This window comes from Rhinoderma darwinii, chromosome 3 (assembly GCF_050947455.1).
Source record: "Rhinoderma darwinii isolate aRhiDar2 chromosome 3, aRhiDar2.hap1, whole genome shotgun sequence".
Lineage (NCBI taxonomy): Eukaryota > Metazoa > Chordata > Amphibia > Anura > Rhinodermatidae > Rhinoderma > Rhinoderma darwinii.
The window spans coordinates 379291508-379363596 of NC_134689.1; the positions used below are offsets into that span (position 1 = coordinate 379291508).

Here is a 72089-nt window from a genome sequence, read left to right on the forward strand (position 1 = left end):
ATGTATCTATAATATACAGGATACATGGAAATCCACTATTCTAACACTAAGGGTATGTTCACACAGAGTTTATTGCAGGCAGAAAATTCTGCCTGGAAAAATGAGCTCCGTTTTTTTTTTTACGTGCTTTTGCACCACTGGCGTTTTTTGCCGCGTTTTTTGCTGCTTTTTTTCCGTAATTTTTTAATTTTTTTTTACCTACTTCTTCAATAGGTAAAGGGAAAAAGCGCGAGCGTTTTTTTACATAAAACATGTAAAAACAAGCGTCAAACGCGCCAGCGTTTTTTTAGTCTCCCATTGATTTCAATGGGGTTTTTGAGGCGGAAAAAAACTCAAGATAGGGCATGTCGCTTCTTTTTCCCACAAGCGTTTTTTCCTGCTCGTAGGAAAAAAAACGCCTCCACCTCCCATTAAAAACAATAGGAGGCGATTTTGGCCCTTTTTTTGCTACGGTTTCCGTGGCCAAAAAAGCGGTAAAAAAACAAAACTCAGTGTGAACAGGGCCTAATACTTCTAATCTGGATGTGATTCGTATGGTGAACACCACTATGATAGATTAAGGGTATGTGCACACACACTAATTACGTCCGTAATTGACGGACGTATTTAGGCCGCAAGTACCGGACCGAACACAGTGCAGGGAGCCGGGCTCCTAGCATCATAGTTATGTACGACGCTAGGAGTCCCTGCCTCGCTGCAGGACAACTGTCCCGTACTGAAAACATGATTACAGTACGGGACAGTTGTCCTGCAGCGAGGCAGGGACTCCTAGCATCGTACATAAGTACGACGCTAGGAGCCCGGCTCCCTGCACTGTGTTCGGTCCGGTACTTGCGGCCGAAATACATCCGTCAATTACGGACGTAATTAGTGTGTGTGCACATACCCTAAGAACGCCCTATTAGGGAATTCTGAGATAATAGAGGGGGGTCCTCTGTTCAGGATCCTCATCTCTTGGCCAGAATGGAGAGTGGTTACAATGAGCGTCTCTCGCTCTGGAGGACCAAATCCTGCGAACACCTTCACCAACAGGCAGAGGACATGCGTGCGCCGTGCATCTTCATTTCATGCTCTGCATCAGCGCTGCACACAAATACCTTCTTGTGATGCAGCCAATTCAAGAAAGGCATAGGATTCGGACACGTTAGAAAAACTTATTTTTAAAGTGGATATTTTTGCTGCGCTGTCTGATTTCAGTGCGCTGTCACTTATTAATGAATGTTGAGTAGTTTAGGAGTATTTCCAAACATATTCTTGTGGTGCTGTTTTTAGGGCGGAATGTCCGCTGCGGGAATACTGCAGGAATAAAAAAAATTAAAGTTTATACTTACCACCCATGCATTGTCATAGCGACGCGTCACTAGGTCCTGAGTGCAGCCGGGCTTCCTGGGATGACACTGTAGTCCATGTGACTGCTGCAACCTTTGACTGGCTGCAGCAGTCACATGGGATAATACGTCACCGCAGGAGGCCAGGCTGCACTCAGGACAAAGGGACGCGCCGCCGTGACTACGGCTGGGGGTAAGGGCTGATTCAGACGAACGTGGCATTTTTGCGCACGCAAAAAATGCGGCGTTTTGCCTGCGCAAAAGCCACTTACCTGCTCCGTGTGGCCTCAGCATATGATGCGCGGCTGCGTGCTTTTCGCGCAGCCGCCATCATTATGACACTCCATTTGGATGTTTGTAAACAGAAAAGCACGTGGTGCTTTTCTGTTTACATTCATCCTTTTGACAGCTGTTGCGCGAAACAGGCAGTTCGCACGGAAGTGCTTTCGTGCGGCATGCGTGGTTTTCACGCACCCATTGACTTCAATGGGTGCGTGATGCGCGAAAAACTCTGAGATATTGAACATGTCGCACTTTTTACGCAGCGGACAAACGCTGCGCAAAACTCACGGACTATCTGTACTGCCCCATATACTTCTATTGGTCCGCGTGAAAACCACGCGGCCTGCATGAACTCAATTCACGTTCGTGTGAATCCGCCCTAAGTATATGTTTTTTATTAATCTTACATCAAAAAAACGTTTTTTTCCATTGGTGATTTTTTTTTTTTTTTTTTTTTTGGGGCGGAATCGCATTATTTCTGCATTCAAAAGTGGCAGCACGTGGCTCTTCTTTGTTGAGGGGTTTTACCTCCCCATTAAATTTAATGGGGAAAACCCGCAACAAAAGAGCAGCGATTCCGCAGCATAAATTGACATGCTGCGGATTAAAAAAACGCACCTCAGGTTCATTTCTGAAAGTTTTTTTGGGCATATTTTCTCCACAGATTTTGTTAAAATCGTATCCACTCTGCTGCTACTGTAATACGCTGCGGGTTTTCCGCAATGAAATCCGTTGCAGAACATCCGTAGTGTTTACGCCAAGTGTGCTCCTACCCTGAAGGGGTTATCCGGAGAGATCAAGTTGGTGGCCTCTCCTCAGATAGGTGCGGGTCCCATATCTGTAATCTGCGTCTATCAGACAATGATAGAATATCCCGTGGATATGCCATAAATGGCTAATGTGGGACTACCGCTTTAAGGAATGAATGATGGTATTACTTGGGCACTGTATGGTGACGGACGTTGTGCACATTATGCTGATATTACTAGAGGACTACATGATGGTGTTATTTGGGGACTATATTGTAATGGTATATTTTTCATCATTTACCTGGATTATTTTAACCATTCACCTTCCAAAAAAACAAAGGAAGGGCACTCACACAATTTATTTTAACAGGAGGCTATTCGACCATGATCCAGCCAGACATGCCAGCTTTGTGTAGGTTTTATCGCCGCAAAAAAACGCTACAAAACCTACACGTGTGAATATATCGTGCCATTGTTTTTACTGTACTCTTTTATATGGAGTATTTGTCCCTTACATTTGTATGCTGTGACAGTATGATGTGTAAGTAGAACATGAGTGACAGCTGCAATCCTCTTAGTACACATGTCCTCAGTCCATAGTTACTGCTGATAATAAATTACAAGCCGGCACTTTCTATATCAGTCCAATTAGCGAGCAATTTCTTATAAACAGCACTGTCCTCTCTGAGCATGCGCACTTCAGTCACTGAAGCCGTTTCTATTAAGGGCAAGAGAACTGACGTCACGAGTTCAGTCTATCTACTATCTACTCACCGAGAGCTATACGCCCCGCCCTTGCTCGCCAGCGATTGGTCTACAGAAGAGGTTGTGGAAGCGCTGTTCGCGTTCTGATTGGGTGAGACGCGTCTGCCGGTGGCCTAGTTGTTGATGTGGTGAAGGGGGAGACCGGGAAAGTGAGGAGGACACCAAGGAAGAAGTAGCCGGGAAGGGTTCGTGAGAAGAACTACCATTATTATCCTGCAAGGAATGGGCTACAGAGCTGGTGAGATATATACGGCATAACCGTGCTCTTGGAGCTGCTACCAGACAATGGGGTTTTAGAATTCTCTGTTATATAGACATTATGGGGGCGCGGGGGCAACAGCAATGTCCTGGCATTTGGTTAGTGGTTGGTCCCATTTCTGCTGTACCAGGGCTTACATTGGCTTGTGGCACACATGGTACCATACATTGGCTAACTAAGGGCCGGTTCACATCAGCATTAGCCGGAAAGGTCAGGGGTTCCATCAGAGGTTTCTGTCGTGGAACCCCTCAACGGAACGTCAAACGGAAACCTTAGCTTACGTTTGCATCACCATCGATATCAATGGCGACGGAAACATTACTAATGGCTTCCGTTTGTCACCGTTCTGGCAGGTTTCAGTTTTTTTGATGGAATCAATAGCGCAAACGGAAATCTGTCGGAACGGTGACAAAGGGTAACCGTTAGCAATGTTTCAGTCACCATTGATGTCAATGGTGATGCAAACGGAAGCTAATGTTTCCGTTTGACTTTCCGTTGAGGGGTTCACCCGACGGAAACCTCAGACGGAACCCCCCCGAACGGAAAGCCAATGCGGATGTGAACCGGCCCTAACACTTCCATATAGTCATATAAATAATATTATACAATGCAGCCACCATACACTGCCAAAATAATACACTATACAGCGCCACCACCATACACTGCCAAAATAATACACTAGTGCCACCACCATACACTGCCAAAATAATACACTAGTGCCACCACCATACACTGCCAAAATAATACACTATACAGCGCCACCACCATACACTGCCAAAATAATACACCATACAGCGCCACCACCATACACTGCCAAAATAATACACTAGTGCCACCACCATACACTGCCAAAATAATACACTATACAGCGCCACCACCATACACTGCCAAAATAATACACTATACAGTGCCACCACCATACACTGCCAAAATAATACACCATACAGCGCCACCACCATACACTGCCAAAATAATACACCATACAGCGCCACCACCATACACTGCCAAAATAATACACTATACAGCGCCACCACCATACACTGCCAAAATAATACACCATACAGCGCCACCACCATACACTGCCAAAATAATACACTATACAGCGCCACCACCATAGACTGCCAAAATAATACACCATACAGCGCCACCACCATACACTGCCAAAATAATACACTATACAGTGCCACCACCATACACTGCCAAAATAATACACCATACAGCGCCACCACCATACACTGCCAAAATAATACACCATACAGCGCCACCACCATACACTGCCAAAATAATACACTATACAGTGCCACCACCATACACTGCCAAAATAATACACCATACAGCGCCACCACCATAGACTGCCAAAATAATACACTATACAGCGCCACCACCATACACTGCCAAAATAATACACTAGTGCCACCACCATACACTGCCAAAATAATACACTATACAGCGCCACCACCATACACTGCCAAAATAATACACTATACAGCGCCACCACCATACACTGCCAAAATAATACACCATACATCGCCACCACCGTACACTGCCAAAATAATACACCATACAGCGCCACCACCATACACTGCCAAAATAATACACCATACAGCGCCACCACCATACACTGCCAAAATAATACACTATACAGCGCCACCACCATACACTGCCAAAATAATACACCATACAGCGCCACCACCGTACACTGCCAAAATAATACACCATACAGCGCCACCACCATACACTGCCAAAATAATACACCATACAGCGCCACCACCATACACTGCCAAAATAATACACTATACAGCGCCACCACCATACACTGCCAAAATAATACACCATACAGCGCCACCACCATACACTGCCAAAATAATACACTATACAGCGCCACCACCATACACTGCCAAAATAATACACCATACAGCGCCACCACCATACACTGCCAAAATAATACACCATACAGCGCCACCACCATACACTGCCAAAATAATACACTATACAGCGCCACCACCATACACTGCCAAAATAATACACTATACAGCGCCACCACCATACACTGCCAAAATAATACACTAGTGCCACCACCATACACTGCCAAAATAATACACTATACAGCGCCACCACCATACACTGCCAAAATAATACACTATACAGCGCCACCACCATACACTGCCAAAATAATACACTATACAGCACCACCACCATACACTGCCAAAATAATACACCATACAGCGCCACCACCATACACTGCCAAAATAATACACTATACAGCGCCACCACCATACACTGCCAAAATAATACACTAGTGCCACCACCATACACTGCCAAAATAATACACTATACAGCGCCACCACCATACACTGCCAAAATAATACACTATACAGCGCCACCACCATACACTGCCAAAATAATACACCATACAGCGCCACCACCATACACTGCCAAAATAATACACCATACAGCGCCACCACCATACACTGCCAAAATAATACACCATACAGCGCCACCACCATACACTGCCAAAATAATACACCATACAGCGCCACCACCATACACTGCCAAAATAATACACTATACAGCACCACCACCATACACTGCCAAAATAATACACCATACAGCGCCACCACCATACACTGCCAAAATAATACACTAGTGCCACCACCATACACTGCCAAAATAATACACCATACAGCGCCACCACCATACACTGCCAAAATAATACACCATACAGCGCCACCACCATACATTGCCAAAATAATACACTATACAGCGCCACCACCATACACTGCCAAAATAATACACTATACAGCGCCACCACCATACACTGCCAAAATAATACACTATACAGCGCCACCACCATACACTGCCAAAATAATACACCATACAGCGCCACCACCATACACTGCCAAAATAATACACCATACAGCGCCACCACCATACACTGCCAAAATAATACACTAGTGCCACCACCGCTATACACTGCCAAAATAATACACCATACAGCGCCACCACCATACACTGCCAAAATAATACACCATACAGCGCCACCACCATACACTGCCAAAATAATACACTATACAGCGCCACCACCATACACTGCCAAAATAATACACTAGTGCCACCACCATACACTGCCAAAATAATACACTATACAGCGCCACCACCATACACTGCCAAAATAATACACTATACAGCGCCACCACCATACACTGCCAAAATAATACACTATACAGCGCCACCACCATACACTGCCAAAATAATACACCATACAGCGCCACCACCATACACTGCCAAAATAATACACCATACAGCGCCACCACCATACACTGCCAAAATAATACACTAGTGCCACCACCATACACTGCCAAAATAATACACTATACAGCGCCACCACCATACACTGCCAAAATAATACACCATACAGCGCCACCACCATACACTGCCAAAATAATACACTATACAGTGCCACCACCATACACTGCCAAAATAATACACCATACAGCGCCACCACCATACACTGCCAAATAATACACTATACAGCGCCACCACCATACACTGCCAAAATAATACACTATACAGCGCCACCACCATACACTGCCAAAATAATACACTATACAGCGCCACCACCATACACTGCCAAAATAATACACCATACAGCGCCACCACCATACACTGCCAAAATAATACACTAGTGCCACCACCATACACTGCCAAAATAATACACCATACAGCGCCACCACCATACACTGCCAAAAATAATACACCATACAGCGCCACCACCATACACTGCCAAAATAATACACTATACAGTGCCACCACCATACACTGCCAAAATAATACACCATACAGCGCCACCACCATACACTGCCAAATAATACACTATACAGCGCCACCACCATACACTGCCAAAATAATACACTATACAGCGCCACCACCATACACTGCCAAAATAATACACTATACAGCGCCACCACCATACACTGCCAAAATAATACACCATACAGCGCCACCACCATACACTGCCAAAATAATACACCATACAGCGCCACCACCATACACTGCCAAAATAATACACTATACAGCGCCACCACCATACACTGCCAAAATAATACACCATACAGCGCCACCACCATACACTGCCAAAATAATACACCATACAGCGCCACCACCGTACACTGCCAAAATAATACACTATACAGCGCCACCACCATACACTGCCAAAATAATACACCATACAGCGCCACCACCATACACTGCCAAAATAATACACCATACAGCGCCACCACCATACACTGCCAAAATAATACACCATACAGCGCCACCACCATACACTGCCAAAATAATACACCATACAGCGCCACCACCATACACTGCCAAAATAATACACTAGTGCCACCACCATACACTGCCAAAATAATACACCATACAGCGCCACCACCATACACTGCCAAAATAATACACTAGTGCCACCACCATACACTGCCAAAATAATACACCATACAGCGCCACCACCATACACTGCCAAAATAATACACCATACAGCGCCACCACCATACATTGCCAAAATAATACACTATACAGCGCCACCACCATACACTGCCAAAATAATACACTATACAGCGCCACCACCATACACTGCCAAAATAATACACTATACAGCGCCACCACCATACACTGCCAAAATAATACACCATACAGCGCCACCACCATACACTGCCAAAATAATACACCATACAGCGCCACCACCATACACTGCCAAAATAATACACTAGTGCCACCACCGCTATACACTGCCAAAATAATACACCATACAGCGCCACCACCATACACTGCCAAAATAATACACCATACAGCGCCACCACCATACACTGCCAAAATAATACACTATACAGCGCCACCACCATACACTGCCAAAATAATACACTAGTGCCACCACCATACACTGCCAAAATAATACACTATACAGCGCCACCACCATACACTGCCAAAATAATACACTATACAGCGCCACCACCATACACTGCCAAAATAATACACTATACAGCGCCACCACCATACACTGCCAAAATAATACACCATACAGCGCCACCACCATACACTGCCAAAATAATACACCATACAGCGCCACCACCATACACTGCCAAAATAATACACTAGTGCCACCACCATACACTGCCAAAATAATACACCATACAGCGCCACCACCATACACTGCCAAAAATAATACACCATACAGCGCCACCACCATACACTGCCAAAATAATACACTATACAGTGCCACCACCATACACTGCCAAAATAATACACCATACAGCGCCACCACCATACACTGCCAAATAATACACTATACAGCGCCACCACCATACACTGTCAAAATAATACACTATACAGCGCCACCACCATACACTGCCAAAATAATACACTATACAGCGCCACCACCATACACTGCCAAAATAATACACCATACAGCGCCACCACCATACACTGCCAAAATAATACACTAGTGCCACCACCATACACTGCCAAAATAATACACCATACAGCGCCACCACCATACACTGCCAAAAATAATACACCATACAGCGCCACCACCATACACTGCCAAAATAATACACTATACAGTGCCACCACCATACACTGCCAAAATAATACACCATACAGCGCCACCACCATACACTGCCAAATAATACACTATACAGCGCCACCACCATACACTGCCAAAATAATACACTATACAGCGCCACCACCATACACTGCCAAAATAATACACTATACAGCGCCACCACCATACACTGCCAAAATAATACACCATACAGCGCCACCACCATACACTGCCAAAATAATACACCATACAGCGCCACCACCATACACTGCCAAAATAATACACTATACAGCGCCACCACCATACACTGCCAAAATAATACACCATACAGCGCCACCACCATACACTGCCAAAATAATACACCATACAGCGCCACCACCGTACACTGCCAAAATAATACACTATACAGCGCCACCACCATACACTGCCAAAATAATACACTAGTGCCACCACCGCTATACACTGCCAAAATAATACACCATACAGCGCCACCACCATACACTGCTAAAATAATACACCATACAGCGCCACCACCATACACTGCCAAAATAATACACTATACAGCACCACCACCATACACTGCCAAAATAATACACTAGTGCCACCACCGCTATACACTGCCAAAATAATACACCATACAGCGCCACCACCATACACTGCCAAAATAATACACCATACAGCGCCACCACCATACACTGCCAAAATAATACACTATACAGCGCCACCACCATACACTGCCAAAATAATACACTATACAGCGCCACCACCATACACTGCCAAAATAATACACCATACAGCGCCACCACCATACACTGCCAAAATAATACACTATACAGCGCCACCACCATACACTGCCAAAATAATACACTAGTGCCACCACCATACACTGCCAAAATAATACACTATACAGCGCCACCACCATACACTGCCAAAATAATACACTATACAGCGCCACCACCATACACTGCCAAAATAATACACTATACAGCGCCACCACCATACACTGCCAAAATAATACACTAGTGCCACCACCATACACTGCCAAAATAATACACTATACAGCGCCACCGCCATACACTGCCAAAATAATACACTATACAGCGCCACCACCATACACTGCCAAAATAATACACCATACAGCGCCACCACCATACACTGCCAAAATAATACACCATACAGCGCCACCACCATACACTGCCAAAATAATACACTAGTGCCACCACCATACACTGCCAAAATAATACACTATACAGCGCCACCACCATACACTGCCAAAATAATACACTAGTGCCACCACCGCTATACACTGCCAAAATAATACACCATACAGCGCCACCACCATACACTGCCAAAATAATACACCATACAGCGCCACCACCATACACTGCCAAAATAATACACTATACAGCGCCACCACCATACACTGCCAAAATAATACACTATACAGCGCCACCACCATACACTGCCAAAATAATACACTATACAGCGCCACCACCATACACTGCCAAAATAATACACTAGTGCCACCACCATACACTGCCAAAATAATACACCATACAGCGCCACCACCATACACTGCCAAAATAATACACTAGTGCCACCACCGCTATACACTGCCAAAATAATACACCATACAGCGCCACCACCATACACTGCCAAAATAATACACCATACAGCGCCACCACCATACACTGCCAAAATAATACACTATACAGCGCCACCACCATACACTGCCAAAATAATACACTATACAGCGCCACCACCATACACTGCCAAAATAATACACTATACAGCGCCACCACCATACACTGCCAAAATAATACACCATACAGCGCCACCACCATACACTGCCAAAATAATACACCATACAGCGCCACCACCGTACACTGCCAAAATAATACACTATACAGCGCCACCACCGTACACTGCCAAAATAATACACTATACAGCGCCACCACCATACACTGCCAAAATAATACACTAGTGCCACCACCGCTATACACTGCCAAAATAATACACCATACAGCGCCACCACCATACACTGCTAAAATAATACACCATACAGCGCCACCACCATACACTGCCAAAATAATACACTATACAGCACCACCACCATACACTGCCAAAATAATACACTAGTGCCACCACCGCTATACACTGCCAAAATAATACACCATACAGCGCCACCACCACACACTGCCAAAATAATACACCATACAGCGCCACCACCATACACTGCCAAAATAATACACTATACAGCGCCACCACCATACACTGCCAAAATAATACACTATACAGCGCCACCACCATACACTGCCAAAATAATACACCATACAGCGCCACCACCATACACTGCCAAAATAATACACTATACAGCGCCACCACCATACACTGCCAAAATAATACACTAGTGCCACCACCATACACTGCCAAAATAATACACTATACAGCGCCACCACCATACACTGCCAAAATAATACACTATACAGCGCCACCACCATACACTGCCAAAATAATACACTATACAGCGCCACCACCATACACTGCCAAAATAATACACTAGTGCCACCACCATACACTGCCAAAATAATACACTATACAGCGCCACCACCATACACTGCCAAAATAATACACCATACAGCGCCACCACCATACACTGCCAAAATAATACACCATACAGCGCCACCACCATACACTGCCAAAATAATACACCATACAGCGCCACCACCATACACTGCCAAAATAATACACTAGTGCCACCACCATACACTGCCAAAATAATACACCATACAGCGCCACCACCATACACTGCCAAAATAATACACCATACAGCGCCACCACCATACACTGCCAAAATAATACACCATACAGCGCCACCACCATACACTGCCAAAATAATACACTATACAGTGCCACCACCATACACTGCCAAAATAATACACTATACAGCGCCACCACCATACACTGCCAAAATAATACACCATACAGCGCCACCACCATACACTGCCAAAATAATACACTATACAGCGCCACCACCATACACTGCCAAAATAATACACTATACAGCGCCACCACCATACACTGCCAAAATAATACACTATACAGCGCCACCACCATACACTGCCAAAATAATACACCATACAGCGCCACCACCATACACTGCCAAAATAATACACCATACAGCGCCACCACCATACACTGCCAAAATAATACACTATACAGCGCCACCACCATACACTGCCAAAATAATACACTATACAGCGCCACCACCATACACTGCCAAAATAATACACTATACAGCGCCACCGCCATACACTGCCAAAATAATACACTAGTGCCACCACCATACACTGCCAAAATAATACACCATACAGCGCCACCACCATACACTGCCAAAATAATACACTAGTGCCACCACCGCTATACACTGCCAAAATAATACACCATACAGCGCCACCACCATACACTGCCAAAATAATACACCATACAGCGCCACCACCATACACTGCCAAAATAATACACTATACAGCGCCACCACCATACACTGCCAAAATAATACACTATACAGCGCCACCACCATACACTGCCAAAATAATACACTATACAGCGCCACCACCATACACTGCCAAAATAATACACTATACAGCGCCACCACCATACACTGCCAAAATAATACACCATACAGCGCCACCACCATACACTGCCAAAATAATACACCATACAGCGCCACCACCGTACACTGCCAAAATAATACACTATACAGCGCCACCACCGTACACTGCCAAAATAATACACTATACAGCGCCACCACCGTACACTGCCAAAATAATACACTAGTGCCACCACCGCTATACACTGCCAAAATAATACACCATACAGCGCCACCACCATACACTGCTAAAATAATACACCATACAGCGCCACCACCATACACTGCCAAAATAATACACTATACAGCACCACCACCATACACTGCCAAAATAATACACTAGTGCCACCACCGCTATACACTGCCAAAATAATACACCATACAGCGCCACCACCATACACTGCCAAAATAATACACCATACAGCGCCACCACCATACACTGCCAAAATAATACACTATACAGCGCCACCACCATACACTGCCAAAATAATACACTAGTGCCACCACCATACACTGCCAAAATAATACACTATACAGCGCCACCACCATACACTGCCAAAATAATACACTATACAGCGCCACCACCATACACTGCCAAAATAATACACTATACAGCGCCACCACCATACACTGCCAAAATAATACACTAGTGCCACCACCATACACTGCCAAAATAATACACTATACAGCGCCACCACCATACACTGCCAAAATAATACACCATACAGCGCCACCACCATACACTGCCAAAATAATACACCATACAGCGCCACCACCATACACTGCCAAAATAATACACCATACAGCGCCACCACCATACACTGCCAAAATAATACACTATACAGTGCCACCACCATACACTGCCAAAATAATACACTATACAGCGCCACCACCATACACTGCCAAAATAATACACCATACAGCGCCACCACCATACACTGCCAAAATAATACACTATACAGTGCCACCACCATACACTGCCAAAATAATACACTATACAGCGCCACCACCATACACTGCCAAAATAATACACCATACAGCGCCACCACCATACACTGCCAAAATAATACACTATACAGCGCCACCACCGCTATACACTGCCAAAATAATACACTAGTGCCACCACCATACACTGCCAAAATAATACACTATACAGCGCCACCGCCATACACTGCCAAAATAATACACTATACAGCGCCACCACCATACACTGCCAAAATAATACACCATACAGCGCCACCACCATACACTGCCAAAATAATACACCATACAGCGCCACCACCATACACTGCCAAAATAATACACTAGTGCCACCACCATACACTGCCAAAATAATACACCATACAGCGCCACCACCATACACTGCCAAAATAATACACTAGTGCCACCACCGCTATACACTGCCAAAATAATACACCATACAGCGCCACCACCATACACTGCCAAAATAATACACCATACAGCGCCACCACCATACACTGCCAAAATAATACACTATACAGCGCCACCACCATACACTGCCAAAATAATACACTATACAGCGCCACCACCATACACTGCCAAAATAATACACTATACAGCGCCACCACCATACACTGCCAAAATAATACACTAGTGCCACCACCATACACTGCCAAAATAATACACCATACAGCGCCACCACCATACACTGCCAAAATAATACACTAGTGCCACCACCGCTATACACTGCCAAAATAATACACCATACAGCGCCACCACCATACACTGCCAAAATAATACACCATACAGCGCCACCACCATACACTGCCAAAATAATACACTATACAGCGCCACCACCATACACTGCCAAAATAATACACTATACAGCGCCACCACCATACACTGCCAAAATAATACACTATACAGCGCCACCACCATACACTGCCAAAATAATACACCATACAGCGCCACCACCATACACTGCCAAAATAATACACCATACAGCGCCACCACCGTACACTGCCAAAATAATACACTATACAGCGCCACCACCGTACACTGCCAAAATAATACACTATACAGCGCCACCACCATACACTGCCAAAATAATACACTAGTGCCACCACCGCTATACACTGCCAAAATAATACACCATACAGCGCCACCACCATACACTGCTAAAATAATACACCATACAGCGCCACCACCATACACTGCCAAAATAATACACTAGTGCCACCACCATACACTGCCAAAATAATACACCATACAGCGCCACCACCATACACTGCCAAAATAATACACCATACAGCGCCACCACCATACACTGCCAAAATAATACACTATACAGTGCCACCACCATACACTGCCAAAATAATACACTATACAGCGCCACCACCATACACTGCCAAAATAATACACCATACAGCGCCACCACCATACACTGCCAAAATAATACACTATACAGCGCCACCACCATACACTGCCAAAATAATACACTATACAGCGCCACCACCATACACTGCCAAAATAATACACTATACAGCGCCACCACCATACACTGCCAAAATAATACACCATACAGCGCCACCACCATACACTGCCAAAATAATACACCATACAGCGCCACCACCATACACTGCCAAAATAATACACTATACAGCGCCACCACCATACACTGCCAAAATAATACACTATACAGCGCCACCACCATACACTGCCAAAATAATACACTATACAGCGCCACCGCCATACACTGCCAAAATAATACACTATACAGCGCCACCACCATACACTGCCAAAATAATACACTAGTGCCACCACCATACACTGCCAAAATAATACACCATACAGCGCCACCACCATACACTGCCAAAATAATACACTAGTGCCACCACCGCTATACACTGCCAAAATAATACACCATACAGCGCCACCACCATACACTGCCAAAATAATACACCATACAGCGCCACCACCATACACTGCCAAAATAATACACTATACAGCGCCACCACCATACACTGCCAAAATAATACACTATACAGCGCCACCACCATACACTGCCAAAATAATACACTATACAGCGCCACCACCATACACTGCCAAAATAATACACTATACAGCGCCACCACCATACACTGCCAAAATAATACACCATACAGCGCCACCACCATACACTGCCAAAATAATACACCATACAGCGCCACCACCGTACACTGCCAAAATAATACACTATACAGCGCCACCACCGTACACTGCCAAAATAATACACTATACAGCGCCACCACCGTACACTGCCAAAATAATACACTAGTGCCACCACCGCTATACACTGCCAAAATAATACACCATACAGCGCCACCACCATACACTGCTAAAATAATACACCATACAGCGCCACCACCATACACTGCCAAAATAATACACTATACAGCACCACCACCATACACTGCCAAAATAATACACTAGTGCCACCACCGCTATACACTGCCAAAATAATACACCATACAGCGCCACCACCATACACTGCCAAAATAATACACCATACAGCGCCACCACCATACACTGCCAAAATAATACACTATACAGCGCCACCACCATACACTGCCAAAATAATACACTAGTGCCACCACCATACACTGCCAAAATAATACACTATACAGCGCCACCACCATACACTGCCAAAATAATACACTATACAGCGCCACCACCATACACTGCCAAAATAATACACTATACAGCGCCACCACCATACACTGCCAAAATAATACACTATACAGCGCCACCACCATACACTGCCAAAATAATACACTAGTGCCACCACCATACACTGCCAAAATAATACACCATACAGCGCCACCACCATACACTGCCAAAATAATACACCATACAGCGCCACCACCATACACTGCCAAAATAATACACTAGTGCCACCACCATACACTGCCAAAATAATACACCATACAGCGCCACCACCATACACTGCCAAAATAATACACTATACAGTGCCACCACCATACACTGCCAAAATAATACACTATACAGCGCCACCACCATACACTGCCAAAATAATACACCATACAGCGCCACCACCATACACTGCCAAAATAATACACTATACAGCGCCACCACCATACACTGCCAAAATAATACACTATACAGCGCCACCACCATACACTGCCAAAATAATACACTATACAGCGCCACCACCATACACTGCCAAAATAATACACCATACAGCGCCACCACCATACACTGCCAAAATAATACACCATCCAGCGCCACCACCATACACTGCCAAAATAATACACCATACAGCGCCACCACCATACACTGCCAAAATAATACACTATACAGCGCCACCACCATACACTGCCAAAATAATACACTATACAGCACCACCACCATACACTGCCAAAATAATACACTAGTGCCACCACCGCTATACACTGCCAAAATAATACACTAGTGCCACCACCGCTATACACTGCCAAAATAATACACCATACAGCGCCACCACCATACACTGCCAAAATAATACACTAGTGCCACCACCATACACTGCCAAAATAATACACTAGTGCCACCACCGCTATACACTGCCAAAATAATACACTATACAGCGCCACCACCATACACTGCCAAAATAATACACTATACAGCGCCACCACCATACACTGCCAAAATAATACACTATACAGCGCCACCACCGCTATACACTGCCAAAATAATACACTAGTGCCACCACCATACACTGCCAAAATAATACACTAGTGCCACCACCATACACTGCCAAAATAATACACTATACAGTGCCACCACCATACACTGCCAAAATAATACACTATACAGCGCCACCACCATACACTGCCAAAATAATACACCATACAGCGCCACCACCATACACTGCCAAAATAATACACTATACAGCGCCACCACCATACACTGCCAAAATAATACACTATACAGCGCCACCACCATACACTGCCAAAATAATACACCATACAGCGCCACCACCATACACTGCCAAAATAATACACCATACAGCGCCACCACCATACACTGCCAAAATAATACACCATACAGCGCCACCACCATACACTGCCAAAATAATACACTAGTGCCACCACCGCTATACACTGCCAAAATAATACACCATACAGCGCCACCACCATACACTGCCAAAATAATACACTAGTGCCACCACCATACACTGCCAAAATAATACACTATACAGCGCCACCACCATACACTGCCAAAATAATACACTAGTGCCACCACCGCTATACACTGCCAAAATAATACACCATACAGCGCCACCACCATACACTGCCAAAATAATACACTAGTGCCACCACCATACACTGCCAAAATAATACACCATACAGCGCCACCACCATACACTGCCAAAATAATACACTATACAGCGCCACCACCATACACTGCCAAAATAATACACTATACAGCACCACCACCATACACTGCCAAAATAATACACTAGTGCCACCACCGCTATACACTGCCAAAATAATACACCATACAGCGCCACCACCATACACTGCCAAAATAATACACCATACAGCGCCACCACCATACACTGCCAAAATAATACACTATACAGCGCCACCACCATACACTGCCAAAATAATACACTATACAGCGCCACCACCGCTATACACTGCCAAAATAATACACCATACAGCGCCACCACCATACACTGCCAAAATAATACACTATACAGCGCCACCACCATACACTGCCAAAATAATACACTATACAGCGCCACCACCATACACTGCCAAAATAATACACTATACAGCGCCACCACCATAGACTGCCAAAATAATACACTAGTGCCACCACCATACACTGCCAAAATAATACACTAGTGCCACCACCATACACTGCCAAAATAATACACTATACAGCGCCACCACCATACACTGCCAAAATAATACACTATACAGCGCCACCACCATACACTGCCAAAATAATACACTAGTGCCACCACCATACACTGCCAAAATAATACACCATACAGCGCCACCACCATACACTGCCAAAATAATACACCATACAGCGCCACCACCATACACTGCCAAAATAATACACTATACAGCGCCACCACCATACACTGCCAAAATAATACACTATACAGCGCCACCACCATACACTGCCAAAATAATACACTATACAGCGCCACCACCATACACTGCCAAAATAATACACTTTACAGCGCCACCACCATACACTGCCAAAATAATACACTATACAGCGCCACCACCATACACTGCCAAAATAATACACTTTACAGCGCCACCACATACACTGCCAAAATAATACACCATACAGCGCCACCACCATACACTGCCAAAATAATACACCATACAGCGCCACCACCATACACTGCCAAAATAATACACTAGTGCCACCACCATACACTGCCAAAATAATACACCATACAGCGCCACCACCATACACTGCCAAAATAATACACTAGTGCCACCACCGCTATACACTGCCAAAATAATACACCATACAGCGCCACCACCATACACTGCCAAAATAATACACCATACAGCGCCACCACCATACACTGCCAAAATAATACACTATACAGCGCCACCACCATACACTGCCAAAATAATACACTATACAGCGCCACCACCATACACTGCCAAAATAATACACCATACAGCGCCACCACCATACACTGCCAAAATAATACACCATACAGCGCCACCACCATACACTGCCAAAATAATACACTATACAGTGCCACCACCATACACTGCCAAAATAATACACTATACAGCGCCACCACCATACACTGCCAAAATAATACACTAGTGCCACCACCATACACTGCCAAAATAATACGCTATACAGCGCCACCACCATACACTGCCAAAATAATACACTATACAGCGCCACCACCATACACTGCCAAAATAATACACTATACAGCGCCACCGCCATACACTGCCAAAATAATACACTATACAGCGCCACCACCATACACTGCCAAAATAATACGCTATACAGCGCCACCACCATACACTGCCAAAATAATACGCTATACAGCGCCACCACCATACACTGCCAAAATAATACACTATACAGCGCCACCACCATACACTGCCAAAATAATACACTATACAGCGCCACCACCATACACTGCCAAAATAATACACTATACAGCGCCACCATACACTGCCAAAATAATACACTATACAGCGCCACCACCATACACTGCCAAAATAATACACTAGTGCCACCACCATACACTGCCAAAATAATACACTATACAGCGCCACCACCATACACTGCCAAAATAATACACTAGTGCCACCACCATACACTGCCAAAATAATATGCTAGTGCCACCACCGCTATACACTGCCAAAATGATACATTGTACAGTGCCACCACCGCCAAGCGCTGCCAAAATGATACACCTTACAGTACCGCCATGCACTGCCAAAGTAAATGCTGCCATACAGTGCTTAAATAATACTAACTTACAATGCTGAAAAAACAGCTCCATACAGGTTTTTTTAACCGGGCTATATAATGTCTTCATGGAGGTGCCAGGCTATCTGACGTGCCCCCTTAGGCATGGGTGGCTGATGCACAATGTGCCCTCTGACGTATCCTTCTACCTGACCCGCTGGCCTCAGTTAGTGGGTCCTGGTACTCTCAAAATGGACAAACCAATTTGTTTTAAGACGAGCAGGTTTCCATGACCCTGCTTTTATTGGGTTTTCCAAAGTTCTGCTGCCGTCTGATATACTTTGTGTTTCAAGGTCTCTTAAGATCTCTGCTTGCTGTTTGTGAACTGAAACATTGTTTACATCCAGAGGCTGAAAAACGGGACAGTTTTAAGGGGTGGCAAACTGAACAGTTGCCAATGGCCCCCATCTCTTAGGGAGCGCCACAAACCCTGAAACCCCAGGAGCAACCCAAATATATTATTTACCCCCTTCACTGCCCTAGATCACCGGGAAATGGAAAATAACCCCATCACAGCCTTATACCTCACTGCATTGCCACAAGGGAATTTACAATGAACCCGTACACTACCCTAGGTCACCATGGAGATCACATTTATCAGAAAAATCGTCCTAAAATGCCAGTGCGTGCATGCGTGCGTGCGGAGGGAGGTACTTTGCATTGTGCCCAGAGCCCAAGTTACTATGAATTTGTCCCTTGCTGATAACCTGTCTTGATCATGTCCAGCTGAAGCTCTGTTCACATTACATCTATAGAGTGGCATACGTCATCCATAGGCCCTCATGTTAAAATAAAGAACACCGCGTGACATTTGTTTTTTGTGGTGGTCGCCCGCATAGGAAAACAAAGCAGGCTGCGCTTTTTTACTATAAAAAAAAAAAGTATACCTGCCGGCGGTTTTCACATCGCGGTCAAAATGCATTTTTTTTTTTTTAGCCATGATTTGCGGCAAAACCGCAGCTTTTTCATTTCAAAATGTCATTTTTTTTATTTTTTTCGTGATCCACGTCTAAAAAAATGCATTTTGACCACAATGTTTGAACCCGGCCTTTTGACCGGGCCATTTTGCGCGTTAATGACCAAGGATTATTTTTTGCTTTCTCACGGTCACATTCCAAGAGTCATAACTTTTTTTTTATTCCGTCGACATAGCCGTATAAGAGCTTGTTTTTTGCGGGACGAGTTGTATTTTGTAATTGCACCATTTTTAGATGCTTATAATATAGTGAGTAACTTTTATTAACTTTATTTTAGGAGAGAATTGAAATTAAGCAGCTATTCCAGCATCGATTTTCACGTTATAAATTTACGCCATTTACTATGCAGCGTAAATAACATGTTCACTTTATTCTATGGGTCGGCACGATTACGGGGATACCAAATATGTAAAGGTTTTATATGTTTTCCTACGTTTGCACAATAAAAAGCTTTTTAGAAAAGAATTACTTGTTTTTGCATCGCCGCGTTCCAAGTGCTCAAAAGCGTCGACAAACATCTGCCCATTCATTTGAATGGGTTTTACGATGTGCTCTGCCGACGGTCATTTTTTTTTACGCGCCGCTGTCAAAAGACGGCGCGTAAAAAAGACGCCCGCGTCAAAGAAGTGCATGTCACTTCTTGAGACATAATTGGAGCCATTTTCCATGGAAAAACAGCTCCAATTACGTCCGTAATGGACGCAGCGAAAAGCGCCTGCACATGCCATTACGGCTGAAATGCTCGAGCTGTTTTCTCCTGAAAACAGCACCGTAATTTCAGCCGTAACGGAGGCTGCCGTTTGAACCTACCCTAACAGCCGTGCTCCTGCCGCTGATCGCGTGTGTACAGTGGCAGTACCCGCGCGATCACAGGACGGATATATCCGTCCTCCTGCGCGAACTAGCAGCTGCAGAGGACGGATATATCCGTCCTTCGGCGTTAAGAGGTTAAAAGGGAGAGTTCTAGTACACTGTAACGAGCCGTGCAGCTGTGTTTGCTGGACATGATTAAAATGGGTTTTTGGCCTTGGGACGTAAACAAAGAATGTTTCCATTCACTAACCGCAAGCAGGGCTCCAGAAAATGGTGAAGAAATAAGGGCCTGTTCACATCACCGTTCGCTTTCCGTTCCAGGGTTCTGTCTGAGGTTTCCGTCGGGTGAACCCCGCAACGGAAAGTGAAACCACAGCTTCCGTTTCAGTCACCATTGATATCGATGGTGACGGAAACATTGCTAATGGCTTCCGTTCGTCACCATTCCGGCAGGTTTCCGGTTTTCCGACGGAATCAATAGCGGAGTCGACTCCGCTATTCCGTCGGAAAACCGGAAACCTGCCGGAATGGTGACGAACGGAAACCATTAGCGATGTTTCCGTCACCATTGAGATCAATGGTGACTGAAACGGAAGCTGTGGTTTCACTTTCCGTTGCGGGGTTCACCCGACGGAAACCTCAGATGGAACCCCGGAACGGAAAGCGAACGGTGATGTGAACAGGCCCTAACCCCTCCCTACAAAGTTTATCAGAAAGTTGCAGAACTTTTCATTCTGCAATGATTAATCTTTAGCTTTATAAAACGCCTTGGGTCACAGCCTTATATTCCTCATTTACACAACTGTGTGCGCTGGCCAGGCCCCGTCCGTGATCCGTGGAAAGATAGTACATGTCCTATCTATTCACGGATTTGCGAGGCGTCCATTACGGACGTATATTGGAGCTGTTCTTCACTGGATTCAATGAAAAACGGCTCCAATTACGTCCCAAGAAGTGTCCTGCACTTCTTTGACGAGGCTGTTATTTTTTTACGCACCGTCTTTTGACAGCAACGCGTAAAATTATAGGTCGTCGGCACAGAACATCGGCAAACCCATTGAAATGAATGGGCAGATGTTTGCCGACGTATTGGAGCCGTCTTTTCAGGCGTAATTCGAGGTGTAAAATGCCTCCATTACGCCTGAAAATAGGTCGTATGAACCCAGCCTTAGTCACATAGCTATATTATGTGACCAGCTTTAGTCAGTCACTGTGGCTACATTGCCCCACGTGGGAAATTACCAGCCCGTGTTTGGGCATCTTTCATGGAGCATGCACATTTAGGCTGAGTTCACACACACTATTTACGGACGTAATTCGGGCGTTTTAGCCCCGAATTACGTCCGAAAATGCGGCTCAATAGCGTCGGCAAACATCTGCCCAGTCATTTGAATGGGTCTTACGATGTTCTGTGCCGACGGTCATTTTTTTTACGCACCGCTGTCAAAAGGCGGGACCTAAAAAAGACGCCCGCGTCAAAGAAGTGCCTGTCTCTTCTTCAGACGTAAATGGAGCCGTTTTTCCATGGACTCCATGGAAAAACAGCTCCATTTACGTCCGTAATGGACGCAGCGAAAAAGCGCCTCAACATGCCATTACGGCTGAAATTACGGAGCTGTTTTCTCCTGAAAACAGCCCCGTAATTTCAGCCGTAACGGACGCTGCCGTGTGAACTTAGTGCACTCACTCTAACGCTACTGGAATGGCGGGTGTATATGGGTGTATGGCAAATTGCTACCATTGAATGGTCATGTAGATAGTGTAAGGGAATCCATGTCGATCTCCAGTTTCTTGGCCTATCAGCATCGCCAAGAAAGGTCATGTCGATGCTGATTGGCTTATAGCCTAGACACATTGACCAAGTAGATCGTACAGTGCACTTTAAACAGGGAACCCTGAAGAGTTAATCTGGAGTGGGGGGGGGGGGGAGTGTTTACGTTCAGCAAAGTTTCCAGTTTGATAGAGTTTTTATTGGATACAAATGATTCATTGTCACCATAGACACTTTTATTACTGGACTGACGATTATGCTGGGAGTTGTAGTTCTACAACAGCTGGAGAGGCGTAAGTTGGGGACTACTACTGGAGACAAACATTCAGATGGACTTTTTCTCTTTTTGTCTTGTCAGATCTGAAGTGAAGTAAGAAGAAATGGCCACGTACACCTGCAGTATTGTTCTGGCTTCTCTAAGATCCCGGTAAGACGCCTTCTACTGACACAGATCTGTAGATGTGGTAATGGTGACTGTTCACATATACAAAGATGCCTTACAGGGAACCTTCCTCCTCGTTCTCTCAATGACAGAGAGGGATTCCTCCTCATTCACCCCGGGGAAGCTGCCCATGAGCCACCATTTCTTTCTTCTGTTTCTCTCTCCTTTTGTTTCAACTGCTTTCTTATTGTTCTCCTTCTTTTTCTTGCCCTTTTTGTCTTTTTTTATTTTCTTCTTTCACTTCCTATTTTTGGTGTGTGCATTTGATGTTGTTTTTTTTTTGTTTTTTTTTCTCTCATCTTTTTTCTCACGCCCTCTCCCTGGCATGCTTCCTCTTGCCATCTCCCTGGCAAACTCTCTTGCATGTTGTATAGATCCAAAAATCTTATTTGCTGGCATGTTAAATAGCCCTGATGCTTCTCTTTTTGTAAAAAAAAAATAAACCCGCAAGGACCTAACCTCCATTGTGCCAAGGGCACGCTATCTGGGCTTGGAGGATAATCAGATTACTCACTGACTGAGATGGTTGACTATATATGGGCCCAGTGGTTACATTAGCGCCTCTACAGGCTCACCTGTAAAGGATTTTTCATGTTATTAATTCAATCTCATTCATATTTCTATGCTTGGGACTGAATGCAGAGGGGGGGGGGGGGGGAGGTGCGCTGCAGAGGGGGGGGAGGTGCGCTGCAGAGGGGGGGGAGGTGCGCTGCAGAGGGGGAGAAGGTGTGCTGCGGTGCCATTCTTATGTAAAGGAGAGGACTGGTAACTGTTCTGGCTGAACTGCTAACCCTCCTCCCCTCCAGCTAATGAAAATGGTTCTTTTACTCACATCCTCTTACCATTGGATGTGAGTAGGCATGGAGCGGATTGGTTGGAGGGGAGGCTGCTGTGCTGTTGGATCCCTACAGGTCAAGAGACAACGAGCGGCTGTACCTTTTAAAGAGGGTAAGGATAGAATGGAGACATTTTTTGCGGGTTTATCGTGGTTTTTGCATTGGTTTTTGTGTAAAAAATGTTGTGAAACGCAACGACAACATGTCCTTATTACATTCAGTATTGCAAGCTCTGGCTTTGTGGCTCTAAATTCAAGCCTCATCGTAGAAATTAAAAAAAAAAAATCCAACTTAAACTAAAGGGCCTTTTTTTTTCTTTCTGGTAGGTGTCACTTAAAGAAGCACTCCGACAAAATGTTTTATTCTCTGGCTCATTAGAGAGGCACATTATGTAAATTGTGGTGAGGTAATCTTCTTACCGGGGCCTGTATTTGTGAGTTATCCACTCCCTTCTGGTCCTCAGCTGTGTCATGTGACCAGCAATAGGACTCTCCAACTATTCCTATAAGGCCTCATTCACACGAGCGTGGCGTTTTTGCGCAAAAGCCACTTAACAGCTCCGTGTGGCAGCAGCATATGATGCGCGGCTGCGTGGTTTTCGCGCAGCCGCCATCATTATGACACTCCATTTGGATGTTTGTAAACAGAAAAGCATGTGGTGCTTTTCTGTTTTCATTCATCCTTTTGACAGCTGTTGCGCGAATCACGCTGTTCGCACTGAAGTGCTTCCGTGCGACATGCGTGGTTTTCACGCACTCATTGACTTCAATGGGTGCGTGATTCTCGCAAAACGCCCAAAGAACGGACATGTCGTGACTTTTTTTCATCGGACTCACGCTGAGTAAAAATCACGGACATGTCTGCACGGCCCCATAGACTAATATAGGTCCGTGCATCGCGCGTGCAAATCACGGACGTTTTTCCCGTTCGTCTGAATAAAGCCTAAGACTCCCATCGAGGCTGTGATAGTAATGAATGGAGAAACTGACTTCCTGCCCACATACGAGATACTGTGACAGTTGTAGAGTAATAATAATGTGCCCAAAGAATAAAAACAATTGTGGGTGTGCTCCTTTTAAAGGTTGTTTTGCCCCAAAATTTAGATAGGTGGAGTCTAACCACTACCCCAAGAAATGGGGTTGGCTTCCGAAACCGCTTAGTAAGCATGCCTGGCTGTTTCCTTATATCCAATTGAATTTAATGGAGCGTAAGGCTACATTAACATAAGTGTGACCGATTTACGCACGTAAAATCTGTCCATGTAGGTTGCATTTTGCATCCGTGTGCTTTGACATTGGCACGTGTTTTTCATGCACTCGCAAGCGCTTTACTTTTTTTTCTAATGTAATTGATGCATAAAACACGGACATCACACTGATGTGAATCCGTATCCTGTCCGTGGTTTTGTTTTTTTGCGTGAAAACTCCTGCATGTGTGAATAGCTCCATTAAACTCAATGGGTCCGTGTGCTGCGAGTAAATTCAACGCACAGCACACGGGTGAGATTCATGCCCGTGTGAATGAGCCCTTTTGGTGCAGTCGCACGAGTCAGATTTTGCGGCACATATTTCTGCAATTTAATTCCGTTCTATTCTTTTGAATGGGGTTGTATTAGCGGGAAGCACATGGAATGGTTTCAACTAACCTGCCGTTTGTGAATATGCCTTAACTGTTCATGTGCAAACCCGTCTCCACCATTCTTGGGATCGTGGGGGTCCCAGCTTTTGGACATCCTTCCCAATCAGACTTTTAAGGCATATGGCATCAACTTTAAGCTTGCTTCCATCCCTTTTGTGAGGCTCGACAGACTATAAAGTATAAAGCATTGGTCTGTTGTATTGTATTCTGCTTGCAAAGACCTATCTGATTGATGTAATCCGTAATTTATAGGAGTTGCCGTGTTGTCCTTCAAAAGAACAGTTGTCCACTCTACTCCACCGTATCCCATCAACATAATGGATGTCTGCCCCCCATGGGAAGATGCTCGACAAGTTTTATGTACCCAACCATCAACAAACGGCATTTCCACACCTCAGTGTTACAACTTCAGGACTTACCACCTCCGACACAAGAGCCTGAAAAGTCACCGCAGGTTGTACGAAAGTCTCTCGGCCAAAAAGTAGTGGATGAGATCAAACACTTTTACCATGGTTTTCGCCTGCTCTGGATAGACACCAAAGTGGCTGCTCGAATGGTTTGGAGGTTGTTACATGGCCAGTTGCTGACCAGGAGAGAGAGGAGACGGGTACGTTAATATACAGTCTGCATCACAACCCCTTATGTACCACAAACCCTTATGTACCACTACCCGATACTTGATAATTTCTAAGAAGCTCTTGCAGTGTTTTCAGTGTTTCACCCTAACCTTTGTGATTAACCTGTGACCTCAGCTGCCGGCTCTGTGCAGACCGTTTGAGCTACCACCAATTGGCACTGGCACCAGCTGCTGTGATGGTAGTCTTCCTAGTCTTCATTTGAGGTGTATGCAGGCATAATAATAAATGGGTTTTTGCTTAAGGGGTTGTTTAATTTAGAACCTTATCTTATCCAGAAAGGAGAGTGGCAATAGAGTGTCTCTCTCTCTGGAGGACCCAACATGTCACACGGACAGCGGCTCTAAATGTTAACAGTGTAATGCTGCTTTTTTCCTGTGGTGTCGCTGTAGGGAAATTGAACACTTGCTGCCAGATTCATCCACAGATTGTGGTTGATTGCTGAGTAATAGAAGACCTTGATTTCTCTTGCACCTTAAAGGGTTATATCCATCTTATAAAGTGATGGCATATTGCAAGCATGTGCCATCACTTTATGATCTATGGGGGTACGACCCCTGAGACCCCACTGATCCTGAAATAAACTTTTTAAATTTCTTGAAGACCGTTTTTCCATGTTTTTGCTTTTCTGACGGTATGTGATACTGACGGGTGTGCCTTTTGTACCACAGTTAATGAGGACGTGCGCAGACCTGTTCCGGCTGGTTCCGTTTATGGTCTTCGTTATAGTCCCGTTCATGGAGTTTCTGCTGCCTGTATTTCTGAAGCTCTTCCCGGAGATGTTGCCTTCCACATTTGAGTCCGAGACGAAAAAGGTTAGTGACATTGAAATGTTGAGGAAAGTGACAACCGCAAACAACCTGTATTGAAGCTAAACGTACATTACTTTTTTTTTTTAATCAAACAAGTTTTTTTTTTTTTAAACATATTTTTATTGAATTTTTTCACCACACAAAAAAAAAACACAAATCATACAGTAATGCATTGCCATAATAATAAACATTACAAAAAATGTATAAATGAACATGTGATAGTGAATGCTTCCCAGCAAACTAGGTTTGATCTTGGAAGTTATTCCCCATGGGCTATCAGCCCTCCTTCATCTCCTCTATCTCCTCTATCCTTCCCTTCCTTTAACCCCACCTGTCGGGTATTCCTGTAAACATTGTTACATAACTTTGCATATCTGCCTAACTTACATAACTAAACAATACACAGAACAAATAAGAAATTGGAGCATACATAACAATTGGAGCTTCGTGAAGCAGTTCACCAACTCAGGCAGCTAGTCCGCAAGAATAAAGAAATCCCAGTGGATATATATGCTTTACTCCCGTGATATTTTCAGTGCCCCTAAAGTGCCCTTAAGATCTTCAATCAAGTACCATGACGTTCCCGTAAACGGATCTATGATGTCCCTTCGTTCTTCACTGGTGAAATATTTTGTGAGGAAAAGCTTCCATTTCTCAAAGAATTTTTTGCTCTGCGTGTCTTTATTCTGTAATATACCAATGCGGTCTAGATAAAACAGTTTCCTCAACCCCTGGACCACCATGTTCTGAGTCGGTACTTCAGCTACCAGCCAGTTTTGGAGTATGCACCTCTTTGCCACTATCAGTGTGGCATGGGCCATGGGAGCTAAATGTGTCGTTTCTGTCTCTTCTAATTCTCCATCATGTTGTATATGGAATAAGACCTCCATTGGCCCTAAATTCCCATGGAACCTGCCCACCTGCTGCAATAAGGATGTTATCTCCCCCCAGAATGGCTGAATATGTGCACACGCCCAAAGGCCATGATACATGTCTGTCTTTGAGATATTACATCTAGGGCATGACGTTTTCCTATCTGGTTGTGAGGCGGAGGGGGCCAGGGTAAATGCATATATTGCTTGGTGAATGATCTTCAGATGAGTTTCCCTCCAGTTTTCGTTGTGCACGTGTGCCCTGAAATCCACCAGCCCTTTTTCAATATGTTTTTCAATGCCTGGTAAATTAAACAGTTTTTCCCATCTCCCAAAGGCCTGCCCCGGGGACATCTTCACTAGTGTTGGTCTGAGTGTACTATATAATTGGGAAATGGAGTGTCTGTGATTGTCCGTGAACCATGAATCAAACAGGTTGGGGGGGACCTCATCCGCTACGTCCGCTAGTTTAGTTTTACAGTGATTAACTATTTGTAAGTACTGTAAGTGCTGATGCCGAACAAAAACATATTTATTCTGGAGCTCCTGCAAGGTTAACCACCTCTTATCCTGCGCGTGGAACATATCCCCCAGAGTCGCTACCCCTTTCTCCCTCCATTCTGACATTAGTTTGTTAGATCTTCCTGCTGCAAACTCTGGGTGCTGCCATAAGGGCATATGTTTTGAAATGCGATAAGAGAGGTTATAGTGTTTGCGCAATACCTTCCAGGCAATGATGGTATCTCGTAACAGAGATGATTTCTTGACGATCTTTGGGAGACAAGTGAACGTTGTGTGTACCAGAGCCATGAGATCCCAAGGTTTTGCTAGCTGTCTCTCCAGTCTAGTATTGGAGTGGAACTCTGTGTTGTGTTTCCAATCTAGCAGATGTCTACTCAAGCAGGCCAGGTTATAACCCCGAATGTTAGGGAAATTGACCCCTCCTTCCGCCTTCCTCATCATGAGTTTCGTGAGCGCTATTCTTGGTTTCTTCCCCCCCCATATGAATTTGGTAAATGATGAGTTGAGTGTATTGATATCTGAGTGCTTGACCAGAAGTGGGATAGTCTGGAGCGGGTAGAGTAATTTCGCAAATCCTGACATTTTGACCAAACAGCTCCTTCCCATCAGTGATAGAGGTAGACTGTGCCATCTCAGAAGATCTGCTTGGATATCTTGTATAAGGGGGGGATAATTTAGATCATACAGCGAGTTGGGTGCCCGACCCACTTTAATACCCAGATAAGTAATGTTTGACTTAGCCATCTCAACATCCAGGGAGGCTAGGGACCGCCTATATGTTGGGTCCTGCGTTCCCAAATCTAATAACTGGCATTTTAACGTGTTAACTTTGTACCCTGAGTAGCTCCCAAAGTCGTTCAATGCCTGGAAGATACGCGGAACATCTTTAAGGGGGTCTGCGAGAAATAACAAGATGTCATCTGCAAACAACGTTTCCTTGACCTCCATCTCCCCCACCCTTATGCCCGTATATAAATTGGATGACGCCAGATAACGTGCCAGCGGCTCCAAAGCCAGATTGAACCAAACAAGTTTTTATTGATAATACAACATCAGTTATACATCCTTTACATTTCTTACAGTACTTTACAGAAAACATATAAAATTAACATAACATCACTTAAGTAGTGCAAAATTTCTTCAAGTACTTTATGTCATGTATACAACATCTTTGGTTATACCATCACCTATTTCTCCCTCCAACTGAACTACCCCCCTCCCTTGCAGTACTCCCTCTCTTCCCTGATTTTTCCACCACTCCTCCTCCGTGTCTCTTTCATAGTAAACCGATATTTCACCAGACCTTAAACATGTATATGTGTCATCCCTCCTCCAAATCTTATCTAGTGATCCGCATTGCCATAGGCTTGTACCCATTTACCCCATTGTTTCTCGTATTTCTGAATTGTCCCTCTTTTCAGATATATCCGCTGTTCCAGTGATACCGTGTGGTTAACATACCCAACCAGCTCAGCTACCTCCGGGGGATCCGCCTGCAGCCAGTATTTTGCGATTAGTTTCCTAGCATGATACAAAATCTTTTTAATAGACATTAGCTCCATTCCATCCCCTCCTTCCTCCCCAATGCAGCCCAGTAAGAATATTTTAGGTTCTATTGGGAAATCTCTCCCATATACTTTAGACACCACACTTTTAACTTCCCTCCAATAGCCTTCTAGCAGCGGGCAGCTCCAAAACATATGCTTTATGTCCGCCCCATCAAACATGCACCTGGGACATTCCTTAGTTGATCGAATGCGCATTTGCCATAGCACCTTAGGCGTCCTATACACCCTGTGTAATAGAAAAAGTTGTGACCTCCTGTGCGTTACACTAATAGAGAGTTGTTTAGATGATCCCAATACCTCCTCCCAGTCTTCATCCCCTATAGGCCCTACATCCTCTTCCCATTTACGTCTGATTTCCACCAACGGGTCTCCCAGAAAACAAGAGAGTAGCGTATTATATAGCACCGAGATAATCCCTTTAGTGTCTTTTGCCCCTAGTACCCGCTCCATCCCTCCCATGGTGGAACAGCTCAAATCCACCAGTCTCTCTTGAGCCTGCGCCGCATGCCTTAATTGAAGATATTGGTAGAACAGTCGGTGTGAGAGTCCAAACTCCTCCTGTATTCGAGCAAAGGGCTTAAGAACACCTCCCTCATACAGCTGGTACACATATCTAATCCCCGCCTGTTCCCAGTCTTGAAATCCTTCCAGCATATTAAATTCCCATAGGTATGGATTGCCCCATAAAGGCATATAGTTGGAGCATCCCGTGGCCCCCAATAATTTCTTACTTTCCCACCAAACTCTATGTATTAATAGTAAAGTCGGCTTTCCTCTTGCCTCCCTCCTTAATTTATGAGATTCCATGGCCTCTAATACATCCGTTCTCTGACCCATATAATACACCAGTTTCCCACTAGAATCCCACTCCTCCCTATTCTTCCAGCCTTTAAAGTGTTGTAATTGGGCCGCTAGATAATATATCCATGCATTCGGAATAGCTAACCCTCCCTGTTCCACTGGTAGTTGTAGTTTATCCAGTTTTATCCTGGGGATCCCCCTTTTCCACACCAAGTCCCTAAACAAGTTGTGGATTCTTCTGAACCAGTATTTAGGCAACCACACTGGGGCATTGTGCACCACATAAAGAATCTGGGGCATCAGAATCATTTTGATGAGATTTGCTCGACCCAGTGCTGACAGTGGTAGCCCGAGCCATATTTTGGTCTTATCCGTGAGTTTGTTCAACAATGGTATCACATTTAGTTCAATAAAGTCCTGCACCCTCGCCGATATCATGATTCCCAGATACTTAAATTTCTGTACGCACGGTACCTCAACTCCTCCAATCACCAACGGCGTATCTACTGGCTGGAGTGGCAACAACACCGACTTATTCCAATTAATTTTTAGTCCTGAAAATCTACCGAAGCGCTCCAATACATTCATTATTACTGGCAATGAGTAATTTATTTCCCCCAAGAACATCAAGATATCGTCCGCATATAATGCTATGCGCTCCTCCAGCTCCCCACACCGAAACCCTTCTATCCCTGGATGCTGTCTTACCATATTGGCTAGGGGTTCAATTGCCAACGCAAATAGTAGTGGCGAAAGTGGGCATCCCTGTCGCGTCCCCCTCCCCAGTCTGAAGGAATCTGACATCCTTCCATTTGCTCTTATCCTAGCTACCGGTTCTTTATATAATAATTGTATCCATTTTATAAATTTCTTTCCAAAGCCAATCCGCTCCAAGACAGCCCACAGATACCCCCACTCCACACTATCAAACGCCTTGGCGGCATCTAAAGACAGCACTGCTCTACACCGTGCATCCGGAGCATCTGTCTGCAAATTCAGGAAAAGTCTACGTAGATTAACTGCCGTAGAGCGCGATGGCATGAATCCCGACTGATCTGTCCCCACAATTTTAGTCACTACTCGCGACAGCCTATTAGCCAGTACTTTCGCTAAAATTTTAATGTCCGTGGTTAATAGAGATATCGGTCTGTATGAGTCAGGTTGTTTCCGATCTTTCCCTTCCTTGGGGATTACGACTATAACAGCTTCATACATTGTCTGCGGTAAACGCCCCCTGGTGAAACTATCCTGGAACACTTCCAATAACTCCGGCAGAACCGTCTCCCCATATGTTTTATACAATTCAGTTGGTATACCATCTATCCCTGGAGCCTTTTCGTTTGCCATAGAAGTTAACGCTTCCTGTATTTCCTCTAGCGTAATTGGCTCTTCCAATCCCTCTCTCTCCTCCTCCCCCAGGGTAACCCATGTCATTTCTGCCAGATATTCTGACAGCAGATCCTCCGAGTAGTCCACCTTAGTACAATACAGTTCCTTGTAAAATGATGTTAACACCTCTAATATATCCCCTGTTTCTCCAACCAGAGTCCCATGCACTGTCTGCAGCTGATGAATGAACGCACTTTCCCGCATCGGCCGTGCCATATTTGCTAACAGTCTGCCCGCCATTTCACCCTCCTCATAGTATTTTTGTTGTAAGAATAGTCTTTTATTAGCCGCTTGCTCCAGCTGATGTTCCCTAAGCAATTTCTGAGCAACCTTCCATTGGGCTAGTGTTTCCGCAGTGTTATTAGTAACGTGCCTCTCCTCTGTTACTGTAACCCTATCTGTCAAATGTTGACCCATTTGTCGCGACTTAGTTTTAATGAGCGAGATCTCCCGTATATACACTCCCCTTATAGTCGCCTTCATAGCATCCCATAAAATATCCATAGGGACCGTACCTTTATTAAATTCAAAGTATTCTTGCAGACTCATATTTATTATCTCCTCTCCCACTAACCGTATCCAGAACGGATTTAACCTCCAGTGCATTCTCAACCCCCCCATCTCTGAGCTTGTTCGGAGCTTAAGTAACATTGGGGAGTGATCAGACAGTGCCCGTGGTAAGTATTCCACCCCTTCCACACATTCCATCCCCATTCCATTATTAAACATTAGATCTATTCGTGATAATGATCCATATGTAGATGATACACACGAATACTGCGTAGTAGAGGGCCATTTTGCCCGCCAAATATCTGTAAACCCAGCCTCCATCATGTATTTTCCGAATCTCGTCAGGCCAATATCTCCCACCCCTCCCCCTTTTGGAAATTTATCCCACCCTTTATTCATTATGTTGTTGAAGTCTCCCATCAATATAGTCGGTATCATAGGCCACCCAGCCAGTTTCTCCAGCACCTCTCTCATCGGACCCACAGAATACGGGGGAGGCACATACAACACCACAATTATACATTCCCAGTTAAACAATTTACAGTGTACCCCAACATATCTACCTGCCCTATCTTTAAAGGAATCTATACAGCTAAAAGGCACATCCCTATGAACCAGGAGGCTAACCCCCCTTGAGTATGTAGAATGAAAGGAGTGAAAACTATGTCGAATCCAAACCCTATGCGCTTGCTGCACCGTGTCAATAGTAAGATGAGTTTCCTGCAAACCCATCACTCCAGCAGACTGTCCTTTCAGGTATTCAAAGATAGCTCGCCTTTTTGTTACCTCCCCCATACCTCTCACATTCCAGGACAGAAGATTTACCCTACCCCCCATCTGAATCTTTTTTGCATTTGACAGTGGCTATTTCCATTACTCCCAATGACAATCAGAGCGTACTGCGTTTCAAACTCCCTTTCCCTCCCAAACATCCCCCCTCCCCCTCCCACTCAACTTTCCATAAACCTACCCTCCTCAGAGGGCCTGGGCTGATGAAGAAAACTTCACCACTATGACCATACAGCTTCTCTTTCACATTATAGAAATCCATCTGTTTCTACAATTTAACCTCCAAAACCAAGAACCTCCCGCCACCTTCTCCTCAATAAACAAGTAACATTTTTATGACTCCTACATTCAATTCTGCCTTTAGACTGACAGCATCTTTCCTCTCCTCCCGCCAACAATGAGATATAGACATCATCTTAACAAAAATCAACATATAAATGCAGAAAATAATGCCTTATATTCTTGCGCAAATCCTCTTCCTTCCACCATAGCAGAGTCCCGACTTCACCCATCCATTTATTGATCACGCCGCCGCTTCCTCCGGATCATGTCGTAGTCGAGCCTCGTGACTATCCAACCACCGTAACGCATCTTTCGGATTTTCAAAGAACTGTACGGATCCTAATGCCGCCACTCGGAGCTTAGCCGGATACAACATGGAGTACTGAACTCGAAGATTCCTCAGTCGTCTTTTAATGTCCAGAAATTGCATCCTCCGTTTCTGTATCTCCGCAGAGAAATCTGGATAGAACGACACTTTCACCCCGTTCACTCTTATATCTTGCCTTTCTCGGGCCTGTCGAAGAATAAGATCTCTGTCCTTATAATGAAGCAATTTCACTAGCACCGGTCTCGGTGGCCTCCCAGGTGGGCCCGGTCGTGTGGGCACTCTATGAGCTCTTTCCACCGCAAACAGTGGGGTCAGCGATTCCTTGCCAAAAACCTCCAGTAGCCATTTTTCGAAGAAAGCATCTGGATTGGACCCCTCAACTTTTTCAGGGATGCCCACCATCCTGACATTGTTTCGACGTAAGCGGTTCTCCAGGTCATCGGTTTTTGCTAAAAGATACGTAACATCCACCGCCACAGCATTCACGTCTCTTCTCATAGGCAGCATACTGTCTTCTATTTCGCTGACTCGACCCTCCACCGCTGTCGTGCGTTCCGACACTTTTTGAAGATCATGCCGTATTATGGACAAATCTTCCTTAATTGCCCCCACCTGGCAGGTAAGTTTAGCTAGCGTGCTATTGCTCAGGCTTACCGCTGAAAAAACATCTGCCAGCGTTGGGCCCGGTTTGTCCAGGGTCTGTACACCTCGATCCAATCCTCCTCCTAAGTCATCTGCAACAGTCTCCCCATTCTCTTCCTCCTCTGCCTCCATTTGCGCTCGCAGCGGTTCAAATCTAGATCCAGAACGGCCAGCCTGCTCCTTCCCTCCATCCGCCATCCTTTCCCTCTTATCACTGTTCACAGGGGTTTTTCTGGCAAAGCGTTCCAGCCGCGATGCCGCCGCCCCTCTCACATCCCTGTTCCCTGCATATGAGCACATGTCAGCGCCATCTTGCGCCCCCAGCTCACCGTCCTCTGCCGTCCTGGATCTCCTGGATCGGGTCATCACAGCCTCCGATGCGTCCAGAATTTTGTCTCCCTGATCACCACGATTTCCCCTCTCTCCTCAGGTATGTCTCCGGTAGGAGAAGTGAGTCTTTAGGATGGTTCTGTAGGATATCGGCAGCGGGAGCTCCGGTTTATGCTTCCTTTCACATGCGCTGCTAAGCCACGCCGCCCCGCAAAACAATTATTTAGCGGTCCCTACCCTTTGTGGAATGAAAACATGAAAGATGTGGTCACGGCAGGGTAAGCATGAGGGAAGGGAACATGGGCTCACATTTGGGCAAATCCTGCTCCCCATCTAGTAGCACATCTACTGTACTTCACAAAGCCTATGGCCCTTAAACGTACATTACTAGTGGTGTTCCATATATGTAATATTCCATGACCTTGTTGACCGCTCACATGACCTATAAATGAGGAATTTCATCTTTTGATGACCAGAGAGATATTTTAGCTATTTTTTGGTATGTTCTGGTTACAGGTCTCTAACTTAATTTTATTGTATAATTATTATATTTTTTTTCCCCATTCTATGTTATTCGTAAAGGACTTGAACAACTCTTATCCTGATCGTTTTCTTTTATCTCTTCGGCTATACCTAGACTTTTTGTAGTGTTAGTGATTGATTTTAATGCTTGAGTGACAACTGCAATCCACAAGCTTGCATGCATCTTAAAAAGAACCTGTCACTAGGTCATATAACTTGAGCTGGTTAAGTGGCCTGAATAGCTCTGTTCCAGCACAGTTTATTTATTTTTTTTCTATCCCCCTCTGTTCCAGAGATATGGCCCACTGTTATGTTGGCTTCCGATATTCTAATTTGCTATAGTTATCCAACAGGGGGGACCTAGCTTCCCTGCCTCTGATGCTGACCAATCAGAGTGAAGCAGCTTGAGGGTAGTTAGAGCCCTGTTGGCTAACTACAGGCGTTAAAGCAGGGGTCTCAAACTCGGCAGGGTAAGTGGGCCGCATATAGAAAAAATGTGAACACTATATTACATTACTATAAAATTAATACTACATTACTATAATAATACTGCTAGGCAGCGTTTGGCTGCCGCAGTGCCCTCTGTGGATGCTGCCGCAGTGCCCTCTGTGGAAAGTGATGTCAGGGAATTCCACAGAGTCCCTGAGCAGAGCCGATACTAGCGCTCTGCTCGGGACTCCGCTCTGGGGAAGACCCAGACACACTGTCCATATATGGACAGCTATGTCAGGGAATTCCACAGAGTCCCGGAGCAGAGCCTGTACTAGCGCTCTGCTCGGGACTCCGGCTCTGGGGAAGCCCCAGACATCGCTGTTCATATGTGGACAGCGATGTCAGGGAATTCCAGAGTCTAGCGGCTCTGTGTCCCGCGGGCCGCAGATGACAGCCCCAGGGGCCGCATGCGGCCCGCGGGCCGCGTGCTTGAGACCCCTGCGTTAAAGCATCTTAACGAATGTGTATGTGATTCCGATTGTGAGCTTAGTTGTTGTGTGCTGCTCATTGCTGGCTATTTAACCCCCTAGGAGTCATCTAAACAAGGCAACCCCTGTCCATATGCTCTTTTAGGGTATATAGACTGCATAGAGGGGGTCTGCTGCTGTGCGCCTTCCTTTAATAGACGGTGACCCAATGGACAACGTTTAATATTTATTTTCTCTTGTAGCAACTAGAAACTGAGCATAAAAACATTTGTAGATCTAAGGCTTTGTTCACATCTGTGCCAGGGCTCCGTTCATGGGCTCTGTCGGAGCTTTCCGTCAGGGGAACCCATGAACACTGACTGAAACAAACCGAAGCCATAGGTTTCCGTTTGCATCACCATTGATTTCAATGGTGACGGATACGGTGCAAATGGTTTGTTTGTCACCATTGTGCAAGGGTTCCATCATTTTGACGGAATCAATACCGTAGTAGACTGCGCTACTCATTCCGTCAAAATGACGGAACCCTTGCACAACGGAGACAAACTGAAACCATCATTTGCACCAGATCCGTTACCATTGAAATGAATGGTGATGCAAACGGAAACCTATGGTTCATGGGTTTCACTGACGGAAAGCTTTGACGCAGATGTGAATGAAGCCTAATACAGATAAGGGTTTACAGCAGTTGCATCCAGTCTAGACAATCTTTTGTGTGTGTGATAGATTTATGCATGATGACCTATTTAGCTCATAGGATATTGGCTAGACTGAATACTACTGCCACAAGCTCTCAACTGTGAAATGTATTAGGCCCGTATAGGTCTTTAGCTACTGAATATAAACGGGGATGTTTCCATTCACTTACAGCAAGCCGATGTCTTAAAAAGAAAAAAAAAATGAGAAATTGAAACACAAAGTATATTGTAGGTTGTATAACGTTTACAATACAATAATTAAGCTTTATTTATGTGAAATCGAAAACCCCTTTAAATCCCCTTAGCACAAAAGTAGTATAAAAGGACAATATGTCTCTTGAACTGTGATCTGGTTGTGATATCTGTCAATATGTGCACTTTGCTCAGGAGGAGAAAATGAAAAAGAAGCTGGGAGCCAAATTGGAGATGGCCAAGTTTCTTCAAGAGACAATCTCCGAGATGGCACGAAGGAACAAGGCAGAGACTGGAGCAGACAGACAGCAGCAGTTTTCCTCCTATGTCCAGCAGGTTTGTCTTTTTGTGTGAAGCCGTAATATAGGCACTGATCTGACTCTTGACTAGTGAATATGTGCAATACCAGACACAGCCCATTCACAAGAGTGGCAGTATTTCTGGGGAAAAAGGAGACTCTTAGGGTATGTTCACACGGCAGCGTCCGTAACGGCTGAAATTACGGGGCTGTTTTCAGGAGAAAACAGCTCCGTAATTTCAGCCGTAATGGCATGTTGAGGCGCTTTTTGCTGCGTCCATTCCGGACGTTAAATGGAGCTGTTTTTCCATGGAAAACGGCTCCATTTACGTCTGAAGAATTGACAGGCACTTCTTTGACGCGGGCGTCTTTTTTTACGCCCCGCCTTTTGACAGCGGGGCGTAAAAAAAATGACCGTGTGCACAGAACATCGTAAGACCCATTCTAATGAATGGGCAGATGTTTTCCAACGCTATCGAGGTGCATCTTCGGATGTAAATCGAGGCGTAAATTATGTCCGTAAATAAGCCGTGTGAACATACCCTTACTTTTAATCCTATACCACCCCTTTAAGACTACAAGGAAAATGCTAGTTACATTGTGTTGTTGCAGGTGCGAGTCACAGGAGAACAACCCACCACACAAGAGATTGTGCGCTTCTCTAAACTGTTTGAGGATGAGCTGACTCTGGAGCACCTGGAGAGGTCTCAGCTGGCGGCTCTGTGCAGACTGCTTGAACTACCACCAATTGGCACTAATAATTTATTACGGTTCCAGCTGCTGATGAAGCTTCGCTCCATAAAGGCCGATGATGAGGTAAGAGGTGCCACAATGAAAGGAATAAGAATCAGCGGTCTCGCTCGCCCTGATATACTACTTAAGAAAAATAGGTCCAACATTGGTGCTGTTTAATTTCAGGTTATATATTTTTATAGCAGTCAGAGCGTTTGGCTTTTTTACACCGCCTTCACCACTTCTGTGAAAATAGAGCACGGCTTTCAAAAAGGGGCCAGGGCCACATCGGCCATCACATTTATTATCATTTACACCTGGGGTAAATTATAGTGAAACTCTATGCCAGCTAGATCTGTGGGGCGTAGCAAGGTAGAGGCCCATTCCGGGCCTCGTATCTTGCCCCCCCCCCATCGGCAATTAAATAGGGGGGAGTAGAGAGAGAGGTATAGGGACTAGGGATGTCATGATACCAGAATTTGGACTTCGATACCGATACTTCGTTTAGTATTGCGATTTCGATACCAATTCGATACTTTGCCAACAGTAATAAAAAAAAGTTCTTCCATTTTCTGATGTGAGGCGTGCGGTGTGATGATGGATTTAACCTCCATGTGCCTCACATTAATAGTAATTAACCAGTAATTAATTAGTTAATTTTGCATTAACGCTTCCTCTGCTGTATCTACCACAGAAACTGTAACGAAGTGCAGAGATTGTGAATAGACATCCCGTGGAATGTCTATTCACTGTCTAAACACTTCAGTATCGTTAATGTGTTAGTATAAGACAGCACAAAGTGATCTAAAAGGATCCCTATGTGCTGACTAAATGAATGGAGAGGAGTGTATGACGCTGATTGGTCACTGATTGGTCAGCGTCATACACTCCTCTGTACAACGCCCACTTGGTCTAAAGTAAAAACACGCCCACTTGGGCATTAATCAACTCATTAGCATAAATCTAAAATCGCTAATAAAGTGGTGAAAACAGATCGTTTTTTAAATAAAAAGCACTGCTGTCACCTACATTACAGCGCCCATCTCCTTATGTAGGAGATAGGGTACTTATAATGTGGTGACAGAGCCTCTTTTAAATAATAAAATTCTGGATCCCTGCAGCTGCCACTAGAGGGCGCTTACATGCATACTGTTTATGCATTGATAAATATTTATTATGCATTAAGCTCCTGAGCTCCCCCTACTTGTGGTTGCAAGCAGCTCAAAACTTACCATATAACTCTGTTTACGCAGTGGATTCAGGGTTTTGTATCATAAAAACAGCGCTTCAAACTAAAGATCTATATAAAAAAAATAATCAGCGCAGAATTTTGGACCTAAATATGACCTTGTGTTGAGTGCAGCTCCACTTATAAAACTTTTTTATTATAAGAGATTTCTTTACTGCAAATACTTTTTTCTTTTTGTATTGATCTTGCTCTCTTCTCCATTTACGCCCAATGGTGCATTCAACTGACCCCTAGTAGCGAATCTGGAAACCAAATAACAGCAAGCAATCACCTGCTTGTCGGTTTCTGCAGAAACAAATCAATAAAAATCTGATACAATGAGAGAACTTTTTCTATGTGTTCTTTGTTCAGATCCATCGTCGTAAATGGGTGGCGTTTCGTTAAAAGGAGTAGGAGCTGCAGATAAAACTGTGTGGGAAGGTTTCTTCTGCAGCAAGCTACCTCTCAGCCAGTGACAAAAGCAGCCTAAGCTTTGCCCAAATATATTTTTGAACTGGCTTTAGAGGAGGGGGAGACAAATGCATGCATCCTGGGACACACAAAGGTAGTTTAGAAGAATATTAATTGGTTCTGCATTTTAATGTTTTTTTCTTAAGATGATTTCAAAAGAAGGCGTAGACAACCTCACTGTTGCCGAGCTGCAGGCCGCCAGCAGGACGCGAGGTATGAGGTCATTGGGTCTTACAGAAGAACAGCTCCGGGATCAAATAAAGCAGGTATAATGTTCTTCTCCGCAGTGGTGCAGTCTTGTGTGCTGCGTAGTATTACCAATTCACATTTCCTATTCTATTTCCTAGTGGCTGGATCTACATTTAAAGGAGAATGTTCCCCCATCTCTCCTGCTACTCTCCAGAGCCCTGTATCTGACTGATGTTAAACCCAAGCCCATTATACCTGTGAGACAGACCGTAGAGGTGAGTCTGCCCCCAGCTATACGAGAATATATAAACATGTTGCAGCAGTAGCGCAGCAGAAAACCACGTCAAGAACACGCGGTAATACGTGCAGTTGTACCGCAACATGTTATAGCAAATTTTCTAAAACTTCTTCTATGGAAAGCCACGTTGCTATACCATGTTTAACCTTATTCTGAATCCTTGATGTTGCAGGAGGTAGTTCCAGTATTGGGATGTATGTGTATAACCTACTGATCGCTGCCACGGTGCCAGCACGATCACGTAGGAGGTGTGACTGATGTCTGGTCTCCTGCATTAATGGCCGATCGCAGTCATTTAACCCCTTTAAACAGAACGATCAGCAAATGTTAGGGTTCCATCGTTATCTTATACTGGCAGCTCTGGTCCTTTGGAAGGACCCCAGGGCTGTCCTGTGATCATGCCTGTTAGAGCATACTTTTGTTATATGTACGGGCATATAGAGATCTACCAACACATTGTAGTTTAAAAATAATAATCAAAAATATAAGTCCTTTTAATAGGATTAAAACAAGATTATTTAAAAAAAAAAAAAGTAAATAAAAAAAATTCTGAGGTTCAAAAAGTCCTGTTTATTTGCATGCAGTTTTTCCTATTTGAAGCGTGAATTAAAGGACATGCTACTGGGTTTGAAAAGCTACAGCTGGTAGCCTGGTTTAGAAAAAACATTCTCAAATACCCCTAGTAGGGCATTCTGGGTTAAAGGAGTTGTCTCACTACATATAACCCCCTTTAATCTAAGAGTTGCACAGATTCTTCTCACGCTTACCTGCCATATCCATGCTTTACACAGACAGCTCATTAATTTAAAAGGGTGCCATGTAATTCCTCATTTAACCTGTGGCGGCGGTGCAGGGGAATCGAACACTTGCTGCCATGTTCCCCCACAAATTGCAGTTGATGGATGGGTATCCCAGCACTGGGACTTCCTGTGATCTGCTTTATTTTTTGGGAACCCTTCTAACAAACCTTCTGAGAACTCATTTAAAACGATAAGGGTTATTACCGCTGTGCGTTAATAGAATTGTGTTATTACCTATTCACTTAACTTTTTTCACTGTTGTTTTGTGAGTGAATACACACAACCTATCCACAGCATGATATGGCTTTAGGCAGATTTCAGCCTCTCAGTGCATGATGGGAGTTGTAGTTTTGCAACAGCTGGACAGTCACCGGGAACGCTGTTTTAGATTATATTCGAGCAATGAAAAATGGCATCTACAATCTGATTGATTGCTTTGCGCTTTCTGGATTGGTTATTATGCGCTCTGGCTGATCACGAGCTATAGGGTTGCAGCTTTAATTATACCTTTAAGCCTTTGCAAACATCACTCTCATTTGAAAGGATTAAGAAACATGTCTTGCCGCCCCTCTCTGTAACACCTGCTGTGACTGGTTATTAGGAGAGACCTCTGAAGATTACACTGGAGTACAGACTGCGTCATTGTATGAAGGGATTCATTGTTGTGAATGGAAGCTATTGTAATGACAATACTGTTTAGGGGTTAATTGATGAAAATGAGGGGCACACCTGTCTGTGTTACTAATTCCAAGCTCATTACCCTAGTACCAATAATTATTACCTGCTACCACATTTCAGTCTGTAGGATGTGGACTATTACTATTCTCAACATTGAGGTACATTTCCAGTTTGGGGATACACAGACCAGTAGCTTTAGAAATGGTATGATCTGCAATATCCCATTTTATCAAGACAAGCCTTTTTATATATAGGCCGGGCGGTTAGCAGATCGCTGCGGGTCCAGCTTCTCAAACCCAAGCATTAAGGGGATATTTCCAGGTGAATTTACAGTTGGCCATCGTTCATGTATTTAAAGGGGCTTTCCCATCAGAGACATTTATGACATATCCACAGGATATGTCATAAATCGCAGACAGATGTGCGTCCCACCTCTGGGCCCCGCACCGATCTCTAGAAGGGGGCCCCCTAAATGCTGTTCTATCACTCCGTAAAACACTGTAGCTCCCATAGAAATGAATGGCAGTTACGGAAACTGCATAGCTCACATGCTACACTGCTTCCATAACTGACATTCACTACTAGGGGACTTATGGAAACAGCGTAGCCCAGCTTTTTCCGTATTTCATGGTCTGAAATCACACGCTTCAGCCACAACACAGAGCAGTAGAACGGGGTTTAGGGTCCCCGTTCTAGAGATAGGTGAGGGTCCCAGTCTGACATTTATGACATCCTGCGGATATGTCATAAATGTCTCTGATGGGAAATCCCCTTTAAATACATGAACGATTGGCAGACCATGTATTAGGTGCCCATGCTGAGTGAAAACTGCTCTTTGTTAGTGACTGTTCACTATCTAATAGAGGAGAGTCTTGAACCCTTCTCTATAATGTCCTTATGCCCTATTGGGAAATGTGGACAGAGGTTGTCTTGGATTCCTTGGATATTTATTAACCGCTTCCCGACCGCCCACTGTATATTCACGTTGGCGCTTGCTGGGCTCTGTGCAGCGCCGACGTGAATTCACGGTGGGTGTTAAAAGCGCGATCCGGGTGTCTCAGAGTAGCGCTGACACCCGGATCGCGCTGTTAACCCCTGCCACTGGTCCCGGAGACATGACCGGGACCTAATTGGTTCAGGTCCCGGTCATGTGATCGCAGGGAAAGCTTGTTGTAGCAACGAACTGGAAAGTTTGTTGCTACAACAAACTTTCCCGGGGAACGATTGCAGGTGCTGCAGTTGGTTATAGAGCAGAATCGGAGGCCATACAACAGCCCGCGTGTCTGCCATGCACAGCAGCCTATGAGAACCAGCCGGAGGCAGGTCCTCATAAGCTTCCTGTCAGTGTGACTCTCAGCGTCACACTGACAGTATATAATACGTTACACTACCTAGGTAGTGTAATGTATTATAGAAGTGATCAGTGCTGAAGGTCTTCAAGTAAAAAGTAAAGAAAAAAAGTAATAAAAATGTTTTATAAAAGTGTAAAAACAAGTTCTAAAAGTTACAAAAACCAAAAATGCTATTTTTCCTATAATAAGTCTTTTATTATAGGAAAAAAATGAAAATGTTAAAAAAGTACACATATTTGGTATCACCGCGTTCACAACGACCCCAACTATAAAACAATAATATTATTTCTCCCGCATGGTGAACAGTGCAAAAAAAATAATTAAAAAACAATGTCAGAATCACTATTTTTTTAGTCATCAACCCTCCAAAAATATAGAATAAAAAGTGATCAAAAAGTCGCATGTACCCTAAAATAGTACCAATAAAAAGTACAACCCGTCCCGCAAAAAACAAGCCCTTACACAGCTTTTTTTTTAATTGAAAAATAAAAAAGTTATGGCTCTCAGAATATGGTGACACAAATTTTTTTTTTTTTATCAAAGTGATTTTATTGTGCAATCGCCACAAAACATAAAAAAACTATATACATATGGTATCGCCGTAATCGTATCGACCCGCAGAATAAAGTAAAATGTCATTTATAACGCACGGTGAAAAGTGTAAAAAAAAAAAAAGACAAAAAACATTGTCAGAATTAGTTATTTTGTCACTTTGCTTGCCAAAAAAATCTAATAAAAAGTGATAAAAAAATCACATGTACCCTAAAATGGTACCAATGAAAAAGACAGATTGTTCCGCAACAAATAAGTCCTCGCACGGCTCCGGTGAAGAAAAAATGAAAAAAGTTCTGGTTCTCAGAATATAGCGACAGAAATTGTGCAGTGTCCAAAAGTGGATAAGATCGGGCACCATTTATCAGTGCGACATCGGCCACATATCTGCGGATTATTATTTATTTACCCCATTATTATACCCTCTTATTATGTCCTGATGTACTCTGCCCAATTTACACATACCCCCACATCATAAACTGAAATACCAGCAAAACCCCAAACAGAACAGTTACCAAGCAAACTCTGCGCTCCAAAAGCCAAATGGCGCTCCCTCCCTTCTGAGCCCCACAGCGTGCCCAAGCACCAGCTTACGTCCACATATATGATATTTTATATCCGGGAGAACCCGCTCAACATTGAATGAGGTATTTGTCTTCAGTGGCACAAACTGGGCACAACATATTGTGCATTAAAATGGCATATCAGTGGAAAATGTAAATTTTCACTTTGCACCATCCGCTGCGCATTAACGCCTTCGCGCACCACGACTTAATAGCATGTCGTGGTGCGGGGGGTTATATATGGAGCGGGCTCATGCGCTGCGCCCGCTCCATATTCTGCAGGTGTCAGCTGTGTATTACAGCTGACACCCGGGACTAATGGACAGGAACAGCGATCGCGCTGTTACAGGAGATTGTAAAAATTATATTATACTGCAATACATTAGTACTGCAGTGTATTGTACCAGCGACCTAATGATCGCTCGTTCCAGTCCCCTAAAGGGACTTTTGGGAGGTTTCCACTGTTTTGGTACCTCAGAGGCTTTGCAAATGCGACATGACACCCGAAAACCATTCCAGCTAAATTTGAGCTCCAAAAGCCAAATATTGTTCCTTCCCTCCTGAGTCCTGCCGTGGGTCCAAACAGCAGTTTATTACCGCATATGGGGTATTGCTGTAATCAGGACAAATTGCTTTACAAATTTTGGGGTAATTTTTCTCCTTTATTTATTGTAAAAATTAAACATTTCTATGTTTTTTCAGAAAAAAGTAGATTTTCATTTTCACGGCCTAATTCCACTAAATTCAGCAAAAAAACTGTGGGGTCAAAATGCTAACTATACCCCTAGAAAAATTCCTTGAGGGGTGTAGTCTACAAAATGGGGTCACTTTTGGGGGGTTTCCACCGTTTTGCTCCCTCCAGGGCGTTGCAAACGGGACATGGCACTGAAAAGCAATCCAGCAAAATCTGCGCTTCAAAATCCAAATGGCGCTCCTTCCCTTCTGAGCTCTGCCGTGGGTCCAAACAGCAGTTTAGTACCACATATGGGGTATTGCTGTAATCGGGAGAAGTAGCTTTACAAGTTTTGGGGTGTTTTTTATTCTTTACTCCTTTCAAATATTTTTTTTAAATATTTTTTCAGAAAAAAAGTAGATTTTCACTTTCACAGGCAAACTCCAATAAATATAGCAGAAGACCTGTGGGGTCAAGATGCTAACTGTACCCCTAGATAAATTCCTTGAGGGGTGCAGTTTCCAAAACAGTGTCACTTTTGGGTGATTTCCACTGTTTTGGCACCACAAAACCTCTTGAAACCCGACATGGTGCCTAAAATATATTCTAAAAAAAGGAGGCCACAAAATCCACTAGCTGCTCCTTTGCTTCGGAGGCCGGTGCTTCAGTCCATTATCACACTAGGGCCACATGTGGGATATTTCTAAAAACTGCAGAATCTGGGCAATAAATATTGTGTTGCGTTTCTCTGGTAAAACCTTCTGTGTTACAGAAAAAAATGTATTACAAATGAATTGCAGCAAAAAAAAAATTAATTTGTCAATTTCCCCTCTACTTTGCTTTAATTCCTGTGAAACGCCTAAAGGGTTAAGAAACTTTCTGAATGCTGTTTTGAATACTTTGAGGGGTGAAGTTTTTAATATGGGGTGATTTATGGGGTCTAACTAGTACATAAGGCCCTCAAAGCCACTTCAGAACTGAACTGGTCCCTGTAAAAATCGCCTTTTAAAATTTTCTTGAAAATGTGAGAAATTGCTGCTAAAGTTCTAAGCCTTGTAACGTCCTAGAAAAATAAAATAATGTTCAAAAAACAATGCAAATATAAAGTAGACATATGGAATATGTGAAATAGTAACTATTTTGTGTGGTATTACTATCTGTTTTACAAGCAGATACATTTAAAATGAGAAAAATCATAATTTTTGCTAATTTTCTCTACATTTTGGTGTTTTTCACAAATAAGCAATGAATTTATTGACCAAATTTTTCCACTAACATAAAGTACAATATGTCATGAGAAAACAATCTCAGAATCGCTTGCATAGGCAAAAGCATTCCAGAGTTATTACCACATAAATTGACACATGTCAGATTTGAAAAAATGGGACTGGTCCTGAAGGCCAAAATGAGCTCGGTCTTCAAAGGGTTAAAGCAGTTTCTCAATATGGTTATTTACCAATGACGTATACATTACTGCATTTATTTATCTTTTCTGCACTTTTCTGTTTTTTCCTAGAGTTTTGTTCATGCTGCAGCTTCTTTTCTCAGCCTGTGGGAGGGTCAGCTGCTTGTCAGCCTGTGTCTAACCCTGTATAAGCTGTAATGTAACATGAGCAGTATCCTTCTTTCATAGGCTGTCACTGTACTGCATTTTTTTTAAACCGATTTTTATAAAGGAAGAAAATGTATTATCTCCCTAATGGCTGAATAAAGCTTTGCCTGGGAGATGCAGGACACGGGAGTTGCGGAATCTGTAGAATGCACATATATAATATAGAGCCCTGTAAACTATATATAATATAGATATTTATAGCTATAATGATATTTGCTCATTGTTATCTATGTTAAATATGTCTTCTGCATTTGACAGGTACCAAAGAGCGTCTCTCCATCAGCACAGCTTACAGACTCTAAGGAGACTCTAATGGACCCAGCCCCAATCTTACAAGATGTGCAGGTAATGAACGGGTTCATGGGTCAGATTGCTGCCATTACTTTATAAAATATATTTATACTACACCTTGACGTCATGTCAATACTTTGCAGTTCGGTTTTGTTAGTAATTTGCAGCTGATTTCATAAAGAGCATTTCTCCTTACAAAAAATTGCGGAAACTGGTCACGTTCTTCTGTCTATTCCATTGTTTCTTAATTACCATATTTTTTGTACTATAAGAGAAGTAGGTCGGCACCAAAATATCGCTAAAAATGTCAAATCCATTAAAACACAACCTTTTAATAAAGATAGATAAAAAAGACAAGTCCCGTTTTACCAATAATTCTTATACGTTTGTCTTGGGATATCTTTCACAGTAGGTAGAGCGGTCCCTTTCCTTCCTATACGTGTCTTAATATTCGGAATGTAGCAGACTCCGGATGATCCCAAGCCAGAAGACTTCCTTTGCCTCAGGTCCTTTGCTTAATGATGGAAGTCATTCCCAACTGAACGGTTTCTAAGGACCCTAAAATATTGGCCTTTGGGGATTCCTGACTTAAAGGCCTAGTTCACACTGAGATTTTTGCAGGTGGAAATTTCCTTCAGGAATTTTGAGGCAGATTTTGACCTGCCTGCACTCTTTACGGCGTTTTTTGGCCGCAGGCAAAAAGACGCAGCGAAAACTGCTTTCTCTGCCTCCCATTGATGTTAATGGGAGGTCAGAGACGAACACCTGAAGAAAGGGCATGATGCTTCCATGGGAGGCGGTTTCGGACATTTTTGGCGCGGTTTCCATGTCAAAAACAGCGCAAATAAACTGTGTAAGGAAGGCCTAGAGAAAAGGGGTGGTGAGTCTCCCAATGAGGTAGGCTGTTAGTAGTGGTGGGCTTTCTATATAAATGTTGTGGACCATCTCCCTGCTTCATTGTCAGATCTTTAGAGATCAAGGGGGTTCACTGATTTCATAAGTAAAATAAAGCTCCACCTCATTGATGTTCAGATAGTCAGCAAAGCCTAAAACCTCCTTCTTTGATCCCATTCAGAATATAAAAATGTCATCAATATATCTAAAACAAAGTAAAACTATGGTTAACCATGAATAGACTACTACGTCCTTCCACCAGCTCAGGAATTGCTCTGGATGGGCCTCAGAATTAATAATTTCTACTCCCATCTCTTGTATGAACTCCAAATAGTATAGGGGGGGTGGAAGAGAAAGAGGACTGATCACTCGGTACCTCTGTCATGCTGACTGCTTCTTCCTCCTGATGGGAGTAGTAATAGTCAGTCTGTATTGCAGTAGAGATTCACATAGGCGGGATGACTTTTACTACTCCCATCAGGAGGAATTAGCAGTCAGTGTGACAGAGGTTCATGTGATCTCCTCTTTGCCCCCATACTGTGTATAGTTCAGGGAAGCGCTGCCTGCTTTTGTGTGCTGTCTTGACTTACAAGTCTCCTTCAATGCCACATCCCAGTATATATTGGTGTAGCACATACAGACCTGAGAAACCCTGTTTATAAGATTATTCCGAGCACTTGAAATCTTGTCTGGCAAGTAGCTTCTCCAATCGGTAGAAAACGTATATTAAACGCGTTTTCTGGTGCGAAAAACTCTTCCCATTGACCTCTATGTCAAAGCGCTCCGTTAGCGCATACGACACGTTTTTACGTGCGTGCATAAAAAACACATCGCTTTGTCAGGTCAAGTCTTTGACGCGTAAAACGCGCCAAATTCCCATTGTCAATGGGAGTCCTAATTACGCGCCAAAAAAAGCGCAGAAAACACATACAACGCGTCAAGAACGGCTGTAGTTTAAAAAGCATTTACAAAAACGCAAGGGTATTTGACATGTTTACACTTAATTTTTTTTTTCTTAAGCGCCGTGTGAACCTGGCCTTTGAGTGCACAATAAATTAGTGACTTTTTACATTTAAACCAGGCCTTGCCCGACTAAAATGCAAAGTGGCGGGTAGGGCAGACAAGCAGGTAAGCTTGACGCAATTACTTAAATTAGGCAGACACTCAAAATCATAGTGATTTATTTTTTTGATAAATTCCCCCATTTTGCCTTATGACTTAAGGAAATGCCCCACAGTTCTCAAACCACATTCATGTGGTATCGAACTACAGGCATTCCGCGTCCACATTTGCTAATATGTCATCATCCACCTGGATACCCTCAATTATATTGGACAAATCCATCCTGTCACGTACTGTACATAAGATGGTAAAGATGTCACAAAGTCGCTGAGTGTTTAATCAATATAGATGCTAGATTTTAAGTAATTGACCCAACTCCAGAGAATAAAGGTCTCCCCTGCAAGGGGTTGATCTTCTTATGAACCTCTAAGAAGCCATAAAAGGGTGCTATCTGGGGCGAAACCAGGGTCATAAACCTACAGTGGATAAAAAAAGTCTACTCACCTCTGTTAAAATGCCAGGTTTTTGGTCACGTTACAAAATCAGTCCAAGATTAATAATTTCAGAACTTTTCCCACCTTTAGGCTATGTTCACACGGAGTATTTTGGGGGAGGAATATCTGCCTCAAAGCTCCAAACGGAATTTTGAGGCATATATTCCTCCCCCAAAATACTCCGTGTGAATAGCAATTATCGCGCCGTTTTTCGCCCGCGGCCATTGAGTGCCGCGGGCATAAAACACGCTTTCTCCGGCCTCCCATTGAAGTCAATGGGAGGTCGGACGCGGAAGCGCCCGAAGATAGGGCATGTCGCTTCTTTTTCCCGCGAGGCAGTTTTACTGCTCGCGGGAAAAAGACGCCGACGCCTCCCATTGAAATCAATGGGAGGCGTTCTCGGGCCGTTTCTGCCGAGTTTTGCGACGCGGTTTCCGCGTCAAAAAACTCGGCAAAAGACCCCGTGTGAACATAGCCTTAATGTCACCTATAATCTGCACAATTGTGTTGAAAAACAAACAGAAATCTTTTAGGGTGGAAAAATAAAAAACAAAATGTGGTTGCATAAATATGCACACCCCTTTGACTTTATGACGGTATTCAGTCTTTTTGGGTAGAAGTTTTATCAGCATGGCACATCTTGACTTTGCAATTGTTGAACAAACTCTTCACGCAAAAGCTCCAAATCTGTCAGATTGCGAGGGCATCTCCTGTGTACAGCCCTCTTCAGGTCACCCCACAGATTTTCAATGGGTTTCAGGTCTGGGCTCTGGCTGGGCCATTCCTTCTGGTGAAGCCATTCTTTTGTTGATTTGGAGGTATGCTTTGGGTCGTTGTCTTGCTGAAAGGTGAAATTCATCTTCAGCTTTTTAGCCCTGCAGGTTTTGGGCCAATATTGACTGATATTTGGAACTTTTCAGAATTCCCTTCACCTTGACTAAAGCCCCAGTTCCAGCTGCAGAAAAACATCCTCAAAGCATAATGCTGCCCCCACCATGTTCACTGTGGGTATGGTGTTCTTTTGGTGATGTGCCAAACATACCTTTTGGAATTATGGCCAAAAAGTTCAACCTTGGTCTCATCAGACCATAACACGTTTTCCCACATGCTTTTGGCAGACTTGATGTAGGTCTTTGCAAAACATAGCCACTGTTGTGCCAAATGTAATCCACTTCTTGATGACCATCATCACTGTGTTCCATGATATATCTAATGTCTTGGAAATTCTTTGGCACCCTTCTCTTGACTGATGCCTTTCAACAATAAGACTTTTTGATGTGTTGTAAGTTCTTTATGGACCTTGACTTCTGCTGTCACATGCAACAAAGAAAATGTCAGGAAAATCCTAACAGAACAGCTGAACTTTATATGGGGTTACTCAGAATCACTTTAAATAATGGCAGCTGTGTACGGACTACTATTTAACATGAGCTTAAAGAGGCTCTGTCACCAGATTCTCAAATCCCTATCTCCTATTGCATGTGATCGGCTCTGCAATGTAGATAACAGTAACATTTTTTTTAAAAAAAAAAAACGTTCATTTTTGGCCAAGTTATGAGCTATTTTATATATATATATATATATATATATATATATATGCAAATGAGCTTTGAAATGGACAACTGGGCGTGTATTGTGTTTTTAACTGGGCGTGTTTACGTGTATGACGCTGACCAATCAGTGACCAGTCAGCATCATACACTCCTCTACATTGATTTACACAGCAGCGATGTGCAGCCAGATACACAGAGATTAACGTTAATCAAGTGTCCTGATAATGAATACACATGAAATCCAGCCTGGACGTCATGTGTATTCAGAATCCTGACACTTCTGAATCTTTTCTGTGAGATTCCAGCAAGCCACTCGTAATCTCGCATCGGCACCGTTGGCATTTGATTGTTTTGTATTCAAGGGGCATTGCAATAACCTACAATCCTAACCTATCCACAGGTTAGATGATAATTATCTGATCACTATGGTTCCCACTGCTGGGACACCCACCGATCGTGGGAACAGGGATCCTGAAACCCCAGATCCTTCTCACTGCACACACCCCCCCCGCAGTGAGTGCTTAAATGGAGCGGCGGTCGAGCGTGCGCATGTCGCTCTATTCAATGTCTATTGAACTGACGGAAACAGCTGAATGCTGTGCTCGGCTGTTTCATTTATCACCATAGGCTTTGAATGTAGCAGCGGGTGCATGCTCGACCGCTGCTTCATTCAATGCTGGCAGCACTGGCCTCCCTTGACTTTGGACTATAAGACGCAGAGAATGTTTTTTTTCTTCCCAAAAACGGCATTTGGCTGTTGGGTGATATGGTTGCCATTACAGCTCCCATTCGGTTTGTCACCCAGTTTTCCTATAAACCTAATTTGCCGTTGACCCTGTCGCTGTGGACAGACGTGCACAATCACCGTGTCAAAGTTGATGGCATCTTTGCAGTGGTGCGGTCATTCGCATATCCTAAATTTCCCATAAGTTCCGTTTACTTATTCTGCATGACATTCACGGTACTCTTCAGGTTGTAGCGTTTTATTTCATCTGGTAACCGCACATCACTTTTGTTTTAATGATTTGACAGGAGGAAAATACTACACCAAAAACTCTCATCCAAGATTCTGCACTCCTGGCAAAAGAAAGTGTAAGTTGGAACAGTAAAGTATCCGTGTCATGTCTGTGACTTTTAGGCTATGTTCATATCGGCGTCAGGGCTCCGTTCCGACGTTCCGTCTCAGCTTTCCGTCGGAACGGAGCCCTGACTGACACAAACTGAAACCAAAGGTTTCCGTTTACATCACCATTCATTTCAATGTTGATGGATCCGTTGCCATTGGTTTCAGTTTGTCTCCGTTGTGCAAGGGTTCCGTCATTTTCTGACGGAATCAATAGCGCAGTCTACTACGGTATTCATCCCATCAAAACGACGGAACCCTTGCACAACGGAGGCAAACTGAAACCATTGGCATCGGATCCGTCACCATTGAATGCAATGGTGATGGAAAGGGAAGCCTTTGATTTCAGTTTGTGTCAGTCAGGGCTCCGTTCCGATGGAAAGCAGCCCTGACACAGATGTGAACGAAGCCTTAGTTATGTGACTAGAATTAAAAGGGAACTCCATCTTCTCAGCAACCCATTGTCATGTATTTGTTTAGAACAATTGTGCATTGGAGACACTCGGGTGTAAGCATTCTCCCCCGAAACAAGTTTTTCTATAGCTGGGACATGGTACTGAATAATCCGCTCTTCAGCTGCTGAACTTCTTTTTAAAAAAAAAAAAAAAAAAAAAGACGTAGCGCTAAAGATCAGTCAATTAGTGCTGGTCACAGGAGAAGGAACTTCTTGCAAAATAGCTCTCTGACAAATCGACTCTGCAGGAAGAGATGAGCAGCGTTACATAGGCGCTACTTATCTCTGTACTATTGTCAGGTTCTCATCAAAATGTGAGGTTACAAATTTCCATTCACATACAGCTATGTCAATATAATACACAATGCTGTGTAAATGTGCACGAAGGGGTCCATTACTACGTCTTTGGGCACACATTGCTGCCCCTGTATTATTTTAGAAGTTCACTAACCATGTCATCGGTGACATCACTAATTTCTGGAAAATTCATAATGACTATATAATTGTTTAATCTTGGACCAACCTTCAAGATGGTTTCCACTACTGTGTATTGGGGACTGGCGCACTGTTTTTGATACTATGTTGTTATTATTTGGTTGTTCTTACAGGCGAAAGCCAGTGCCAATGGAGTGTGACGTGAACTGAGGACATCTGCACATCCTGACGTGTCACTTTACAGATCCTAGGTCAAAACATGGACATATTTTGTGGTATCATCTGATCAATCCGCAACCTGAGAACCTAAAGTCTCTGGAGACCGTACATCACAAATGCATCTGTTGCACTGTAGAGCCATGCTGATTTATGTATGGATATTTAATAATGAATTATCAAAAGAGAACATACTGCATAGAAACTCGTACCACATGTTAAAAAGGCACAATGGATTTATCAAATCTTCACCTAGTGCATCCGGAATTATTTTTATAGTGTATTATTATTTAAAGGAATTGTAGCTTTAAAACGGTTTCCCCTGAAAAAAATATACCTGTATGTCATAGGGGCTACCAGTAGCGCCGCAGGTTTCCATTTTTCAATGAACAAGTGTCTCAAACTACGAGCTATGTGTATCAGCCATGCGAGAAGCTCTGGGTCCAGACACTAAAGCTGGCCATATACTTTAGATAGCTGTAGGCCAAAAGATCATTCAACCAATGGCTATCCCTCCCGACTCCCCCATACATATGTATGCTCGGCCGACCGTGCATGTGTTTTCAATAGGGAGAAAGCCACTGCTAGACTCTTCTGGCAGCAGCTCATCTACTAACGAACAAAAGGATTGGGCATTTTGAAATTTAAAAGCCAGATCCTGCTCTCCCTTCTGTCGGGGGAGAGTCGGAAAGCTGCCATCCACATAAGATGGTCGGTCGCTCCTGCTGAAATCATCTGGTTCGACCAACATCACATCTAATGTGTATGGCCAGTTTAACTCATTCAGCTCTCTCTGCCTCTAACACAGCAGGAAGTGCCAGCACAATCTGGAACACTAATTTGCTGCATATAAACAAGTCTTGCCACTGTGGGTCAGCAGCTGAGGCATTTTCTTTGGTGTTTCACAAGCTGCAGAAATAACAAGCTCTCCTGAACAAGCCGCAGTTTTGACTTTCAATAATTAAAAAAAAGTTTTTTATGTTGGTGAGCAGCTTGTTGAATTTTATTACTCTATTTACTACTCCTTTAAAGAGGACCTGTCAGTTTTCCTGACATATCTGGTTTAGCAAATACTTGTATTCACCCTAAAAAATAATAATTCTGGAGCATATATTTTTTTTTTACGTCTATGTTGTGCCGTTCCTCTGTTAGGGCTTATTTACACGGGCGTGTTAAAGAGGCTCTGTCACCAGATTTTGCAACCCCTATCTGCTATTGCAGCAGATCGGCGCTGCAATGTAGATTACAGTAACGTTTTTATTTTTAAAAAACGAGCATTTTTGGCCAAGTTATGGCCATTTTTGTATTTATGCAAATGAGGCTTGCAAAAGTACAACTGGGCGTGTTGAAAAGTAAAAGTGCAACTGGGCGTGTATTATGTGCGTACATCGGGGCGTGTTTACTACTTTTACTAGCTGGGCGTTCTGATGAGAAGTATTATCCACTTCTCTTCACAACGCCCAGCTTCTGGCAGTGCAGACACAGCCGTGTTCTCGAGAGATCACGCTGTGATGTCACTTCCCCAGGTCCTGCATCGTGTCAGACGAGCGAGGACACATCGGCACCAGAGGCTACAGATGATTCTGCAGAAGCATCGGCGTTTGCAGGTAATTCGATGTAGCTACTTACCTGCAAATGCTGATGCTGCTGCAGAATCCACTGTAGCCTCTGGTGCCGACACGATGCAGGACCTGTGAGTGACGTCACAGATCTGCACTGCCAGAAGCTGGGCGTTCTGAAGAGAAGTGGATGATACTTCTCATCAGAGCGCCCAGCTAGTAAAAGTAGTAAACACGCCCCGATGTACGCACATAATACACGCCCAGTTGTACTTTTACTGTAAACACGCCCAGTTGGACTTTTGCAAGCCTCATTTGCATAAATACAAAAATGGCCATAACTTGGCCAAAAATGCTCGTTTTTTAAAAATAAAAACGTTACTGTAATCTACATTGCAGCGCCGATCTGCTGGAATAGCAGATAGGGGTTGCAAAATCTGGTGACAGAGCCTCTTTAAATGTCCGAGGGACGGCCGTTGAAACAGCGGCCGTCCCACAGAGCGATGTAATTCAATGTGGCTGTTCACACAGCTGTTGTTTCAATAGACCGTGTGAAGGGTCCGTGGGAAAATAGGACATGTCATGTCCGAGATGCGCAGCGCTCGTGTGAATCAAGCCTTATTCCTCCTAGTAATGTATGAATAAACCGGCAACTAATTGTTGTCATTCCTATAATCAATGGATCATACCCTACTCACTCTGAAACTTTCCAATCAGTGCTGACCATGTCAGATTGTGTAGGGACACACCCTATTGATAACAGTAATGGTAATGCCCAGCTGTCTATTTATTCATACATTTCCAGGAGGAATAACAGAGGAACATTACAATGCAGAGTTCTAAGAAAAGATGCTCCAGAATTGTTGTTTCATGAGGAATACTAGTATTTTTTATAAAACAGACCTGTCCGGAGAGCTGAGAGTTCCACTTTAAAAGGGGTTCATTGGGCTAATCATGAGACCTACAGGGGTGCAGCTGTTTTTGATTCAGGAGAGCATGTAATGGATATCTTGTCCAGGAAGTGCTCGCCTATGTACTGAAGCGCACATGTTGTAGAATAAGCGTTTCTGCACATATAACCTTGTCCCGATTGCTGGCTATAGATATTGCTAGTGTAAAATTCATTGAAAGGGGTTTTTCAAGAATCCACATAACCCCCTAAAGCTCTTGCAAATAGGAAAATAATAAACTTTTGTAATAAACTTGCTTAAAGCATACCTAACTTTTTAGTTGACTTTTCAGAATAAGCTGTCATATGTATGTACATGAGCAATAACACTATTTCTGGCCATTATAGGATTTGTATATGGCATTTTTTTCAGCAATTTTCCCCTCTGCAGGCTCTGTCTCTAATTCTCAGTTGTCTGAGCTAGTGGATAGCTAACTGCTATCATGTCTTCTATACACAGTACACATAGAGAAAATGAGAATCCTGCTCCCCTATCTATCTATCTATCTATCTATCTATCTATCTATCTATCTATCTATCTATCTATCTATCTATCTATCTATCTATCTATCTATCTATCTATCTATCTATCCAGCAGCATGGAGGACATTATACAGCAGTAATGAGCAGTATAGCTGTGAATCCAGCACTAGGGTGAGATATAACACTTGCTAGAAATCTGCAGCAGCATCTCAGTGTGTCTCTGCTTCTCTCTCACTCTGCTGCTACCTCCTCCCCCTCCCCTCTCCATAGACTTCTATGGGCAGCTGTAACCTGATCCTTCTGTGAGCTGATAGGCGGAAAAAGCAATTAATTCAGAGTGAGTGAACATTTTAGGAGGGGGTGGAGCCTGATAAGTGGAGAAAGAGGCATTTTTCTCTAATAAGATATATTACAATGTTTCTTATATTCACTTCTACTATTGATTTATGCAAAGTTTGTTGAAACAACAGATTATTTCAAATTCTCATCTGTTTCTCCACCTTTGGCATATGTGGATACCTGCCACTTCTGTTTTATGATCTTCGGTCACATGACCACAATAAACAATCATATTTTTGCGATCAGAAAATCTGCAGCATAATACAGCAGCAGCAATAGTGGACTCGATTTTGGACAAATCTCATCCACACACTGTAGAACATTTCCGCAGCATGTCAGTTTATGTTGCAGATTTTCACTACGCATTCCACTCCTTTCAATAAAAGCGGTGAAATATGCAACAAAATTTGCATGTGTTACATGCAGATTTTGCTGCGGCTTTTAGGCCCTGAACACGTGGAGTTTTTTGCCGTGGTATCCGCGGCAAAAAACAGCCGATATTGCCTCCCATTGTTTTCAGTGGGAGGTGGATGCATTTTTTTTCCCACAAGCAGAAAAAAAACGTTTGCGGGAAAAAGAAGCGACATGCCATATCTTGAGACGTTTTTTTACCTCAAAAACCCCATTGAAATCAATGGGAGACGGAAAAAATGCCGCGAACGGCCGACGTGGTTCTTGATGCGTTTTATGTCAAAATCTGCTCTCGGTTTTTCCCTTTGGCTGTTGAAGAAATAGGTGCAAAAACTGTGCAAAAAACACGTCAAAAAATGCCTGTGGTGCAAAACCACATAAAAAACACCGGAGCTTATTTTTCCAGGCAGAATTTTCTACCTGCAAAAAACTCAGTGTGAACATACCCTGATTTTTATACTACGCGTGAATGTAGCCTAATAGTCTTCCCCATCGTGTCAAGACCCTAACACTGGAGCAATGGGTTCCATGGTAGGTGGGGCCAGCGGAAAAGGTATATTACATACTGTATTATTTTTCTGTTTGCAGAGCTTCAAGTGGTTTTCCTAATTTTGGGAAAACTGCGTTAAACGGGTTGACTTGGATTAGAAAAAGGGCTTGGTTTTGTTTTTTAGAAACAGCGCCACGCTTACCCAGAAGTTGTGTCCGGTATTGCAGCTCAGCCCTATTCAATTTAATGCTACAATAGCAGACATCGCTCATAGACGAGAGTGGCGCTGGTTCTGGAAATAGAAAAAGCCTTTTAAAGTAGCTGTCCTCTCCGATTCTGTAGATTTTAGGCTATGAATTCTTTGTTCAGACGTGTTTTCACTTTAGGAGTTCCATGCTACAAGATCTTCTATTTCATATGTAAGTAATCTCCGTTTATGTCTGTAAAGCCTCATTCTGACCCGTGTTTAACTATTCATATTCCAGATGTAACTCCCTGACCCCCTGGGGTTGTATGGGACTGAATCACGGGGGGTTTGGGTGTTCTATCCGGAATCTGTGATGGTCTATGCAGGTGCGAATAATAATAACTTGTATGGTATGTAAATATGTACATATGTTTTTGGCTACTGAATTTTAGAACCGTTGTACAGTTTCTGCTCCGACTTGCTATATATTCTTGTACCGACATAAGATCTGATATCTGTAATATTTCATGTGTTTACAGAGTGCACACTTACTATCTGATTTTTTTTTTTCTTTTTTGGTCTTTTTTTATGTTGTGTCCCAGTCCGTATAAGACGCTGTCTTGTTCTCAATGTGCTGAAAATTAAAATATGACCTTTTACTGTTTTATTTCCTCTGGGTTGTGGTGATTTGATGCAATACGCCCTACTTGCACTAATTCCACAGCAAATCCGATCCGGATGCCACCGGGAATTTCAGCGGAAAGTTCACATCAAATTGTTTGGTGCAGAATTTCGACTGGTTTTGCCTCTTCAGAAGAGGGAATAAAAAATAAATAAATATATATATTGTAAATGTTGCGGATTTGCTGTCCGCAAATCTGGATGGAAAATCCGTAGCAATTCCGCTAGGTGTGACTGTAGCCAAAGGGTACATAAATAGGAAGCACAATCGTCCATGGGGCCCAATCTACCAAGAGCTCTGTAGGGGTAGGGGACCAAATCTTGCAGAGGCTCTGTGGGGGAGGGAGCTCAATTCTATATGGAGAGGGGTCCTAATCTATGAGGGGCCAAGGGCTCTAGGGAGAGGGGGGAGACAATCTAACTGGGCTCTCTGGGGAGAATGGCGTGATCAGATATATTGACAGATGCTGCTGGTACCGTTTCTTACTAGACAAGCAGCTTCAGCCCTATTTCTTCTCTGTATCGTGACGGCATCTGGCTGTGAAGTGACTCTTGCCTGCAGTTTCACTATGAACTTCTTTCCCCTTCTAGTCTCCTCTCCTTCTGGCTGTTGGGATAGGAACTAGAGGGAGCAGTATAAGGGCTTGTTCACATGGCCCCAAAAAAAAATACACATAAACGTGTCAAAATTGCTAGTGTTTTTTTTGCCGCATAATCCGGACCCCATTGACTATGGGAATTAGGCGCATTTTTGGTGCCAAAGAATTGACCTGACCACTTTTTTTTTTTTTACTCTGTATCCTAGACCCGCTTTTATGAACAGTGTGGTGCATGCCCTGTTCCCTGACTGCAGTACCAGCAGTAATGTCCGGATGACTGCTCTGCGGGCAGATATAAGATTTCGTGGACATTTATTAATCAGGGTCTGCAAGACTCACTGGTCATCTTCCTGTCTCTTCTGTCTTTGGCTTAGGAACAGATGAGCAGTGGATTTAGCTAGTGTCTCCTTTGCAGACAGAGCAGTTGAATGGTTTGTCTGAGAGGCAATCTGTCCTCATTTCTCCTCTCAGTGTGTCTCTTAGGGTATGTTCACACGGCGGGGGTCCGTAACGGCTGAAATTACGGGGATATTTCAGCCTGAAAACATCCCCGTAATTTCAGCCGTACCGGCATGTGCAGGCGCTTGAACGCCGCGTCTATTACGGCCGTAATTAGCGCTGCTATTCATTGGAGTCAATGAATAGCGGCTCCAATTACGACCAAAGAAGTGACAGGTCACTTCTTCTACGCGGGCGTCTATTTACGCGCCGTCATTTGACAGCGGCGCGTAAATATACGCCTCGTGTGAACAGACAAACGTCTGCCCATTGCTTTCAATGGGCAGATGTTTGTCAGCGCTATTGAGGCGCTATTTTCAGACGTAATTCGGGGCAAAAACGCCCGATTTACGTCCGTAAATAGGCCGTGTGAACATACCCTTACTTTCCTACCATCTTCTGTCCTCATTCTTCATCTCTTCTCAGTGCTTTGGGTCTCTATGCAGTTGTCTTAGTTTTCCTATTAATATGCCCTCTGTGTCATGTCGGCTATAATTTACCCCAGCTGCATTGGACAGGGTCCCTTCCTGTGACTTCTCTGTACATTGGATTGCGGTGCTCCCCGTTGTCATCTCCTGACTCCCCACTGTCCGTTTCCTGCTGCTCTATCGCGCCGTTTCATCTGTTTCAAAGCACAAGACCCTTTCATTCCCGCCGCCTCTGCTCCTGGTTTCATTGCATTCTACATCTTATATGTTTCTTTGTTTATTATAACCAGGTTTCTGATCCCACGTGACATTATAATCTCCCAGTTCTCCATACTGACCCGTTCACCCATTGTAAAGCTAGCTGTAAAAGCTGCAGATATCAGGTACTTGGACCAACTTATTCCAGTATATTCTATCCATGGCTGGGATTACATGGAGTGATAAAGGCTCCAAATATAAAGACGTCCAGATAATTCTCGTGATTTTGGTTTGAGCGCAGCAATCTATCCTCATGGTTGTATTATAGCCCTGTACAACTCAGAGTTGTATTTAGGCACCCATAGACTTTCATTGGGCCTTAGGTCCTGTTCACACAGAGTTTTCGTGAATTTTGAGGCAGATTTTGACCTGCCTACACTTTCTTGTCATGGTTTTCATTGTGTGTTTCGCAGGTCAGAGGAGGAACCGCGGCAAGAAAGGACGTGAAATCAATAGAGGCGGTTTCTGTCTTTTTTTGGCGCTGATTCCGACGCGGTTTCCTCGACAAAATCGCCTCCAATAAACTCCCAAAAGGCTAGTGCCTAATAAGGTCAATCCATTTAAAAGAGCACCATAGCTCCTGGCCAGGTAGAAAAATGCAGAAAGAATTATTCCACATTTGCATGCGTATGCCTGAAACTAGCACAATTTCGGCATAGATATGAGTTCCTTGGTTAGGTCGCAAATTGAACATCACTGAGATTTAGTAAAACAGAGTGATAGATAGTAGATCTATTCACTATGGATATTACACAAACATCTTAATCATAAATTGCACAAGCCATCCATTGATGGTAAATGTAATCTTCCCCTAAGTCAAGAAGAAATTCTATTAGCAGATGCCAATTACTCTTCTTTTTTTGATCACAGAGCAGTATCCATGAGGCAGTTCATGCAAAGCGCATCATGTAATGCCTGTATGCAGTTTCACTTATACACTGTTGAGGTGTATAAATAGTAAATATACAGTTCCAGCAAATCAGCGGACTAAATAAATAAAATACATAAACGCTTATAAGATAATGTAGGCAATTAATGACCTCCAGTGGCGGATTCCCATAGGTCTGTTATGGGCGGCCACATCTTAGTTTTGGCACGTTTTTGCGGCAACAAAACTGGAGGGCCCCTAGAATCCATTATATCCACAGACATGGATACAATTGACATCAATGGCAAGGCAAGGGAACGGTCGGTTCCATTGCCCGCCATTCGGCCTTTTATGTTATGCAGGCGGTGCGATGACGTCATCGCGCTGCTTGCGTCCTCCCGCTGGATGCGGTCTGGTCAGAAGAGACCAGGCCTGCATCATCAGAGAAGAGTACGGCACTGGAACAGTGTGGCACTAGCTACAGGGGGTGGCGCATCTACAGGGGTGTGTGTGGGAAAAGTGAGGAGCCGAAGACATAGGGGGGCAAATTCTGCAGAAATGGGTCATGGCCGGGAGAAGTCGTCATGAGGTCTGGACCGGATGGAGAAGAAAAGAGGAAAAAAAAAAACTACTAGAATCTGAGCAGTCGTCACCTGTGAGTCACTGGCTTTATAGAGAAGCTGTCACTGCTCCTGACATGTTTATTATAGGAATCCTGGTATTTCACAAAAAGCCTTTGTGCAGTCCAGGACTGATAGACAAACTGGTATTACCATTCCCCATGTCAGGAGGATGTGTCCCTGCACAGTGTGATACTGTCAGCGATGGTTGGAGACTGTCAGTATGTGGGGACACAGCCCTTTGACAATGGGAATCGTAACAACCATTTGTTAATGCTTGCACAAGAAGGTAGTGTTAACAATTGTTACAGCGCGGCAGGGCTGTGGTGCCCAAGTTTGGGTATCAGCCCACGGCCTATGGTCTACTTAATCTGCCACTGCCAACCTCCCAGTAGTTTGTCAATGCAGTGGCACAGGAGACGAGCTAAAGATATACTCATCTGGTCATTGATTTTTTCAGGGCTCCATGGCATCACCAAATGTAGTCGCTTTCAGGTAAGTAACAGATATTCCAGCTTGTCAGCGATGTTTGTATTCCATGCTGTTGCAGTTTAAAAGATAAAGTTTTTTTTCCCAGGAAAAGAACATTCATGCTGGAGCATAGGTAGTGGTAGTCCAGGCTCCGGTGGCAGGAGGCAAAGAGACCAGTGTGGTGTGGCAAACAACCACGACAAGCCTGACTCACGGCTTGATGACGTCACCCAAGTCCGTGCTCTATTTTCATTTAAAAAAAGAGACCAAAAATGAGGGAGGGAGGGGGGGTTAAATGGCAAAAAAATATTACAAATGAAACCAATTCAAAGCATATATAGTATCAACTAAATTGTTATATACAACCTAGTAAGGGAGATAATCTCATATAAGTACCATATGGGATTTTAATGGATCTATTCAGAAGGTCAAGAGGGATATCTGGCAGGGAGCAGGTCAGGGACAATACCGAAAGGTAGCCACCGACCTGGTCCTTACCAACCAAGACAGACCCTTGATACAGGGCCTCAGCAGACCGTATCCCACGTGATAGTAATAAGATACAGACACATGATATGCTTAGATACAGGGTCCTAGTAGACAGTATCACAAATGATAGGCTTAGATACAGGGCCCCAGCAGACCATATCACACATGATAGGCTGCACAACCATTTCTGGTACTAGGGCCACATTGTTGGATTGTATCACTACCAATTGCTGCAATTAGACTAAAGGTCCTTTTACACGGTCCAATTTGGGCTGTGAAAACGAGCACTGATCAACAACACAGCTCATTGATCGGCGTTTGTTTGCTCCTTTCACAATGAGCACTGATCAGTTCTGTATCGGGACGAGCGATCGTTTCTCTGATCGTTCGTCTCCATACATTTCTATCCTGTCGACAGCACGTCTCCCTGTTTACAAATGGAGATGTGCTGCTGACTAGTGACCATTTTATTGTCCGCATAAACTAGAAAATTAGTCGATGAGCTAACATTGGCAATGATCGACAGTCCACCTGTGTAAAAGGGCATTTAGGCTGGCCATACACATTAGAGGTATGTCGGCCGAACCTGCTGATTTTGGCAGGACTGGTCGACCATCCAATGTATATGGTGGCATCCCGACTCTCCCCTGATGGTAGATGTTGGTGGAATAGAAGGTGCGGGCATGTTAGATTTCAACATCCCCGATGCTTTTGTTTGCAAATAGATAAGCCGCTGCCAGAGGATTCTGGCAGCGTCTTTCTTGCCTGTTCCTGTTTAAAATACATGCACACTTGGCCGAGCCGAGCATGCATGTGTATGGGGTGTATGGGGGAGAGGGGAGGAATAGCTGTCGGCCGAACGATATGTATGGCCAGCATTAAATATGTTGCGGCTATGCCATAAATACCCTTCAAACGATCACTCTGGGTAAAACTGGCACATTGTGTTATGTCTAATACAGGGCCTGAGTGGGTGGAGCATGACACAGGGATTCAAAAAAACACTACAGACTTCCAGCAATGCACTGCCTCCTCCGGTTGGCACTAGGTATAACACAGTAATAGTTCTGCCAGGATTGCTCTTTTAACATAGAACTCCTACAGCCCCACAGTGCTACCATACAGTGGCGTAACTACCACCGTAGCGGTTGCTACGGGGCCCGCGGCATGAGGGGGCCCGTGTCGCCCGCCGGCACGGGCCCCCACCATGGCCGGAGGCTCCGCTAGCAGCCGCTATGGCTGTTACAGCGCGACGCCACTGAACATTACGGCAGAGCAGGGAGGTATCTCCCCGCTCTGCCATTAAACAAAAGACATGTATTCCCTATCCACAGAATAGGGGATACATGTGTGATCGCTGGCATTGATAGGGAGAACGGGGGACTGAAAGTCCCCTGAAGTTCTCCATCACAAACATCGGACTTCCGGGGTCTGTGTCGGCAGCTCCGTAGAAATGAATGGAGCGCCGGTCGGGCTTGTGTGCATGCGTGACCAGCGCTCCTTTCATTTTTATTGAGCTGCGCAGACGCCGGAAGTCAGAGGTTAGTCATGGAGAACTTTCGGGGAATTTCGGTCCCCCATTCTCCCTATCGCTGCCAGCGATCACACATGTATCCCCTGTCCTGTGGATAGGGGATACATGTCTTTTGTAGGACACACTGTAGGTTGGATTTTTTTGGGGGGGTTGGGGCTGCATGGCGTTACCTACAGGCGGGAGGACAGTAGCGTTACCTACAGGGGGGGCTGTATAGCGTTACCTACAGGGGGGGGCTGTATAGCGTTACCTACAGGGGGGCTGTATAGCGTTACCTACAGAGGGGGCTGTAGATAGCGCCATACAGCCCCCTGTAGATAACGCCATACAGCCCCCTCTGTAGATAACGCCATACAGCCCCCTCTGTAGATAACGCCATACAGCCCCCTCTGTAGATAACGCCATACAGCCCCCTCTGTAGAGGACGCCATACAGCCCCCTCTGTAGAGGACGCCATACAGCCCCCTCTGTAGAGAACGCCATACAGCCCCCTCTGTAGAGAACGCCATACAGCCCCCTCTGTAGAGAACGCCATACAGCCCCCTCTGTAGAGAACGCCATACAGCCCCCTCTGTAGAGAACGCCATACAGCCCCCTCTGTAGAGAACGCCATACAGCCCCCTCTGTAGAGAACGCCATACAGCCCCCTCTGTAGAGAACGCCATACAGCCCCCTCTGTAGAGAACGCCATACAGCCCCCTCTGTAGAGAACGCCATACAGCCCCCTCTGTAGAGAACGCCATACAGCCCCCTCTGTAGAGAACGCCATACAGCCCCCTCTGTAGAGAACGCCATACAGCCCCCTCTGTAGAGAACGCCATACAGCCCCCTCTGTAGAGAACGCCATACAGCCCCCTCTGTAGAGAACGCCATACAGCCCCCTCTGTAGAGAACGCCATACAGCCCCCTCTGTAGAGAACGCCGTACAGCCCCCTCTGTAGAGAACGCCGTACAGCCCCCTTTGTAGAGAACGCCGTACAGCCCCCTTTGTAGAGAACGCCGTACAGCCCCCTTTGTAGAGAACGCCGTACAGCCCCCTTTGTAGAGAACGCCGTACAGCCCCCTTTGTAGAGAACGCCGTACAGCCCCCTTTGTAGAGAACGCCGTACAGCCCCCTTTGTAGAGAACGCCGTACAGCCCCCTTTGTAGAGAACGCCGTACAGCCCCCTTTGTAGAGAACGCCGTACAGCCCCCTTTGTAGAGAACGCCGTACAGCCCCCTTTGTAGAGAACGCCGTACAGCCCCCTTTGTAGAGAACGCCGTACAGCCCCCTTTGTAGAGAACGCCGTACAGCCCCCTTTGTAGAGAACGCCGTACAGCCCCCCTGTAGAGAACGCCGTACAGTCCCCCCTGTAGAGAACGCCGTACAGTCCCCCCTGTAGAGAACGCCGTACAGTCCCCCCTGTAGAGAACGCCGTACAGTCCCCCCTGTAGAGAACGCCGTACAGTCCCCCCTGTAGAGAACGCCGTACAGTCCCCCCTGTAGAGAACGCCGTACAGTCCCCCCTGTAGAGAACGCCGTACAGTCCCCCCTGTAGAGAACGCCGTACAGTCCCCCCTGTAGAGAACGCCGTACAGTCCCCCCTGTAGAGAACGCCGTACAGTCCCCCCTGTAGAGAACGCCGTACAGTCCCCCCTGTAGAGAACGCCGTACAGTCCCCCCTGTAGAGAACGCCGTACAGTCCCCCCTGTAGAGAACGCCGTACAGTCCCCCCTGTAGAGAACGCCGTACAGTCCCCCCTGTAGAGAACGCCGTACAGTCCCCCCTGTAGAGAACGCCGTACAGTCCCCCCTGTAGAGAACGCCGTACAGTCCCCCCTGTAGAGAACGCCGTACAGTCCCCCCTGTAGAGAACGCCGTACAGTCCCCCCTGTAGAGAACGCCGTACAGTCCCCCCTGTAGAGAACGCCGTACAGTCCCCCCTGTAGAGAACGCCGTACAGTCCCCCCTGTAGAGAACGCCGTACAGTCCCCCCTGTAGAGAACGCCGTACAGTCCCCCCTGTAGAGAACGCCGTACAGTCCCCCCTGTAGAGAACGCCGTACAGTCCCCCCTGTAGAGAACGCCGTACAGTCCCCCCTGTAGAGAACGCCGTACAGTCCCCCCTGTAGAGAACGCCGTACAGTCCCCCCTGTAGAGAACGCCGTACAGTCCCCCCTGTAGAGAACGCCGTACAGTCCCCCCTGTAGAGAACGCCATACAGCCCCCTTTGTAGAGAACGCCATACAGCCCCCACTGTAGAGAACGCCATACAGCCCCCACTGTAGAGATCTACAACGGGGGCTGTATGGCGTTATCTACAGGGGGTGGCTGTAAAAAAGACACTATCTACAACGGGGGGTTGTGTGACACCCAGCGGAGGGGGGACCAAGTCAAAAGTTTTCTATAGGGCCCAGTCTTTCCTAGTTACGCTCCTGCTACCATAGCAGTGCCAATCACAGTGCCCCCCCCCCCAGTATTGCCAGCCACATAATGCCCTCCATAACAGTGCCAGACAAACCGTGCACCATTAGCATTAACCTGTCCCTGTTCCCAGAGGCGTAGCTAGGTTCTCCAGCACCCGGGGCAAAGATTCAGTTTGGCGCCCCCCCCCCCCCAAACCTCTTTCCCGACATCTCCCTCCCCCTCGCCGTGTTTGTTTTCTCTACCAATCGACGTGTCATTTATTTTTATGTAACGCGAGCATAAAAACATTTGTACATTTTACAAGCAATATGGTTCTATACACAACACCAGAACCAAGCTCAATACATATATACAACACCAGCACAAATACAGCTCAATTTAGTGCAACTCCTGCTGTATAGGTGTGTACGGCGTAAAACTACAGCTCCCAGCATGGCCCGAACAATGGTAAGCATATGCTGGGAGTTTCTGTTTCACAAAAAATAAATCCTATCATAATCACACCACCCATCATCTCGCTGCAGATCATTCAGTGACTACAGTGCTGATTAGAGGCAGAATGAACATTTACATTGTGACTCACCGGTGACGTCTCAGATTCTAGTTCTTTTTCTCCATCCGGTCCAGACCTCTATGGTGGCCTCTCCCGGTCACAGACCATTTCTGCAGTTTGCTGCTCAGATGTCTTCAGCTTCTCACTTTACCAACACTTCTGCACCTATAAATAAATATAAAGTTATCATTATACCACACACTACGCCCCTAAATATAATAGCGCCATACACTGCACCTCCAATTATAATAGCACCATACACCGTGTCCTACACACACACACACACACACACACACACACACACACACACACACACAGTGCCCCCTGTAGATAGTGCCTGCCATAGAGCCCCTGTAGATAGTGACCCCATACAGACCACCCCTGTATAGTGTCCCACAAATAACTCCCCCTATAGTACTCTACAGATAGCCCAACCATGTATATAGCCCCCCTTGTACAGATAGTCCACCCCTGTATATAGTGCTCCACTAGATAGTCCACCCCTGTATATAGTGCTCCACAGATAGCCCACCCCTGTATATACTATATACAAGTGTGGGCTATCTGTGGAGCACTATATACAGGGGTGGACTATATGTACAAGGGGGCTATATACAGGGGTGGGCTTTCTGTGGAGCACTATAGGGGGAGCTATTTGTGGGATACTATATACAGGGGTGGGCTATATCTACAGGGGGACTATATACAGGGGTGGGCTATATCTACAGGGGGACTATATCTACAGGGGGACTATATACAGGGGTGGGCTATCTACAGGGGGACCATATCTACAGGGGTGGGCTAGATCTACAGGGCTGGGCTAGATCTACAGGGGTGGGCTATATCTACAGGGGTGGGCTATATACAGGGGCGCTATATCTACAGGGGTGGGCTATATCTACAGGGGGACCATATCTACAGGGGTGGGCTATATCTACAGGGGAGCGCTATATCTACAGGGGGGCTATATCTACAGGGGTGGGTTATATCTACAGGGGGCTATATACTATATAGCCCCCCTGTAGCTATAGCCCACCCCTGTATATGGTGCTCCATAGATAGCCCACCCCAGTATATAGCCCCCTGTAGATATAGTCCCTCTGTATATATATAGCCCACCGCCTGTAGATATAGCCCCCTGTAGATATAGCCCCCCTGTATATAGCCCACTCCTGTAGATATAGTCCACCTGTATATAGCCCACCCCCTGTAGAAATAGCCCCCCCTGTAGATATAGTCCCCCTGTATATAGCCCACCCCTGTAGATATAGCCCCCCTGTAGATATAGCCCCCCTGTAGATATAGTCCCCCTGTATATTACCCACCCCCTGTAGACATAGCCCCCCTGTAGATATAGTCCCCCTGTATACAGCCCACCCCCTGTAGATATAGTACCCCTGTATATAGCCCCCGCAGATACAGCCAAACTTTTATTACAATTAAAAAAAAAAAAGCTATTCAAACTCACCTTATTCCCACTCCCACGCCGTCCGGCAGCCATGGAGACCTGCTCTCTTCTGCGCAGGTCTCCAGGGGGTTGAACGCGGCCTCTATGAAAGGCGCTGATTGGCTGGGCAGGATGACTTTCCCTGCCAGTCAGTCAGCGCCTTTCATCGACGGAAGCGTCACTGGTACAAAAGGTACCAGTCGCTTCATTCGTGGAGAGGCGCTGAATGGCCGGGCACGGAACGTGCCCGGTCATTCATTGCTTCTAATTGTACCTGTGTCCTTGCGACACAGGTACAATTATAGTGCAGGAGGAGGTGGCGCTGGCGCCCCCCTCTGAACTGCGCCCGGGGCACATGCCCCGCTTGCCCCCCTAGCTACGCCCCTCTCTAAATAGTGATATATTCTGCAGATTATTACACCACTGACCCCTCTACAGATCTGCAGAACATTGCTCTGTCCTCTACTGACAGATACAGTGATATATTCTGCAGATTATTACACCACTGACCTTTCTACAGATCTGCAGAACATTGCTCTGTCCTCTACTGACATACAGAGTGATATATTCTGCAGATTATTACACCACTGACTTCTCTAGAGACCTGCAGAACATTGCTCCTCTACCTCCTGACAGATACATAGTGATATATTCTGCAGAGTATTAGGGTATGTTCACACGAGGGCGTCCGTAACGGCTGAAATTACGGGGATGTTTCAGCCTGAAAACATCCCCGTAATTTCAGCCGTAACGGCATGTGCAGGCGCTTGAACGCCGCGTCCATTACGGCCGTAATTAGCGCTGCTATTCATTGGAGTCAATGAATAACGGCTCCAATTACGGCCAAAGAAGTGACAGGTCACTTCTTTGACGCGGGCGTCTATTTACGCGCCGTCATTTGACAGCGGCGCGTAAATATACGCCTCGTGTGAACAGACAAACGTCTGCCCATTGCTTTCAATGGGCAGATGTTTGTCAGCGCTATTGAGGCGCTATTTTCAGACGTAATTCGGGGCAAAAACGCCCGAATTACGTCCGTAAATAGGCCGTGTGAACATACCCTTACACCTATAACCTTCGGATCCCCATAGAATACTAGTTTACTGGATAAATTCCCCAATCTAGAAATGAATACACTAAAAAAAAATTAAAAAAATATGTTTATTATAGAATCTGGTAGAATTTCTGTGCGGTTTTCTGTGGCTCCGGCCCTTTAACATGCGATGATCGGTGAGACGAAGAGGGGGAGGGTCCTTCACCCGTGGATATGGCCGCCAGTCCACCCTTACACAGTTCGGTCCTGGATCAGAAGAAACCGAAAACGTTTTTCATATTTTTCAAAGTCGGATCCTAGAAAAGGAAAAAATATAAATAAGCAATAAAATTCACAAAACCTTCACCACAAGGAGAAGATTAAGACGAGCGGAAGACGTCAGACTTACCGGATCTCGCGTCTGCTCTGCTCATCACTGGAGGAGTCTTCATGGGAATTTCAGATGGTTTAGGTGGTAAAGACCACGATGTTGGGGTGACAACTGCAAAAACAAAATCAGAAATTCAGTGTCCAGGCAGCTGTAGAAGAGTCGTGAGGTGAGAAGATCATCAGTGGACGGCACTTACCTCACCTAAAGATGGTAAATGGGCCCCGAGCGGCAGATGGAAATACGATGGCCGCTATCTCTCCCGGGGGTTGGGGGCCCTGATGGTAAATGGGCCCCAAGCGGCAGATGTTACTAAAATGGCCACTTTCTCTTTCGGGGGTTGGAGGTCCTGATGTTAACTGTAGCCCCCGAAAGATCGTCCATCTCCACATCAGCAGCTGGAAATTGGCGTCCGCCAACCTCCATCTTCCCATCCTCCTCCTCCATCTCCACGTCCTCCGGAAACTGGCGTCCGCCAGCTTCCATCTTCTCGTGTTCCTCCTCCATCTCCACGTCCTCCGGAAACTGGCGTCCGCCAACCTCCATCTTCTCTATAATACTCATCATTGGAAACATCTCCATCCTCCTCTTCACATGAGACACGTCCATAATGAGAGCCAGCAAGAGAAACTGACACCGCGGTCAATGTGTGACCCCAATTTATAAACTTGATGATGTCACAACATGAGGGCCATTATGTGCAAACGGAACACATGCAGATCACAGGCCCCGCCCTTCACATGACATCACGCTCAGATTCTCTAGAGGACGTCACGCTCAGAGAAACAGAATCTGCCCACATTCTAGATGACATCACAAGAAGCGTATCCCAGTGAACAGTTACAACAGAGCGGCCATTTATTACGTAATATGGTAGAAGAATACAGACAGTAGGGGGTTTTAAATAAAAATATTTTAGACCGTTCACTGTGTGAGTCAAATAATGCTATATTGTAATAGTTCCGGACTTTTACGGATGCAGCGATACCAATTTTGTTATTATTTTTTTATTTTTATATTGTGCTTGGGGAAAAATGG

At 44.7% G+C, this 72089-nt stretch overlaps 1 protein-coding gene and 1 long non-coding RNA gene across 2 annotated transcripts; one reads left to right on the top strand and one right to left on the bottom strand.

The window, feature by feature from the left end:
- Nucleotides 1–3158: 3158 nt before the first annotated feature.
- Nucleotides 3159–55562, top strand: LETM2 (leucine zipper and EF-hand containing transmembrane protein 2). The gene is made up of 11 exons (XM_075855405.1): nt 3159–3362; nt 24024–24092; nt 26834–27188; nt 27888–28031; nt 38589–38729; nt 39304–39507; nt 41269–41388; nt 41470–41586; nt 48098–48184; nt 53166–53225; nt 54319–55562. The coding sequence occupies exons 2-11, from the start codon at nt 24046–24048 to the stop codon at nt 54343–54345; spliced, it is 1302 nt and encodes a 433-aa protein (XP_075711520.1). The 5' UTR covers nt 3159–3362; nt 24024–24045; the 3' UTR covers nt 54346–55562.
- A 15211-nt stretch (nt 55563–70773) lies between these two features.
- Nucleotides 70774–71671, bottom strand: LOC142748310 (uncharacterized). Its single transcript, XR_012882224.1, has 3 exons — nt 71251–71671; nt 71073–71165; nt 70774–70980 (listed from the first exon to the last, which is right to left on the bottom strand). It is a non-coding gene; the product is annotated as an uncharacterized LOC142748310 (long non-coding RNA).
- Nucleotides 71672–72089: the final 418 nt, after the last annotated feature.

What these genes read in the sequence shown, in the direction of transcription:
- LETM2 (XM_075855405.1), top strand. Translation starts at nt 24,046, where the DNA reads ATGGCCACGTACACCTGCAGTATTGTTCTGGCTTCTCTAAGATCCCG. An exon ending in CTGGCTTCTCTAAGATCCCG is followed by an intron (nt 24,093 to 26,833) that starts GTAAGACGCCTT and finishes CGTAATTTATAG; the next exon opens with GAGTTGCCGTGTTGTCCTTC. An exon ending in TCCGGGATCAAATAAAGCAG is followed by an intron (nt 41,389 to 41,469) that starts GTATAATGTTCT and finishes TCTATTTCCTAG; the next exon opens with TGGCTGGATCTACATTTAAA.